This window comes from Nicotiana tomentosiformis, chromosome 10 (genome assembly GCF_000390325.3).
Source record: "Nicotiana tomentosiformis chromosome 10, ASM39032v3, whole genome shotgun sequence".
Taxonomy (NCBI): Eukaryota; Viridiplantae; Streptophyta; class Magnoliopsida; order Solanales; family Solanaceae; genus Nicotiana; species Nicotiana tomentosiformis.
This window is the reverse complement of record NC_090821.1, coordinates 58772893-58844981: the sequence shown is the minus strand read 5'-3', so window position 1 is coordinate 58844981 and position 72089 is coordinate 58772893. Positions and strand designations below refer to the sequence as shown.

Below are 72089 nucleotides of genomic sequence, written 5' to 3'. Positions count from 1 at the left end.
CATCTCATCAGGGGAGTCAGCCTTCGACTTTGGCACCAGTTACTTCACCACCCGCCCAGCCAGATCGGGTTGGAGCTCGATCAGCTAGGGGTCGCCCTAGAGGGGGAGGCCGATCAGGTGGCGGTCAGGCCCGTTTCTATGCATTCCCTGCCAGACTAGATTCCATTGTTTCGGATGTTTTGATTACAAGTATTATCTTAGTTTTCCATAAAGGTGCCTATGTATTATTTGACCCTGGTTCCACTTATTCATATGTGTCCTCGTATTTCGCTCATTATCTGGATATGCCACGTGAGTCTCTAGTTTCACCTGTTCATGTGTTTATGCCGGCGGGCGATACTGTCATTGTGGACCGTGTATATCGATCATGTGTGGTGACTATTGGGAGTTTGGAGACTAGAGTAGATCTCTTATTGCTTAGTATGGACAATTTAGAGGTTATCTTGGGTATGGTGAGTTACCAGATGTTTTGTTATATGGTTTTGAGCCAAGTCGGGGAGTCTTCTATCTATGATTTGATTGCACGATTTTGTACGTTATTAGTTTTTGGGCTGATACATACTTGTTGGTTGGTTATGACTTGTAGAGGTTGATATCTGGGGTGACTTGAGTAAGAAAATTTCTTGAATGCGAGTTATATTGCACTTTATAAAATAATGAGATGATTAAATTATTATTTTGAAGGATGTAGTGCGCATAGTGTGTGAATTTGATCGGTGGTGTTAAGGCAAGGTTACTCCTTCGAGCATTGTTGTGCTAATGAGGAACGTGTCTTTCAGCCCGCTTGGGCGATGAAATTTAGAATCTGAAATTACATTTAATGGTGCCGAGATTTGAGGTAATTCTGTATAATTATGGATTCTACATTTTTGTATAAGAAAGGTAATAAGAAGAATTTTAAATTCGCATAACGTATTTTCAGAGTGAGCGTCACCGTTGAGGTATTTATGGAGGAGGTACTTAAGAAGAGTACAATGGCTTACGGGCCTTATGGTCGTGTGGTGTTATGTTAGGGTGTCTTGTAGTTAGCTTTAGGTAAGGATCGTAGAGTTCTGACATGGCAAAATATCAAATTGAAGATAATTCAAAAGAAACTCGAAGTAAATAGGACAACTGGGTAGTAGGCTAGACCAGTGTGTTGATGGCATGATAGATGTGGTGTCGTGCAGGATTAAGATTTACATGTACAAGGTGGCAGTTCATTCTTGAAGGCAAGTTCACGAATTATGGATAGAATGGTCAGTGTTGTATATTTAGAACAATGTTATAGTTGCTCGGTAATCCCTGAGAGGGGTGTGCGGTTGAAGGGGTTGTGTTTTAATTTACGGATGTGTCATTTGGTTGTTGTTGAGCTTATTCGTGTTTTGATATGTTGGGTGAGTTGCTCTTCTATGCTATGAGGGGTTGTGATTCGTTGGTTGTATGCTCCCATGGTGTAGTTTTATTGGGGCCTTATAGCGAAAATGTGCGCGAGATGGGTATTTGGGTGATGCATGAGTGGTTGCGCATTAGTTATGTTCTCTCGGGTTTGTGTGAAATTGTGTCATTTGCTCTCCATGGTTATGGTAATGCGCTTCGAGTACTTGATGCCGGATTGCGCGTGGTTATTAATTTTGAGAATGGTGGCTGAGGTATTTCATGCGGATCAGTGTTTGAATGGGGTCGCGTATTGTGGAAGAGTTATGTTAAGATATGATCCTTGCGTTAGATTCGTGTGTTATGGTTCTAAGGTATGTAATGGGTTCTTAGCAATGTGTTGGGGTGGTACCCGTCGGGCTTACGGGACGATTCTCTTATTTGAGGCATTATCGTGATTGAGTACATTTGGAAGGTTTCTTATTGGTGCACGGATTGCACGGGTTGTGGCTTTAGATAGTATGGGTGTGGCATGTCAGTAGGGTAGCTGGTATTTGATAAGAAGAAGTCGTCGGATCTAGGATGGGTGCTATCAGATTTGATTGTGGCATATTTGGAAGGATAATATTGAAAGTCGGCTTAGGAATTTGCTATGGTTCTTGTCGAAGGAAAGGGAGCTCCACGACTAGTAGATCTGGTGAATGGATATGAGTCTCTGCGTGTTTCTTTCATCATCGGTGGTGTACGAAGGTTTTAGAATAGAGTCTTGCTTGATACGAGGTTTATTACCGGCATGGAGTTGTTTCAAGCAGCTACGGTGATTAGAAATCATTGCTTCGAGCATTTGAGCTATGTGGTATTTGAAGTTTTGAGAATTTAAGTTATGGTTATGGCTTTTGGTACAGCTTGCCCCGATTTATACAGTGTATAGGTTGCGGGATTCTGACCTTATAAGAAATTTTGGATGTTGAAAATTGGATTCTAAGGCTTGTGAGTTAGGTAGAATTTAGAAAATTTCAGTTATGTGGTGTTATCAGACTTATATGGGATAGGGTGACGTGGGATCACCCCCAGGTACGTGGGTGGTTAAGATGGAATAGTGATTTTGTGGCCTGGAAACAACTCTTGGCACGTTCGAGAACGAACTTATGTTTAAGTGGGGGAGGATGTAACGACCCGGACGGTCGTTTCAAGAGTTATTGCCCCATTCCCCCATTTCCTGCTTCTTTTTGTGTTCTTCAGATATATTATGATGTACCGGGTTAGTTGGTTCGAGTCCGGAGTGGTTTCGGAGTAAATTGAGACACTTAGTCTCTTTATTATAAGCTTAGGTTAGAAAAGTCAACCAGATGTTGACTTATGTGTAAACGATCTCGGATTTGAATTTTGATGGTTCTGTTAGCTCCGTTAGATGATTTTGGATGTAGTAGTGTGTCCGTAGTGGAATTAGGCTTGAATTGGCGAAAGTTGGTAATTTGGCGATTATGGTCAGCAGTGGAAATTTGATATTGGGGTCAGAATGGATTTTTGGAAATTGGAGTAGGTTCGTGGTATCATTTGTGACGTGTGTGTAAAATTTGAGTTCATTCGGACGTGGTTTGGTAAGTTTCCACATCGTTTGTGAAATTCGAAAGTTTAAAAGTTCTTAGGCTTGAATCCGAGGATAATTTGGTGTTTTGATGTTGTTTTGAGTGATTTGAAGGCTCGTCTAAGTTCGTATTATGTTATGGGACATGTTGGTATATTTGGTTGAGATCCCGAGGGCCTCGGGGTTGTTCCGGGTGGTTAACGGGAGGTTTGGAACTTGGAAAATGCAGCTAAACTACTATTGCTGGTGATTTCCGAACCTGCGGAGAGGGAGCCGCAGGCGCGACCGCAGAAGCGCATGGGAGGTCACAGATGTAGGCAGTGTTGAGTTGGACTGGAACCACAAGTGCGAGAAGGGGGTCGCATCTGCGAGACCGCAGATGCGAGGCTGAGTCGCAGATGTGGAAGTGAGGAGTTGGCCGATTTCCGCAGAAGCGGAGGAAGAGGCGTAGATGCGCTATCGCATGTGCGGTATTTGGCCATAGATGCGGAACCTGGGATTTTAAGTGAGTTCCGCACTTGCGATGGAAATTCCGCAGGTGCGGCATCGTAGAAGTGGAAAAAGGGGCCGCAGGTGCGGTTTCACTGGGCAGAAAGTATAAATAGAGGACTTCGAGATTTTTCCTCATTTCCACCATTTTTAGCTCAGACTTTGGAGCTTTTGAGGTGATTTTTAAAGGGGATTCAAGGAAATTCACGGAGGTAAGTCCCTTGAGCCTAAGTACCCTTAGCTATGGCATTTTCCCGTTGATTTCTCATCTAATTAGTGGGGTTTTGAAGTGAAAATTGGGGGTTAGGGCTTGGAATTTTGGAGAGTATAATTTGGGGATTTGAATGACCAAATGTGGTCGGATTATGATAAATTTTGTATGGTTAGACTCACGAGTGAATAGGCTTCCGAGTTTTGTGATGTTTGTTGGATTCCGAGACGTGGGCCCGGGGGCCGGGTTCGAGCCGATTTCAGATTTTTGGCTATAATTTGGTATTTTTCTTGTGGAATTGATTCCTTTAGCCTATATTGATCGTATTTTTTTACTTGTGACTAGATTCGGGACGTTCGGAGGCCTAATTGAGAGGCAAGGGCATTCTGGAGTAGGACTTTGCTTGGTTTGAGGTAAGTAACGCTTCCAAACTTGGTTCTGAGGGTTCGAAACCCCGAACTATGTCTTATACGATTGGTATTGAGGTGACGCACATGCCAAGTGACAGGCGTGAGAGTGTGCACCGTGAAGAAGGTGTCCTGGTTGATTCCATGGCACTGTATAGTGACTCTATTTTGTTGATATCCATGTTTTCATCTTGTTATAAAGTAATTGAGTTGTCAATCATGCTAGATATCATGTTTAGGGTTTATGCCGGTACTGTTAAGACCCCTAGTGGGCGTTTCTTGCTGTCATTTCACTGATTTCATTGATATTATGTACTCAGTCATGTTCATGCATTCCATATCATATCTCCGTCTTAGTTGTTGTTTATTGATACATCATATCATTATTTCGGGCTAGTTTTCATGATATTGTGAGCCCGTGAGTGAGACTGGTGAGATTAATGACTGAGTGAGGCTGAGAGCCTGATTATGAATGACAGTTATGGGATCGGGCTACACGCCGCAGCGGTTATACTAATTTTTGTGATAGCGCTTGGGCTGTAGGAGCCCCTCCGGAGTCTGTAACATACCCCCAGTGAGCGCGGGTCATATTATTGAGGGATGGATCTTCCCTGGACATGGATCTTGTCCGAAGTACCTGATACCCAGAGATGGATCTTCTCCATGGGGCTGGATTGTCCTTCCTCGGTACTGGGTGACTTATAGTCAGTGATGTATATATTTCGGGATGGATCTTTCTAGGGCCGTATGGGCCATATACAGTACCGAGTGGTTGAGCATTTGAGAGTGTGAGCACATGAGGCTGATAGCATGGTGCATCACATACACCAGGTGCATTGGCATGTAGAGACAGCAGAATTATATTCTTTACACTGTTCGGATCTGCCTCACATTACTATTTTGAGTTGCCTATCTAATTTGGAAGAATGCCTACGTTTCTGTTCAGTTATTTTTATTTTATCTGTATCGGTTGAGTTCGTCACTACCTTTCAGTCTAAAGTTTGGACTTGTTACTTACTGAGTTGGATGTACTCACGTTACTTCCTGCACCTCGTGTGCAGATTCCGGCATATTTGGTCACAGCGGCGCTTGTTGATTGCGGTTTCAGAGTTCGGAGACTACCAAGGTAGTTGCACGGCGCTCGCAGGCCTTGACTCTCCTTCTTTATCACTAGTTGTATTTTCAGTTTATTTCTCTAGACACTGTAGTGGACTGTATTCTGATTTACACGCTCATGTACTCTGTGACACCCTGATTTTGGGATAGATTGTATCGTATTTTGGATATTTCTGTTTTCAAAAAGGCTTTTCCTAAATTATTAAATTTGTTACACCCTATATTTTCGTATGTAAAAATGCGTCGTAAGCAAACTAATGTAGGACAAAAAAATGAGATAATATTTAAAAGTATATAAAGTAAGTTAATCATGTTACCTCTGAGGTTACAAATATTGAAGATCATGAACAACAAGTACAAAGAGGGTTGGACAGTTCAGAAGCTAAAGCAATTAAATAAAACAATGTTTCATCGAAAGTCGACAAGTTGGGAATGTTATAACATGTACCTTTAGGGTGAGACTAGGGTGATTAACATGATAAAGAGATTATGTTATGATTTATATTAGTCGTATTACATCCGTGTGTTATGTTTTTAAGTCAAGCGAGTTGTGGAACAAAAGTCGATGAAAGTCATCACAAGTTACATTCATAAGTTTTACTGAAACTTTGGGTCAAATGTAACTGCAATTTTCTACCAATATACTTAGAGTTATGGTGTGTTCCACACATCAAATTAAATATCTATGAGTCTATTTTCCAACGCATTAAACCATTTGTCAATACGACATCGGAGTAGAGAGATATGTGCATTTTTGCGATACTGCGCAAGCTGCTAGGTGACAAGTAGGTGTGTCACCTACTTGCTTAAATGAAAGCCCAAAAATGGGCCATTTCGGGTCGTCCAAAGAGGCCTTTTAAGGGCCTATTTTCTTCATATATTAGACTTAAAATAGAGCATAATAACCAGACATAAGCTCTGCAAAGAATCCTCCCAAAAATTTCCCACAAACCCTAATTGATTTTCTCTCCCTTTCAAGTTCCAATTGGAGGTAAAACTTAGAGTTTGAAGAACCAAGATAGGAGCTGAGTTATCCAACAAATAAGGTGAGTTTACTGCTCTCTTTCATCCATTTTTTCTTCTGTAAATTCATGGTAAGTCGTTCTATACTTGTAAGAACTCACGGGATGGTGATCGGAAGCCGTGAGTTCGAGTTATTCACTTGTAGCGGACTGTTTTGTGGACTGTTTTGTGTTGCTGTTGGGCTGCGTGTTTTATTACTATTTTGTGGAGTTTTGGAGGAGGAAGGGGGTTTATAAACACCATATAAATGTAGGGTGGTTGGCTGGTCGTTCGTCATAACATTTTCGGGTCGTTTGACACTACTACGGTGGTCGTTTTGTGTACGAAGAGATTGGGGTGTGTTGGGCTGTTTTGTAGTATTTGATGGTGTATATAGGGCTGGAAAATGATGTATATATGTTGTTATTGTTCTGTCCTTGTATTTTTGGTGTTATCTTGAAGTTGGAGGAAGGGCATATTATAGGGGAGATGCTGCCCGTTTTAATACAAAATAGGTTTGTCGTTCGTTGTGCGATAGTTGTACCTTTCGTAACTTAACGATAGTATTATTATCATTCTTGTAGATTAAGGTGCGAAGAGGTGAGTTCAACTTGGTGATTGAAAAGATTGTGATAAGGTATGTTAAGGCTAAGCCTTCCTTCATTTTGGCATGATCTCGTAGCTACATGTGTTAGTAATGAGACAAAAAGAGAAGTTCATATTCATGAATTTATTCACACTATTCTAGTCTCATAAGTTACAATATTATTCCTTATCGAGATTCTATATTCAATATAGTATTGTCTTCTTCCATTCAAGAGAGCAGCAAGCCTATATATACAGTATTACAGTATTTTCATTACCATCGAGCTATAATCGATGGGCAGGCCCCTATTGGGCAACCTCTGATCAGATGGAAAGTTATATACCGAGCCTACTGTGGCCGAGCGCCTATGAGCGAGCCCAGCATGGCCGAGATACATAGCCTAGTATGGCCGAGCGCCTATGAGCGAGCCTACTATGGCAGAGCAGTTATATATATACCGAGCCTTATAAGGCCGTACAATTATTTTACTTACTATATTGAAGGAGTTGAGTCAGTATCAGCAGGTAAGTATATCTCCAGATCATCTTTGACTCCCAGTTAATTTCAGTTATCATATTATCAGTTCAGTTTCAGATTTCAGTTATTTTATTGCCTTACATACTCGGTACATTATTTCGTACTGACGTCCCTTTTTTGGGGGCGCTGCATTTCATGCGTGCAGGTTCAGACAGACAGACGGGTAGACCTCCTCAGTAGGTGTTTTCCGAGTTCCGCCTGATCGGTAAGCTCCACGTCTTTCGGAGTTGCCAGGACTAGAGTTTTGTGTACATCTTATGTATATCTGTATATATGTTATGGGTAGGTCGGGGCCCTGTTCCGATCACAGTACATCTATCAGTAGAGGCTTGTAGGCATATCCTGTTGGTTAGTGCATTATGTTGGGTTTGTATAAATTGGTGGTTTGTCAGCTGTAGTAGCTATGACGGCCTTGTCGGCCTAGCTTTATATTGATATTTAGTTAGTGCTAGTTTCCATTCAGTTTTATATTTTGCTTCGCAAATTGTCTTGCAAGGTGGCCCCATGGCCAAAGTATGACATTATGTGTTCAGAGTCCCTTAGTCGCAATTTGGTATGCCAGGTTAGGTGAGGCACGGGGTGCTTGTCTCGCTCCTAGGTTCGGGGCGTGACAAACTTGGTATCAGAGCAGTTCTGTCCTAGGGAGTCTACAAGCCGTGTCTAGTAGGGTCTTGTTTATAGATGTGTTGTGCACCACATTATATAAGCAAGGAACTACAGGGCATTTAGGAGTTGGTTACACTTCTTTGAAATCTAAATCGTGCTATAGAACTGAGTTATAGGAAATTTGAATTAAACTTATGTGTTGGTGTTTGCATGCACAGATGACGGTGACTAGGAAGACTACGGCTAGCCAGAGGAGAGATACAGTAGTAGGTGAGGGGACCAACAGGGTACCCCCAGTAGATGGGGCCCAGTCTGAGGCTCAAGGGGAGACCCCTACTCAGCCATTACCGGCTCCTCCACCAACTACGGAGATTCCTAGGGAAACCGCACATCCAGTTCCCCCTCCACTTCCATCAGATCAGGACTTAAGGAGTGCGGTGCATTTGTTGACACAGTTGGTAGCTACCCAGCAACATGCTAGGGCATCAGCTAGTGCAGGAACTTCTGAGGGGTCTGGGAGTTCAAGGGTCCGAGAGTTTATTGCTTTGAGTCCCCCAGAGTTCACGGGGACAGATCAGAGGGAGGACCCGCAGGATTTCATAGATCAGCTTCACAGGATCTTTCGTGTTATGCATGCCACGGAGAAAGAGGCAGTTGAGCTAGCAGCTTTTCGACTCCGAGATATAGCCATCCTTTGGTATGAGGGATGGGAGAGGTCCAGGGGACGTGATACACCTCCAGCTATTTGGGAGAATTTTTCAGATGCTTTCCTTGACCAGTACTTACCGCGGGAGATCCGACAGGCTCGAGTCGATCAGTTTCTAGCCCTCAAGCAGGGTAATATGAGTGTTCGAGAGTATAGTCTCCGTTTTGACTCATTGGCCAGATATGCACCATCCATAGTTTCTACTATGCGGGACAGGATTCACAGGTTTATAGCAGGGTTAGCCCCAGAGTTAACCGAGGCATGTGCCACCGCTGCATTGCAGGATAGTATGGATATCTCCCGGATTCAGGCATTCGCCCAGAATATAGAAAGGGGTAGGCGTCGGCAGCAGGGTACAGAGAGGGCTGAGCAAGGGCAACGTAAGAGGATGAGATTTCCCAGGTCTCAGGAGCAATCTCAGGGTAGTTATAGGACCCAGTACTTCGGACGGCCACCTAGGCCTCCGCCACCTCAGTTACAGGGTTACGGGTATGACCGCTATACTCAGTCAGGACCAGGTGAGAGCTCACGGGCGTCGGGTTTGCAGCGACAACGAGGTTCTGCGCAGACATGGTCATTTCCTCCGCGGTGTGACATCTGTGGTAGAGGACACTTGGGTCAATGCCGAGCAGGTTCTGATGCTTGTTATACATGTGGGCGTCCGGGGCATATGATGCGAGATTGCCCAAATAGAGATTCTGGGGGAATGGCACAACCAGCGAGTTCAGCAACAGGATCGTCTATGTCCGTGCATCCTTCAAGGCGTGAGTCTCAGTCTTCGGTTGGTAGAGGTCGAGGCAGAGGTAGAGGTTCCAGTTCAAGTGGTAATCAGAACCGTATCTATGCTTTAGCGGGTCGACAGGACCAGGAGTCTTCACCAGACGTTGTGACAGGTATATTAACCATTTGCTCTCACGATGCTTATGCTTTGATAGACCCAGGATCTACTTTATCGTATATTACCCCATTTGTCGCGAGGAAGTTTGGTATAGTGCCTGAAATACTAAGTGATCCTTTTGCGGTATCTACACCGGTCGGAGAATCGATTATTGCTAGACGGGTTTATCGAGGTTGTACGGTGACAATTTGTAGTCGTCAGACCTCAGCTGACCTAGTTGAGCTAGAGATGATGGACTTTGATGCTATCATGGGCATGGACTGGTTGGCAGCTTGCTATGCCACAGTTGATTGCCGAGCAAAGGTAGCCAAATTTCATTTTCCGGGTGAGCCAGTCCTTGAATGGGTAGGTAATACACCAACACCCAGAGGTAGGTTTATTTCCTATCTGAAGGCGAGGAAAATGATCGCAAAAGGGTGCATTTATCATATTGTGCGAGTTAGAGATGCAGATGCTGAGATACCTACACTTCAGTCTATTCCCATAGTCAAAGAGTATGCAGATGTGTTTCCAGATGAGCTTCCAGGTATTCCTCCAGAGCGAGAGATTGATTTTAGCATCGATTTGCTTCCAGGAACTCAACCAATATCCGTCCCTCCGTATAGAATGGCACCTGCCGAATTGAAGGAGTTGAAGGAGCAGTTAAAAGATTTGCTGGAGAAAGGTTACATTAGGCCCAGTACCTCACCTTGGGGTGCACCGGTACTATTTGTGCGGAAGAAAGACGGCTCGCTGAGGATGTGTATCGATTATAGGCAGTTGAACAAGGTAACTATTAAGAATAAGTATCCACTTCCAAGGATCGATGACTTATTTGATCAGTTGCAGGGAGCTAGATGCTTTTCCAAGATTGATTTGAGGTCGGGGTACCACCAGGTCAGAGTTCGGGAAAAAGATATTCCGAAGACAGCCTTCAGGACCCGATATGGCCACTTCGAGTTCCTTGTCATATCCTTCGGGTTGACTAATGCACCCGCTGTATTTATGGACTTGATGAATAGCCTATTCCGGCCATTTTTAGATCTGTTCGTGATAGTATTTAATGATGATATTCTGGTTTATTCCCGTTCAGAGGATGAGCATGCGGACCACCTGCGAGCGGTACTCCAAACCCTCCGTGATCGTAAGTTGTATGCTAAGTTTTCTAAATGTGAGTTCTGGTTGAAGTCTGTAGCATTCTTGGGGCATATTGTATCAGATGAAGGGATAAAGGTGGACACTCAGAAGATTGAGGCCGTGAAATATTGGCCTAGACCTACCACTCCGACAGAGGTTCGTAGCTTTCTAGGCTTAGCAGGATACTATCGGAGGTTCGTAGAGGGTTTTTCTTCCCTTTCGGCACCATTGACGAAGTTGACACAGAAAGAAACTAAGTTTCAATGGACAGAGGCTTGTGAGCGGAGTTTCCAAGAGCTTAAGAACAAGTTGACCTCAGCTCCAGTTCTAACACTTCCAGAGGGTCTAGAGGGTTATGCCGTGTATTGTGATGCATCAGGTGTCGGGTTAGGATGTGTCCTGATGCAACATGGGAAGGTAATTGCATATGCTTCAAGGCAGTTGAGGAAGCACGAGAGGAATTATCCGACCCACGACCTCGAGTTAGCTGCGGTTGTCCATGCACTTAAGATATGGCGGCATTATTTATATGGTGTTCATGTTGATATATTTACTGATCATAAAAGCCTACAATATATTTTCAAGCAGAAAGAGTTGAATTTGCGACAGAGGCGATGGCTTGAGTTATTGAAAGATTACGATGTTAACATTCTCTACCATCCAGGGAAAGCTAATGTTGTAGCAGATGCCTTAAGTCGCCGATCTATGGGTAGCTTAGCACATGTAGAGCCCGAGAAAAGACAATTAGCTAGAGATATTCATCAATTGGCTTCGTTGGGGGTTCGGTTAGTAGATTCTGAGGATGGTGGAGTTGTAATCCAAAACACTGCAAAATCATCCCTCATAGCTGAAGTCAAGGAAAGGCAGTACGAGGACCCAGAGTTGGTCGAGTTGAGAGAGCGAGTTCCGCAGCAGAAGAAGCCATTGTTAGAGCTCAAGGGAGATGGGGTTCTCAGATACAAGGGTCGTTTGTGTGTTCCAGATGTAGCAGGGCTACGAGACAGGATTATGTCAGAGGCACATTATTCATGGTATTCCATCCACCCTGGATCGACGAAGATGTATCATGACATTAAGGATATGTACTGGTGGAATGATATGAAGAAGAACATTGCTGAGTTTGTCGCCCAATGTACTAGTTGCCAGCAAGTGAAGGTAGAACACCAGAAGCCCGGAGGGCTAATGCAGACTATAGAGATCCCGACATGGAAATGGGAGGCGATAAACATGGACTTTATCATGGGTTTACCTCGTTCTAATCGTAAGTTCGATTCCATATGGGTGATAGTCGATAGGCTCACGAAATCAGCTCACTTCCTACCGGTCAGATCTACATATACAGCAGAAGATTATGCATAGTATGTTTCTGGCTACGTGCAGGTTGGTTTTAACCTAGTGTACGAAGGATACTCTGGAAAAAGTTTCCAAAGTCTCCAAGAGTAAACATTCGAGGACGAATGTTCCCAAGGGGGAGTGATGTTACACCCTATATTTTCGTATGTAAAAATGCGTCGTAAGCAAACTAATGTAGGACAAAAAAATGAGATAATATTTAAAAGTATATAAAGTAAGTTAATCATGTTACCTCTGAGGTTACAAATATTGAAGATCATGAACAACAAGTACAAAGAGGGTTGGACAGTTCAGAAGCTAAAGCAATTAAATAAAACAATGTTTCATCGAAAGTCGACAAGTTGGGAATGTTATAACATGTACCTTTAGGGTGAGACTAGGGTGATTAACATGATAAAGAGATTATGTTATGATTTATATTAGTCATATTACATCCGTGTGTTATGTTTTTAAGTCAAGCGAGTTGTGGAACAAAAGTCGATGAAAGTCATCACAAGTTACATTCATAAGTTTTACTGAAACTTTGGGTCAAATGTAACTGCAATTTTCTACCAATATACTTAGAGTTATGGTGTGTTCCACACATCAAATTAAAGATCTATGAGTCTATTTTCCAACGCATTAAACCATTTGTCAATACGACATCGGAGTAGAGAGATATGTGCATTTTTGCGATACTGCGCAAGCTGCTAGGTGACAAGTAGGTGTGTCACCTACTTGCTTAAATGAAAGCCCAAAAATGGGCCATTTCGGGTCGTCCAAAGAGGCCTTTTAAGGGCCTATTTTCTTCATATATTAGACTTAAAATAGAGCATAATAACCAGACATAAGCTCTGCAAAGAATCCTCCCAAAAATTTCCCACAAACCCTAATTGATTTTCTCTCCCTTTCAAGTTCCAATTGGAGGTAAAACTTAGAGTTTGAAGAACCAAGATAGGAGCTGAGTTATCCAACAAATAAGGTGAGTTTACTGCTCTCTTTCATCCATTTTTTCTTCTGTAAATTCATGGTAAGTCGTTCTATACTTGTAAGAACTCACGGGATGGTGATCGGAAGCCGTGAGTTCGAGTTATTCACTTGTAGCGGACTGTTTTGTGGACTGTTTTGTGTTGCTGTTGGGCTGCGTGTTTTATTACTATTTTTTGGAGTTTTGGAGGAGGAAGGGGGTTTATAAACACCATATAAATGTAGGGTGGTTGGCTGGTCGTTCGTCATAACATTTTCGGGTCGTTTGACACTACTACGGTGGTCGTTTTGTGTACGAAGAGATTGGGGTGTGTTGGGCTGTTTTGTAGTATTTGATGGTGTATATAGGGCTGGAAAATGATGTATATATGTTGTTATTGTTCTGTCCTTGTATTTTTGGTGTTATCTTGAAGTTGGAGGAAGGGCATATTATAGGGGAGATGCTGCCCGTTTTAATACAAAATAGGTTTGTCGTTCGTTGTGCGATAGTTGTACCTTTCGTAACTTAACGATAGTATTATTATCATTCTTGTAGATTAAGGTGCGAAGAGGTGAGTTCAACTTGGTGATTGAAAAGATTGTGATAAGGTATGTTAAGGCTAAGCCTTCCTTCATTTTGGCATGATCTCGTAGCTACATGTGTTAGTAATGAGACAAAAGAGAAGTTCATATTCATGAATTTATTCACACTATTCTAGTCTCATAAGTTACAATATTATTCCTTATCGAGATTCTATATTCAATATAGTATTGTCTTCTTCCATTCAAGAGAGCAGCAAGCCTATATATACAGTATTACAGTATTTTCATTACCATCGAGCTATAATCGATGGGCAGGCCCCTATTGGGCAACCTCTGATCAGATGGAAAGTTATATACCGAGCCTACTGTGGCCGAGCGCCTATGAGCGAGCCCAGCATGGCCGAGATACATAGCCTAGTATGGCCGAGCGCCTATGAGCGAGCCTACTATGGCAGAGCAGTTATATATATACCGAGCCTTATAAGGCCGTACAATTATTTTACTTACTATATTGAAGGAGTTGAGTCAGTATCAGCAGGTAAGTATATCTCCAGATCATCTTTGACTCCCAGTTAATTTCAGTTATCATATTATCAGTTCAGTTTCAGATTTCAGTTATTTTATTGCCTTACATACTCGGTACATTATTTCGTACTGACGTCCCTTTTTTGGGGGCGCTGCATTTCATGCGTGCAGGTTCAGACAGACAGACGGGTAGACCTCCTCAGTAGGTGTTTTCCGAGTTCCGCCTGATCGGTAAGCTCCACGTCTTTCGGAGTTGCCAGGACTAGAGTTTTGTGTACATCTTATGTATATCTGTATATATGTTATGGGTAGGTCGGGGCCCTGTTCCGATCACAGTACATCTATCAGTAGAGGCTTGTAGGCATATCCTGTTGGTTAGTGCATTATGTTGGGTTTGTATAAATTGGTGGTTTGTCAGCTGTAGTAGCTATGACGGCCTTGTCGGCCTAGCTTTATATTGATATTTAGTTAGTGCTAGTTTCCATTCAGTTTTATATTTTGCTTCGCAAATTGTCTTGCAAGGTGGCCCATGGCCAAAGTATGACATTATGTGTTCAGAGTCCCTTAGTCGCAATTTGGTATGCCAGGTTAGGTGAGGCACGGGGTGCTTGTCTCGCTCCTAGGTTCGGGGCGTGACAAAATTGCTTCCGTCTTTATGTTAGAAGATTTTTCTGTGTTAGGATGTTGAGTTGTGGCTTGCCTAGTTCCACGATAGGCGCCATCACGACGGGATAGGTTTTGGGTCGTGACAGAGTTGTTCACTCCCGGATATCTTGTTAAGATTTTGTGCACATTATGGTCGAGCCATGAGCTCTTTATTGTCGAAAATAATGTATTGTTGATTTATGTGGCAAGTTGTAATGTTTGAGCATTTGAGGTGCAATTTGTGATATGTTTTGATATTTGAGCACTTGATGTGCATTTTGTGATATGTTGTAATATTTGAGCACTTGAGGTGCAATTTGTGATATGTGGTGATATTTGAGCACTTGAGGTGCAATTTATAATATGTTGTGATATTTGAGCACTTGAGGTACAAGATGTGTTATACTGTGATATTTGGGCACTTGAGATGCGAATTGTGATATATTGTGATATTGATACGCATGCGGTGATATAAGGTCTGGGTGTTGTAACGCATGCGGTGAGTTAAGGAGGGCTTGATACGCGTGGTTAGTAGGGGAACTACTAGAAGCCATGCGGTGTGATAAGGGTGGCTAAAATGCGGGATGTTATTTCGGGAAAAAATGATTCTTAAAACTAAATGTGAAGGCTCTCGCGGTGATATAAGGAAATATTGAAATTTATTTATGATTTGGGACTACGAGGCGGTACCTCGAAATATAATTGTAATCAGCTTACCTAGTCTTAGAGATTAAGTGCTATCACGACGCCTGTGGTGGAATTTTAGGTCGTGACAAGTTGGTCACAAAGCCCCTGATTGTCATCTCCCTAAAAATGTCATGACCCAAACTCCCTCTGTATAATGTCGTGACGGCACCTAGTCTCTACGACTAGGTAAGCCTAACAAATTGCGGAAAATAACAAACGAAAGTAAAACTTGGCAACTAACAGCAGTGGATAACTGAATAACTAGTAACAATGCCGCTCGGCATGTACAATAACCAATACTCTATAAATACACAGTCTTCCTAAAACTCGGAACATCATAAGTCACAAGCTACAGAAGGAAACTAATATCTCTACACACCAGAGTCTAACAAAAAAAGTACGGAAGGTAAATGGCATAGGAGTGAATAGAGGGGGACTCCGAGGTCTGTGGACGCGGCAAATGTACCTTGAAGTCTCCGTACAACAACAAGCACTCCCAGCTAGTAGCGGGGCTGATAAGAAGTACCTGGATCTGCACATAAAAACATGTGGAGAAGAGTAGCATGAGTATACACAACGGTACCCAGTAAGTGCCAAGCCTAACCTCGGTCAAGTAGTGATGAGGTCAGGTCAGGCCCACTAGTATATAATAAATAAAGCAGGAAAATATACAGTATAATAAGAGACTAGAATTTGACAAAAGGAAACACAGCAAGGCAACAGTGCAACACACAGGGGTAAACAGCAGGGATCTCCCGAGATACCGTCTCGTAGTCCAAAAAATAATATATAGGGAGAACTCCCGAGGTACCGCCTCGTAGTCTCAAAAGTAAATATGCAGGGAGAACACCCGAGGAACCGCCTCGTACTCTCAAAAGTAAATGTGCAGGGAGAACTCCCAAGGAACCGTCTCGTACTCTCAAAAGTAAATATACAGGGAGAACTCCCGAGGAACCGCCTCGTAGTCACAAAAGTAAATGTGCAGGGAGAACTCCCAAGGAACCACCTCGTAGTCTCAAAAATAAATATACAGGGAGAACTCCCGAGGAACTGCCTCGTAGTCTCAAAAGTAAATATGCAGCTCAAACCGACAAATACAATAGTTAACAGCAAAATTTCTATAGTTATACTGATAAAGAACAAGGAAAAGCAGGGAATCAACTAGGCATGCTTCACAGAGTTCAAATAAGCAGTTAAAGCACGAAGACATGCGATATTAGACTAAACAGGATAACTACACATATTAGAATAGCCCAATTTAGAATGAAAACAGATTAATACTCATTTAAACGATATTACTCAAATTAAAGGAAAATAGGTTGCTACTCAGTAAAAATACCCGTGTACGTACTCGTCACCTCACGTACACGGCGCTCACATATCACAACAGTACCAAATCCTAAGGTGATTTCTCCCACACAAGGTTAGGTAAGCCACTTACCTCAAACCAAGCTCAATCAATCGGTAACAATGCCTTTTCCATGAATATCCGACTCCGAATATTCCAAATCTAGCCAAAAACAATTACATATCATAAATACAACTATAATAGACTAATTTAATTAATGAAATCAAGACTTTAACAATAAATTTTGAAAATCATCCCAAAAAGTCGACCCGGGCCCACATCTCAGAATCACGTAAAAGTCACAAAATATGAACGCTCATTCACTCACGAGTTCACTCGTACCAAAGTTATCCAAATCCGATAACCAAATCCGAATCGAAACTCGAAAATTTATTTGAAGAACTTCTCCCATTTTTCCCAAATGTTTCAACCCAAATCCGAAATTAAAGGATGGAATTAATGATAGATTAGTGGGATATAACCAAAATGGAGTGTAGAATCATTACCGAATCGATGTCTCTGAAAATCCCTCAAAATCTCATCCAAATCCGAGCTCTCAAACTCAAGTTTTGATAAAAATGGCCAAACCCTTGTTTTGAAATGATATAAGTCTGCCCAGTGATTCCTTAATCGCGATCGCGGAAATAGCCTTGTGATCGCGAAGAACAACTTCGCTGCCCCAGGATTTAACCCTATGCAAATGCGTAAAACACCAAGCGAATGCGATGTACTGGCTCTCAGACTTACGCAATCGCGAACGTCCTCACACGTTCGCGATGAGCAAAGCGCGTGGCCCAGCTTTAGCCTCCTAAACTCTACGCGAACGCGACCTTGGCCATGCATTCACGAAGCAGCACTTCCTCTGCCCAGTTAAGCCTACGCAATCGCGACCCCTCTCTCGTGATCGCGTATAAGGAAATCGGATGCACCAGATCACAGAACTTCAGCCATTTCTCTAAGCCCAAAACGCATCCGATAATGATCGAAACACACCCAAGGCCCCCGGGACCTCAACCAAAGATACCAACAAGTCATAAAACACCTTACGAACTTAGTCGAGCCCTCAAATAACATCAAACAACGCTAAAAACACGAATCACCCTCCGATTCAAACTTAATAAAATTGAAACTTCCAATTTCTACAACCAATGCCGAAACCTATCAAACCACGTCCGATTGACCCCAAATTTTACACACAAGTCATATTCAACCCTACGGACCTACTCCAACTTCCGAAATCAGAATCTGACCCTGATATCAAAAAGTCCACTATCGGTCAAAATCTCCAAAAATTTGACTTTCGCCATTTCAAGCCTAAATGAGCTAGAGACCTCCAAAACACAATCCGGACATGCCCCTAAGTCCAAAATCACCCAATGGAGCTAACGGAACCGACAGAACTCCATTTTGGAGTCGTCTTCACACAGTTCTGACTACGGTCAAAATTCAAAGGCTTAAGCTTCCGTTTAGGGACTAAGTATCCCAAAACACTCTGGAACCAAAAACAAAATCTCCCGACAAGTCATATAAGCAGAAAATGATATGGGGGAAGCAGTTAATAGGAAATCGGGACTATTACACTCAAAACGACCGGCCGGGTCGTTACAAAAAAGGACAAGAAAAAGGGACATGCCAATATAGTGGAGAAGAATGATGACATTGATGATCTGTGTTCAACGCTTTTAAGATTGTAACTTAGTTGGAAATCTGAAGGAGTGGCGGATTGACTCTAGAGCCACTCGACATGTTTGTGCTGTCAAAGAAGCATTTGCAACTTGCTCTATTGCTAGTCCCAAAGAAAAGTTTTCCATGGGAAATACTGCAACAGCCAAGATTGAGGGTTATGAGAAGATATTTCTGAAGATGACTTCCGGCAAGGTGTTAACGCTCAACAACGTTCTCCATGTTCCTACTATTAGGAAAAAATTAGTTTCAACTTCTTTACTTGTTAAGAATGGATTCAAATATGTATTTGTATCTGACAAAGTTAGTGTAAGCAAGAATGGTATGTATGTTGGAAAGGGCTACCTCATAGAGGCATAGAGGGCCTTTTCAAACTCAATGTAATGGTTGTTGACAGTATTAATAAAATTTTAGCTTCTTCTTATTTATTGGAGTCGAATGATTTATGGCATATTCGTTTAGGATATGTCAATTACAAAAACCTTATAGAAGTTAATTAATTTAGAAGTATTGCCTAAATTCGAGTGTAATAAATTAAAATATCAAATATGTGTTGAATCTAAGTTTGTCGAACATCCTTATAAGTCTGTTGAAAGGAATTCAAATCCTTTAGACTTAATTCATACTAACATTTATGATATGAAGTCAAGACCATCTCGTGGTGAAAAAAAGTACTTTATAACTTTTATTGACGATTGTACTCGATATTGTTATGTTTATTTGCTTGATAGTAGGGATGAAGCAATTGAAGTATTTAAGCAATATAAGAATGAAGTAGAGAATTAATTTAATAAAAAGATTATAATGATTAGAAGTGATAGGGGTGGAGAATATGAATCTCCTTCTGCAGAAATATGTTCAGAATATGGAATTATCCATCAAACTACTGCCCCTATATACCTCAATCCAATGAAATTGCGGAAAGAAAAAATTAGACATTAAATGAAATGATGAATGCTTTATTAATAAGTTCCGGCTTATCGCAGAGCTTGTGGGGGGGGGAGCTATCCTTACAGCTAACCGAATACTTAATAGAGTACCCCCACATCAAAATGCAATCTATTCCATATGAAAAATGGAAAGGAAGAAAACCCAACTTGAAATATTTCAAAGTGTGGGGGTGTTTAGTAAAGGTACAAGTACCTTTACCCAAAAAGGTAAAAATCGGACCAAAAACTGTGGATTGTGTTTTTATCGGATATGGTACAAATGGAAAAGCATGTCGGTTTTTGGTTCATAAGTCTGATAATCCTGAAATTCATGTTAATACGATAATTGAATTAGAAAATACTGAATTCTTTGAAAACATCTATCCGTATAAAACTGAATGCGAATCGTCAAGTGAAAGACCTATACGACCACGAGAAGAACCAAAGGAAAATACTCCAAGTGTAGAGGATCAATGGCACAGCAAATGTCAAAGAACATCTACTTCCTTTGGACCATATTCTGTGACATTCTTGCTTGAAAAGGAGCCTCAAACTTTCAAAGTAGCTATGTCATCTTCTAACTCGGCATTTAGAAAAGAGGCAGTAAATAGTGAGATTCAAATCATTTTTGGATAATCATACATGAGAATTGGTTGATCTTCCTTCAGGAAATAAGCCTTTAGGTTCGAAATGGATCTTTAAGAGGAAAATGAAAGTTGATGCCACTATTGACAAATATAAGGCAAGACTTGTTGTCAAAGGTTATAGACAAAAGAAAGGCCTTGATTACTTTGACACTTACTCGCCAGTAACAAGGATAACATATATTAGGGTATTAGCAGCACTGGCGCCCGTGTATGGTCTTGAAATCCATCAAATGGATGTTAAAAAAAATTTCTTAAATGGAGAATTGGAGGAATAAATTTATATGAAACAACCTGAGTGTTTTGTGGTTCCTCATAAAGAAAAGAAAGTGTGTAAAACTGTTAAGTCTCTATGGACTTAAACAAGCACCCAAATAATGGCATGCTGAATTTGATCATACAATGTTGGTAAATGGGTTTAAAATCAATGAGTGTGACAAATGTGTTTACATTATAAATACCCAAAGTCATGAAGTCATTGTTTGTTTATATATTGATGACATATTGATAATGAGCAAAGATATGGCAGATATAAATGCTACTAAGCACATGCTAGCTAGAAAATTCGACATGAAAGACTTAGAAGTTGCTGATGTGATCTTAGGAATTAGAATTCACAAGACTCCACAAGGTCTACATTATCACAATCTCACTACATTGAAAAAGTATTTGACAAGTTCAAGTATTTGAATTTCAAGATTGACAAGGCTCCAATTGATGCAAGATATGCACTTCAAAAGAATGAAGATGAAAGAGAGTCACAACTGGACTATGAAAAAGTATTGGGAAGTTTGATGTATATCATGAATTGTACGCGACCAGATATAACATGTGTTATTAGTAAACTAAGTCGGTTTACAAGTAATCCCAATCAAATACATTGGATGTAAATGAAACGAGTTTTGGGGTATCTGAAACATACCCAAGACTATGCTCTGCATTATAATAAATATTCCTCCGTGATTGAGGTATATAGTGATGCAAATTGGATCACCGGATGATCTTAAGTTAAATCCACGAGTGGATATGTTTTCACAATTGGGGTGGATCAGTGTCTTGGAAATCATCCAAACAAACGTGCATCGCCTGTTCTACAATGGAATCTGAATTCATAGCTTTAGACAAGGTCGGTGAAGAAGCTGAATGGCTCTAGAATTTCCTGGAAGATATTCCATTTTAGCCCAAACCTTTGACACATATATGTATACATTGTGATAGTCAAGCAGCAATAGGTAGGGCAGGGAGCGTTATGTATAATGAAAAATCTCGTCACATACGACTGAGACACAATGCCGTTAGGCAACTACTCTCTAGTGGTGTTATCACAATTGACTATGTGAAGTCAAGAGATAACGTGTCAGATCCACTTACAAAATGCCTATCTAGAGATGCAGTTGAAAGATCATCGAAGGGAATGGGTTTAAGGCCTAGGGCAAGTCATCATGGCGGTAACTCTACCTAGTAGACTATAGATCCCAAGAGCTAGGTTCAAAGAGATCAAACAAAGTTATGAATGACGGTTCAATATTATCAAGTAACTCAACCCATTCTCGTGATGAAGACAATGTTCAGGAATCAGGGTAAAGCATTAAGGCTTTTTGATGAGTCAATAAAGCTTAAAGTTTTTTAATGATTTGCTAAGTCTGGAAGGAAATAACCAGATAGTGTGTCTATAGGACTACACGTTTAGAAATCACATATGTGGGTGTGAAGTATAAGCAGCTTCAAGGGGAATGAAAGTAAAGGCCCATTCCCTAAGCACTCATGAAACCAGGAGGTGTTCATAGCTAAAACGAACATAACCATAAGAACTATAGATGGTTAATTATTGATTGTGTGACTTATGTTGGATAGGTATACAACAAAGCTCGACGGTTCAATGATATAAAATCTACCGATTGACTGAGTATATCTGATATAAGTTCACTACAAAAACCTACTTATCAGAATTCAATTAATCCTTGCATGTAAATCACACACTCGTCCGTGCATTCCTTTGTCTTATAGCCATTCCCCATTCATGTGGAGAATTATTGGGATTAAAGGTTGGTGAATGAGAAATTGAGGGAAGAAATGTGAAGGGAAAGTGAGCTCCCTTATGCTTTGGAAAGGGAAATTGTCCCACATTGGTGGTGGAAAGTAAAAAGGGAATGTTCTTATATTTAGAAAGCACTTCCCTTGGTATTAAATGGGTTGGAAAGAAGGTAAGTCTCGCGTCGTCGCCGTCGTCGCTCGCTCAGTCGGCTTTGTAATGACCCAACCGGTCATTTTGACTTTTAGAACCCTGTTCCCTAAAATAAAACTTCTCGTATGTGCTTTTAATGATTTATGACTTGCGGGGATAGTTGGTTCGGGATTTGGAAGTGTTTGGGTTGAAATTGGAACACTCGGTTCCTTAAGTTGGCTTTAAAAGGCCAAGTTTAACTTCGGTCAATATTTTAAGAAAATGACCTCAGAATAGAATTTTGATGATTCCAACATCTCCGTATGGTGATTTTGGACTTAGGAGCATGTTCGAAATTTTATTTGAAATTTCGTAATTAAATTAGGCTTGAAATAGCTAAAACAAGAATTTAAGTTTGGAAGTTTAACGGGGGAGTTGACTTTTTGATATCGGATTCGGAATCCAGTTTCGAAAATTTTCATAGCTCTATTATGTCATTTATGACTTGTGTACAAAATTTGAGGTCAATTGGACTTGATTTGATAGGTTTCGATATCGAATGTAGAAGTTGGACATTTTAAGTTTCATTAAGCTTGAACTGGAGCATAATTCGTGGCTTTAGCATCGTTTTATGTGATTTGAGGTTTCAAATAGGTTTGTATGATGTTTTAGGACTTTTTGGTATATTTGGTTGAGGTCCCGACGGCCTCGGGTGAGTTTCGAATGGTTAACGGATCAAAAATTGGACTTAAAACAGCTGCTGCAATTTTTCCTTTCTGCTGGAAATTTTGGGTTGTGATCGAGCCCAAATTTGAGCCCAAGATCGAGGACATGATAAATCATGTTGATCTAGATATTGCTATTTTTATTTTATTTATTATTATTGACTCTTAGTGAGTGTCAAAGTCGGTCATCTCGTCTCTACCACTTCGAGATTAGGCTTGATACTTACTGGGTACACGTTGTTTACGTACTCATGCTACACTTTCTGCACTTTTTGTGCAAGATCTGAGAAAGGAACTAGTGGAGGACCTATCATCGCACATCCATGTTATCCAGAGGCATAGTGGTGAGCTGCCGTTCTGCAGCTACCAGTGTCTCTTCTTGTATTTATATTATGTCTATTTTGTTTCAGACAGTATTTAGAGTTTTGTATAATCTACTAGATTCTCATACACTTGTGACACCGGGTCTTGGCATACACATTGGTAGAATTTGGAATTGTATTATTTTCTTGGATTTAAGTTAATCGCTATCTTTTCTAGTTTCTTTAATACTGTTAGTAAAATAATAAAATTTCTTATAAAATCATTCTGAAAATAATTGATATATGTTTAATTTATTTGTTGGCTTGCCTAGCTGTAGTGTTGGGCGTCATCACGACCTATAGGTGAAATTGGGTCGTGACAACATGGTATCAGAGCACTAGGTTCACGTAGGTCTCACAAGTTATGAGCAGACCTAATAGAGTCTTACGGATCGGTACGGAGACATTTGTACTTATCTTCGAGAGTCTATAGGGTGTTAGAAAACTACCTTTCTTCATATTCCATCGTGCAATTAATGTAGTACTAAATATCCTTCTCGTATTCCCTCACAGATGGTGAGAACGCGCTCTAATGAGGTTCCAGACCAGGGAAGAGCTACTCCCCCAGTTGCTAGAGACCGAGGCAGAGGCCGAGGGAGAGCTCCAGCCCATGGTAGAGGGTCAGGACGTCCCAGGACTGTTCCAGTTATGCCATCAGTGGGTCCAGTAGAGAACCCTATTGTTGAGGAACAGGATGAGGTGCGTGTGGCAGATCCAGCTCTGGTGGATTTCACATCTGCACCAGGATTCCAGGATGTTATGGGTTGTATGCTGTGGTTCATGGACAATATGACTCATGCAGGTTTATTTCTGGCAGACCTAGCCGCATCCCAGGCGGGCAGGGGGAGCACAGACCCCTACCGTACAGACTCATGGGCAGACAGCTACTGTATATCAGACCCAGGGTGCACTATCCGTAGGTGGAGCCCAGCCAGTGGCATCAGCTACATCTGAGCCCAGGCCAGCTGTAGCCGCTGATCCGCAGAAACTATTGGACAGATGGACTAGACTTCCTCCTGTCTTTGGGGGTGCGCGACATGAAGATCCCCAGGATTTCATTGATCAGTGCAAGGATAGACTTTACAACATGAGGATATTGGAGTCTCATGGGGTAGACTTTTCTACTTTTCAGCTAGAGGGCAGAGCCCGTAGATGGTGGCAGTCTTATCTTCTTGGCAGACTAGCAGATTCTTCTCCCATGACTTGGGACAGGTTCACCCGTATTTTCTTGGATAGGTATATTCCACCCTCTCAGAGAAAAGAGTTGCGGTTTCAGTTTGAGCAGCTCCAGCATGGTCAGATGTCAGTGACCGATTATAAGGCAAGGTTCTCTGAGTTATCTCGCCATGCACTTATGATACTCCCTACTGAGGCGGAGAGAGTGCGGAGGTTTATTATGGGTTTACATACTGGCATTCAGGCCATTATGGCTCGAGAGGTTGAGATGGGTACTTATTATTAGCTAGTCGTGGAGATAGTCCGCAGGATTTAGGGTGTACGTCAGCGGAGCCGAGAGCATATTATGAGAGATAAGCGGTTCAGGTATTTTGGAGAGTTCAGAGGTGCTTCATCTGGGGGCAGAGGGCAGTTCGTAAGAGGGCAGTCCAGCAGGCCCCCATATCCAGCACCACCGCCTCCTCGAGGTGCTCTAGTGCGACCCTATCTTAGTGCTATACCAGATAGTTCTTATCATCCACCAGCTAATCAGGGTCTTCCCAGTGGGTATTCAGTTCCCCAGGGCCAGACTCTTAGTCAGCAGCCCATCGCACCGAAGAGTTGTTATGAGTGCGGGGACCCCAGTCACATACGGAGATTCTGCCTCAGGCTTCGGGTAAACTAGTGCAACAGGGACAACAGCCTATGATTACCGGACCAGTTGCTCTACCAGTTATTCGACCACCAAGAGGTGGAGGACAGATGGGTAGGGGTCGTCCTAGAGGTGGAGGTCAGCCAGGTGGAGGCTAGCAGTTAGCGCTCCAACTCGATTCTATGCTTTTCCGGCCAGACCAGATGTAGAGGCCTTAGATGCCCTGATTCCAGGCATTATTTCTGTTTGCGGCAAAGATGCCTCAGTATTATTTAATCCAGGATCTACGTATTCATATGTGTCATCTTTATTTGCTCCATTCTTGGGTGTTTCTCGTGAGTCCTTGAGTACTCATGTTTATGTATCCACTCCTGTGGACAATTCTGTTATTGTGAACCAGATCTACTGGTCCTGTATTATTACATTCTTTGGTTATGAAACTAGAGCGGATCTCACATTTCTTGAGATACCGATTTTGAAATTATCCTGGGTATGGACTGGTTATCTCCATATCATGCTATTCTAGATTGTCATGCCAAGATGGTTACATTGGCTATTCCAGCATTGCTTAGGCTGGAGTGGAAGGGTTCGTATGTTAGTTCATTTAATCTAGTTATTTCTTTTATGAAGGCTCAACACATGGTTGAGAAGGGTTGTTTAGCTTATCTAGCCTATGTTCGGGATACTACTACAAAGACTCCGGCTATTGATTCAGTGCCTGTAGTTCGGGAGTTCTCCAATGTATTTCCTTCAGATCTTCCAGGTATGCCACCTGATCGTGATATTGATTTCTGTATTGACTTGGCTCCAGATACCCAGCCTATATCTCTCCCATCGTATCACATGGCTCCGAAAGAATTGAAAGAATTGAAATACCTAGTTGAGGAGTTACTATCCAAATGGTTCGTCAGACCTAGTGTATCGCCTTGGGGTGCACCGGTATTATTTGTGAAGAAGAAGGATGGAACAATGCGGATGTGTATTGATTATCGGCAATTAAACAAAGTCACTATTAAGAACAAGTACCCGTTGTCGCGTATTGATGATCCATTTGACCTGTTGCAGGGTGCTAGGGTGTTCTCTAAGATCGACTTGAGGTCGGCGTACCATCAGTTGAAGATTCGGGATTCCGATGTTCCGAAGACTACTTTTCGGACTAGATATGGTCATTATGAGTTTTTGGTGATGTCCTTCGGTTTAACTAACGCCCCGGCAGCATTTATGGATCTGATGACAGGGTATTCACGCCATATATTGATTCGTTTGTCATTATCTACATTGATGACATTTTCATCTACTCGTGCAGTAAGTAGGATCATGAGCAGCATAGGAGAGTAGTGCTTCAGACATTGCGGGAACAAAAGCTATATGCTAAGTTCTCTAAATGTGAGTTTTGGCTATAGTCTATAGCATTTTTGAGGCATATTGCATCGGGCGAGGATATTAAGGTTCATCCCAAAAAGATTGAGGCAGTTCAGAATTGGCATCGTCCCACTTCGGCGACTGAGATCAGGAGTTTCCTAGGTTTAGCAGGTTATTATCGTCGGTTCGTGGAGGGATTTTCATCTATTGCGACACCTTTGACCAAATTAACCCAAAAGGCTGCTCCATTCTGATGGTCCGATGATTGTGAGGTGAGCTTTCAGAAGCTCAAGACAGCATTGACTACAGCACCAGTGTTAGTGTTGCCTTCCGGTTCGGGGATGTATACATTGTATTGTGACGCTTCACGCGTTGGCTTGGGATGTGTATTAATGCAGGAAGGGCGAGTTATTGTATATGCTTCATGTCAGCTGAAGCCCCACGAGAAGAATTATTCGGTACATGATTTGGAGTTAGATGTGATTGTTCACGCTCTAAAGATTTGGAGGCATTATCTTTCTGGGGTGTCTTGTGAATTTTACACTAATCATCACAGTTTGCAGCATTTGTTCAAGCAGAGGGACCTAAGATTGAGGCAGCGCAGATGGCTGTAATTACTGAAAGAAAATGATATTACTATCCTCTATCATCCGGGCAAAGCAAATGTGGTTGCATACGCCTTGAGTAGAAAGGCAGAGAGTATCGGTAGTTTGGCTTTCATTTCAGTAGAGGAGAGCCATTAGCTTTGGATATTCAGTCCTTGGCCAACAGACTTGTGTGGATGGATATTTCAGAGCCTAGTCGAGTTCTTGCATGTGTTGTAGCTCAGTATTTACTATTTGAGCAGATCAATGCTCGCCAGTATGATGATCCATACTTAATGGTTCTTCGAGAAACGGTACTACGGGGTGGTGCCAAGGAAGTTACTATTGGAGCAGATGGTGTTCTGCGACTCCAGGATCATCTATGTGTTCCTAATGAGGATGGACTGAGGAAAAAGATCCTAGAGGAAGCACATAGTTCTCGGTATTCTATTCATCCAGGTGCTACGAAGATGTATCATGACCTGAGGCAGCATTTTTTGTGGCGATGAATGAAAAAGGACATAGTTGAGTATGCAGCTAGGTGTCTAAATTGCCAGCAAGTTAATTATGAGCACTAGAGGCCAGGTGGCCTACTTCAGCAGATGACTATACCAGAGTGGAAATGGAAACGCATCACTATGGAATATGTAGTTGGGTTGCCGCGGACCTTGCGGAAGGTTGATGCAGTTTGGGTCATTGTTGACAGGTTGACCAAGTCGGCATATTTTATTCGGGAAGAAGGGCAAGTTGAGCCCAAGGTTTATAGGCCCATTTGAGGTGTTGAGACGAGTTGGGGAGGTTGCTTATGAACTTGCATTTCCTCCCAGTCTATCGGGAGTTCATACGGTTTTCTATATATCTATGCTCCGAAATTATCATGCCGACCTGTCATGTGTTGGACTTCAGCACAGTTCCACTAGATAATACTTTGGGCTATGAAGAAGAACCAGTTGCCATTGTTGATAAACAGGTTCACCAGTTGAGGTCCAAGAGGATTTCTGCAGTAAAAGTCCAGTGGAGGGGCCAACCAGTCGAGAAAGCGACTTGGGAGGCCGAGGAAAACATGCGGAGCAGATATCCACACTTATTCGGCACTCCAGGTACAATTCTAAACCTGTTCGAGGACAAACGTTTGTTTAAGAGGTGGAGAATGTAATAACCCAACTAATCATTTTGACTTTTAGAACCCTGTTCCCTAAAATAAAACTTTTCATATGTGCTTTTAATGATTTATGATTTGCAGGGATGGTTGGTTCGGGATTTCAAAGTATTTGGGTTGAAATTGGAACACTTGGTTCCTTAAGTTGGCTTTAAAAGGCCAAGTTTGACTTCGGTCAACATTTTGAGAAAACGACCCCGAAATAGAATTTCGACGATTCCAACAGCTCCGTATGGTGATTTTGGACTTAGGAGCGTGTTCGGAATTTTATTTGGAAGTCCGTAGTTAAATTAGGCTTGAAATGGCCTAGGCCGAGGATCGAAGCCACGATCGAGACCGAGGATAGAGGCCATAATCGAGGCCGATATCGAGGCCATGATCGAGGTCATGATCGAGGCCGAGGATCGAGGTCATGATCGAGGGCTGCCTGGGTAGAATTATAAAATAGGGCATGAGCAGAGGCGATTTTTGATAGATTTTCAAGGAAAAGATATTGGGGTAAGAGATTCTAACTCGGATTTGGTCAATATACACGAATATATCATTTTTTTCACCATTTAATTAGTGTTTTGAGATTGAAATTTGGGAAATTTTTAGAAATCTCATAGAAACGAATTTTTGAGATTTCGGTATCGGTTCGGAGTCGGATTTGAGTGAAACTGGTATGGTTGGACTCGTAATTGAATGGCTTGTTAGATTTCGTAACTTTTGCCGGATTTCGAGACATGGGCCCCATGGATGAATTTTTAATTAATTTCGGATTGTTATTAAAACATATGTAGTATTTTCTTATGGAATTGATTCCTATAATTTTTTAGTGATTGTATCGAATTATTTTGGCTAGATTCAAGCCATTCAGAGTTGGATAATCGAGGAAAAGGCCTTCTAGTAGATTAAATTGGAGCAAATTGAGGTAAGTCTCTTGTCTAATCTTGTGAGGGAAAAATTACCACATAGGTAATTAAATCAATAATTGTTGCTAATTGTGGGGGCTACGTACACACGAGGTGACGAGAGTCCGTGCGTAGCTACTATTAATGCTAAAATTCTGGTAGTTTAGGACTCAAAGCATGAATTACTTGTGTAAATTATATTCTTTATTTAATCGGATTATTTGATATATATATTATAAATTGTTAGGGAATAATATTAAAGATGAAAATCTCATATGCTTAATTTTCTGTTTAAATTAACTAATTATTAAAAGAAATTATTTATTCTCTTGAATTGATCTTATAATAAATATACTCTCTTCCCGGAGGTACATAAGAAAATGTCCTCCTTTCTTGTAGAGCGGGCCAAACGCCTCGGCATGATAGATACATCTATGGATCGCGCCGCATGTCCCTCAACAGTGTACATGACACTCTGGATCGGGCCGTACGACCTCGGCAGAAGTCGTGCCTAATAATAAAAATTATACGATTCTTTGATAGTTTATTACAGCTTGTGAAGCTAATTGATAAATTGGAAATCTTTGGAATTTAAAGAATTAATTATCTCTGCTTGCTAAGAAAATTATTGTTATTCTTGTAAATGAGGCTAATTGATAAATTAGAAATTTATTAGAATTGAAGGAATTTAATTAATATATCGAAAATTGTTGCATTTGAAGGAATTTAATTATTTCTGCTGGTTAAAAAAAATCATTGTAAATTCTATAAATCATGTTGATCTAGATATTACTATTTTTATTTTATTTATTATTATTGACTCTTAGTGAGTGTCAAAGTCGTCCATCTCGTCTCTACCACTTCAAGATTATGCTTGATACTTACTGGGTAATCATTGTTTATGTACTCATGCTACACTTGCTGCACTTTTTGTACAGGATCTGAGACAGACACTAGTGAAGGACCTATCATCGCACATCCACGTTATCCAGAGGTGTAGTGGTGAGCTGCCTTTCTGAGCCGTTATGCAGCTACCAGTGTCTCTTATTGTATTTACATTCTGTCTATTTTATTTCAGACAGTATTTGGAGTTTTATATAATCTACTAGATGCTCATACATTTGTGACACCAGGTCTTGGCACACACATTGGTAGAATTTGGAATTGTATTATTTTCTTGGATTTAAGTTAATCGGTATCTTTTCTAATTTCTTTAATATTGCTAGTAAAATAATAAAATTTCTTAGAAAATTATTCTGAAAATAATTGATATATGTTTGATTTATTTGTTGGCTTGCCTAGCTGTAGTGTTGAGCGCTATCATGACCTATAGGTGAAATTGAGTCGTGAGAGGCTTCGAATTCGAATTTGGTCAAAGATCAATTGATTGATTAATCTTTTTGGATAAAATTTCTTTCAACTATTTAATTAATTATTGAAAAGTCAACCCGGAATAACCCAGGACCCGCGCGCGATGCCACCCGGTCTGTTTCTTTCCCGGATTATTTTTTAAATTTTTTTCCCGGAATATTTTGAACGTTCCCACCTGTTCCAACAACCATGGCTGATTCTGAAAGGTTACAAACTTTACAAAAATAATGCTAGAAAATGGCTATAAATATGTCTTGATCCCACAATCTTTCGTTACGAAATTTTCTGAACTTCTTTTCCTTCTTCTGCACAATTAAAATTCCAGTGTGATTTACAGCCATTAAGTGGTTCGCTGTTCACCAGCGTTTTTGGTACCGATACTCTTGTTAGTTAAAATTATTTTATCCTGGGAGGATAATATTCCAACACCTCGGGTACTTGAGGAACAATTTTCTTAAGGACACACTGTGCATTCAGTGGGCTCGATTTCATTCTAAAAATTATTTTCTGATTCTGGTTTCTGACAATATCCAGTTTCTGCCTTATTTCTATTTTTCTTATTTTTGTTATGTGTTAGAGAAATTTGCTGTTTCGTAATATTGTATTATAGTAATACAATTTTGACTAACACTTTTACATACAGTCAGAAAGTCTCTTAGGCGCGACTGCAGTTCTTTGTGGTAGGATTTTTCTTATTAGAAAAAAGTCCCATTTTCTTTTGCATTGCTTTGACTTTTGATTAAACGTTAAAATGGAAGGATATATACCATCCAACCAACATCTTTAGCTGTAACTTTTGTCATACCTTGTACGTGTATATATATATATATATATATATAAAGAAATTCACTAAATATTTATAAGTTTTTTATTGTGAACCTTGTTATGATTGTAATATTAATTTGAGGTTATTGAAGACACCTATAAACTTTAAATTCTGAATCCGCCTTATGCAAATTTTCTACTTTTGCATATGACCAATTTGCTTAGCAAACCACAAACTACCTGAAGCAGATTTGATCCAAATTATCTATACTTCTGGCTTTCCTTCTTCTTCTAACGTACGTACAGGAAATAAAAAAGTTTGCAAAAAGAAATCTTTATTTAAAAAAATCTAAAACGAAGGAGAATCGTGGATTCAACGAGTTCCACAAGTTAGAGACAAATTATCGCATATTGAAAGAAATGACTGAAGGACAAGTACATCTCATAAAATTTCATCTCTCTGACCAAATGGATAAATTGGTTAGGATAGTAATCAGTCTTTAATTAAAAAGGACGAAATGCCTTCAATGATCAGTGAATAAACCTGGTCGGAAATATCACATGTCATAATAATGGTTTTACAGTTTATAACATATTGCTGGCTTTTCAAATGTCAATTTGTATAATAATTGTTTTACAGTTTAACATATAGCTAGCTTTTCGTGCAGGAAAAAAAAAGAATTTATAGCTAAAACTAACGATAGATTCGGTCTGTCGCTAATTTTAGCTCCCGCTAAAATTCATTTCCTAAATTCTTAGTTATGGTAGTTTCTATATACAGATCGAAATTCATCACTAATACATTGCTAATTCTAATATAATGTAGACACCCTGCTCTAATGCAAATATTAGTGGCGGCTTTCACGGCTCGAACCCATGACCTATAGGTTACACAGAGACACTCATGATCTATAAATCACACTCTATAGTGAATAATATAGATGACATGTAAATTATGCGTTCCCTTTACTATTTCGAAGAATCTATTTTTTTTCAACTTCAAAGAATCTAGTTAATAGAGATGGTAATGGAGCTGGACGGATTTAAGTTTATAATTAGAACGATTTGTACATTAGGGACAAATTATATTCCCAACTCAAAGAAAATATAAGTTGCGAACTCATTTGGTGACTTTATATAATTATTGATCAAAATTAAACTATCTATATACTTGTTGCTTTCCTTCTTCTTCTAACGTACATACATATGTTCCATCCTTTTTCATGATTAAGCTCTCAAAGATAGTTCCTGTTTCGCCAATAATAATAATAATAATAATAATAATAATAATGCCGATGTCACACACCGTATAGGAGTGGGGTGGATGAAATGGAGGCTAGCGTCTGGTGTCCTATGTGACAGGAAGGTGCCTCCGGAACTTAAAGGAAAGTTCTATAAAGCGGTGGTTAGACCGGCCATGATGTATGAGGCAGAGTGTTGGCCAGTCAAAAATTCTCATACCCAGAAGATGAAAGTTGCAGAGATGAGGATGCGAAGATGGATGTGCGGACACACTAAGCTAGATAAGATTAGGAATGAAGGTATTCGGGTGAAGGTGGGCGTGGCTCCCATGGAAGACAAGATGCGAGAAGCTAGGCTTAGATGTTTCGGGTACGTGAAGGGGAGAAGCATGGATGCACCGGTAAGGAGGTGTGAACGGCTGGCCTTGACGAGTATGAGAAGAGGTAGAGGGCGATCTAAGAAATATTGGGGAGAGGTGATCAGGCAGGACATGATGCGGATGCAGATTTCCGAGGACATGGCCCTTGATAGAAAGTTATGGAGGTCGAGCATTAGGGGTTGTAGGTTAGGAGATAGGAGGCTAGTATGATAGTGTTTTGTTTTAGGCTGCTAGTGGCTCCAGTTGTGTTCTTAATACTTCATTAGGGTCGTAAGTTATGTTTTAGCATGTTTAGTGGCCCTTTGTATACATATTATTCCCTTGCGTCTGTAGTACTGTGCCTTTGTTACTGCTTAGTGTTACTACTTTGCTCTCTATTTTCTGGTTATTGTGTTGCTAGTGTTATCTTTCTGGATTCCGTTGCTGTTACTGATACACTGTCTCTTTCCTTCTTGTGCCGAGGGTCTACCGAAAATAGCCTCTCTACTCATTCAGAGTAGGGGTAAGGTCTGCGTACACACTACCTTCCCTAGACCCCACTTGTGGGATCTCACTGGGTTGTTGTTGTTGTTGTTGTAATGTCGATGCTGAAAAAAAATCTTTACTTTTGAAAAATCCCGAGGACAAGGAGAGTGATGAGCGAGAGTTGATTACCGTAGCTATTAAAAGAAAGCATATATTTAATTGACTTAATTACGTATTCAACACGTCTTGTCACACGCCTTGCTGATTCGATCTCTTTCATGGTTCAGATACCTGAAAATTCTTTTTATAATTAGGTGGTAGTGAGATTTAGAACCTTTGCCTGCTCTGATACATGTTGGAACGTGTGGCCATCTCATTTAACTAGGGGTACTTATCGGGCGGATTGAGCAGATATTTACACTAACGGTTTGGCTTAGCGGTTATCAGTTTAGAAATATAGTAACATCTCCTTTGTCTTTGCTATAATTCTGGATGAAGTAAATGAAGCCCTATGTATTGAAAACTGAACTAACCGAGTAAAACTAAAAAATAGAAATTGAACCCAATAAATATAGATCTCTTGTAAAAAAAGACATAAACTAAACACAAATTTATAAAGGACTACAAAAATCAATTCTCCTGACTCGGTTATATGAAGATTATGCAACTGTATTTGTTACAAGCGATACTCCATGAGCAATTTTGAGACATAAGTAGTATGTTTCTCCACCTATTTCTAGGCAATGAAAAGCACACTGCATTGAACTGTAGTTGTTAAGTAACTTCTCCTTGCACCACCCTAGGACTAGTTCAAACTCCAATTGCAAACTTTTATTTAGTTTTCCACCTAATTTCCCGAAATTGTTATGCTTATTTATGTGTATAGATTTTTTTGTATATCTGAAATGGGACTCCCTTAAGTACTATGTTAAAACTGAACTAACTGAGTAGGCTTAAATTTCTTGACTTTACTTTGTCTTTGCAAATCAAATTCATTCAAAGTTGGAGTGCGTGTAGTATTTGGGCGACAGAATTATCAATGACCTTTAGCTTAAATCATATATACTTGTATATATGGAAGTAGCAGACTAGCATTACTACTCTGCCCCAACTAACTTTGGTTCGATCCTACATCAAGGTCTACATTTATTACCAGATCATGACGGGTTTCATATACCTTGGACCGACCAATAAATAAATCTTTATATACATAGAGGTAAAAGTGTAAATATAAAAAAATTTAACGAGTTAACGGTTTATCCGATAAGAAAATTGAGTAATCCGCTCCCAAATCGTTAAGCCGTTAATTATAAAAATTCAATCCGTTCACCAACTATTACCCCAATAATCCGATACGAATAAGCCAATAAGCCATTTTTGTGGTTCGGTTAACAGTTACGATTCGATTTTGAACAGCCCTACATTTAACAATTTAAGCTGTTAGAGAAAGCAGAAATATATTTACTTAATTATATTATGTCTTCAACATAACTAAACCGTTCCAATTAGTGGAGTTTTAACTTGTGAGATGTTGAAGGAGGGATAATATATAGATTAGATAAATACTCTATCTGATTAATTATAAAGTTTGTGACCATCTAATATAAAAGTTTAACATGTTAGAGATAACATATTTTTATCTATTTAATTATGTCTTTAACACGCACCCGCCACGTGCGAGCTTATGAGTGACGGTGAGAATTGAACTTATAACCAAGTTAAAGTGTGTGACCATCTCATATAAAAAATCTCATTTAAAAATTTAATTAAGATATGAATCGTCATTCTTAATTAAGAAGTATAAAACTTTAAAAGACCAATAATATGGACCAGATGCAATAATAATTTTAATCTAATCATACTTAATTAAAGTAAGATAGGCCAGCTTCAAATTCAGTGTACTATATGACCGGCTGCCAAAATTGCGTGCATGCATGCAAAAGTCATACTTGCGAAATCGTATTTATGCGTTTGTACAATAATGAAAAAGCAATGCGCTTTACGGTATATACCCTCCAAGTTCCCTCTTGTTAATGGATTTACGACACTTCAAACTAAGGCTGGCAACTGGGTCGGGCCGGGACAGTGAATTAGGACCGTTTGACCCGTTAGAGGTGGGTTCATGCCGGTCTCGCGGATCAATTTTTAGCTAGGAACCGTAAGGACCGGGACCGGTTGACCGGTTTTTAGCTAGGAACCGTTAGGACCGGACCGGTCCCTTGGCGGGCCAAACGGTCCCAACAAATATATTTTAAAAAAAACCGTTTGACTTTTGAAAAAAGTAGTCCTTGGGTGTTTAAAAAATAGTCGTTGGATATTTAAAAAATATAAAGCCATTTAACCCCCCTCCCCAAATAATATTTAACCCCAAACCTTTTTTTTTTTGGTAAATAAAAGATTTTTATTACCAGTGAACTGTCTGTATAGAAAGAAAGAAAACCAATCTAGTTGTTGGACATGAAGCCCCAACATCAGAAGAACTTCACAAACTAAACCATACTACCAGCCCCACCTATTTATCTGCACCTCTATCCAGCTACTTTTACCTTAGTTCTAAGGATAAAAATTAAGTAGCTCAAGTTTCCTAGCCAATCTTGCTTTGACAGCACTACAACAGACTTCTTATATGATTTGCTTCACAATACCCCTTATTTTTTTTATTTTTCTTACAAAATCAATATCAATCTATCAAAATCTCTATTTAATTTTTTTTTCTATACTTGCTACAAGTATTTACTTTATCAAAAAAAATAGTGAAAAAACTGTGAGGTTGCTACTATTGCTTACTTTATTCCAGAAAATTATCAAAAAATATTTAGGTTGTTTCAATTTGTGAAACAATTGTGAAGTTGGTGAATTGGAGTCTTCAAGTCTTCAACGATAAACAATTTTCAACAAGTTGTTCGTCAATTCGGTAAACTCGTTCCAACTCCTTCTTCTTCTGATTCTCAATCTTCTAAAAGAACTAGAGGAGTAAGAAGACTTAGTGTTAGGGCGGGGTTTAGGGGTTCTTTTAGTTCTAGTAGTAATAATTTTTTACAACTAAATGAGCTTGAAGTTTATTTATTGCAGCAACTTAAGGAAGTGAATCCTGACGACACCTTTGATATTTTGCAATGGTGGAAGGACAAAGAAAAATACTTTCCGGTTCTTTCAAGGATGGTCCGAGATATTTTAACTATGCAAGCTTCAACAGTGGCACCAGAGAGCGCTTTCAGTCAAGAAAGAATTCAAATCGGTGATCATAGACAGTCTATGAGGGATAACTTGAAAAAAATAGTACTTTTCAGAGATTGAATCCGTTCAGAAAGAAGAAATTTTGGACTTGCTGAATCACAACCAAAGGTAGACGAAACTTACGAAGAAATGCTAGGTGAACTTAGTGAGGATGCTGCTTCGCCCGACAATGAAAGCGGCGATGAACAAGCTACTTTTTCTCCACCACCAACGAAACTTCCTCCGAACTTTGAAGGATTTATGAAATTTGTAAGAGATAGCATGTAACTTGTATGAACAAAAATTAGTATGTAACTTGTATTTTGGCACTTCTTGATTAGTTCCTTTTTCTTCTCAATGGTGGTAATAGCACCTTGTTGTGCTCATTCCATAGGGGTGGGAAAGACTAAAAAAGATAATATTGCCATATATTTTATTGCTATAATAAAATTACAAGGCATTGCTTTGAATATTTTTTTATTGTAATTTTGTCTTTAAATTAAATTAAAAAATTAGGTCATAATTCTATAATAAAATTACAAGGCATTGCCTTAGCTATTTTTTAAACATCTTTTTGTCTCTAAGTTCTTTTTAATTTTACAAAAAAAAAAATTACTGCTTAGCCGTTGGGCCCATTTAGCCCATTTGAACAGCGGGCCCGGCCCGTTTAGCACGGGACCATGAGTTCGTGGGGCCGATCCCCGAAAAAAGCATGTTTAGTCCGGGATAATTTAGCCCTTTTATTTAATTAGGTACCGGAACCGGCCCGAGACCGACATGTTTGGGGGCCGAGCCGGCCCACTTGCCATCCTTACTTCAAACCTCTTATTTGTTTTATTTTTTTCAAATTTCATATAACAAATTACCAACTCTTGTTGTTATGTATTTGGAATCATTAATCACAATTTACTTCACATTTATATGATAGTGTGAAAAGAGTAAATGCCTAACAGATGATGCCATTTAAATTAAATGTTGCATTATTATTTTGAAGAATCTAGTTAGGTTTGTTGCTCCCATTTAAAATCTAGCTTGCTAAACATTATTAGGCCATAGAGGTCACCCGGTGTACAACGGTAAAAATTTATCCGTACTATATATTTATATCAAGCCAGTAAAAACATGACATATGTTTGCACATTCAGTTAATGTAATCTTCACATTAATGTACAACTCTATAACATCAATAAATGTGATCTTCACATTTTTATTTGAATTATTTGACATGGCAAGAATTTGTGCGTTGTTCTTTTGTCTTGTTCTAGTGATTGGTATTTGGTTCCCATTTGTACCTAATATTAATGTACAAACTGTTCTTATGTAGTATTGGCTCTAAGTCCTTTCTTTCTAATTGGTCCACTCTAGTCAACACCAATTAGATTACAGGTCGAAATGTTTAACTTCTCCCGAGATAATTTAACTTTCAATTGGTCAAACGTAATACTTTGTCTACCTCAATTATTTTAACATAGTTTGAACAGATGTGGAGTTTAACGAAAATGGAAAATAACTGACACGTGTTAAATATGAATAAAATACCGAACTACCAATGTGATACACAATATTTTTTTTGTATTAAATGGATTTGTGACGCAATTGACAAAAACAGTTCAGATTGCAAATAGTATTTCTTTAAAAGGAAAACTAGATTTTTTCATATATATATATATATTTATATACACACATACATATATAAATATTAATAACAGAATTATGATTCAGTTGTTGATTTGTCAATTCGAAGCCCTGTTACAAATACCAAGATGACGTACGTTGTCCATATATAGCCGACCCCTACGGATGCAAAGGGAAAATGATGTGCACTAGTAATATATAAAATAATGTTGATATCTGATCCACGTGGTTAGAGTCCCACGTCATAAATGTGTTGAGATGTGAAGATATATTATACTAGCGCTTAATTAGTTCTAGGAATTTTTAAGCACTAATATAAACAACATATGCCCGCAAGGGTTTAGTTGGTTGTGAGTGATATCCTATATTGGAGACTTGAGATCGTTATTCCTAACCAACAGTCTGATCATAGCTCGTCGCACCGAGCTGCCTAGTTAGTGCAATTCATATCTCCTGTGTGGTTTGCGATCTATTGCACAATGAGCAAATTACCCAATGCTTAATCGAAAGATAGCGGCTGCGAATTTTTCTAAAAAATTTCAAAAAATATAAACAACATATTGTCCTATGTCTAGATGGTCAAACTTATACCATTGGAAAACTATCATTTGCTCTATTTTATGATATACAGGGTCAGTTATAAATCTTACCTGGTTTACGGTCTTTAAACTGCCTTAAGAAATTGTTGTTAGTGTCAAACAGGAACATTTTTGGGTTTTTTTCACACTCAACTGCTATTTCATTATAATTTATGTGGTGACTGGTGACCATATAAACATATTGCATTTGTAATGGGTCTATTTTTTCAGAGAAACTAATTGTGTTATGGGTTGCATTAACTTGTTCGACAGTGGGACAACAGAACTTAACATCAAGCTGCTGGCAAGAAACCATTATCCTCAAAATTGCAGAAAAGACCTAAACTCTGTACTGAGTGCATATAATATGAAGACCATAAATTTGTGTCTCTAGCATCGACACTGTACTTGAAGAGTTAGACGTTGCATGGCTTGAGAAATTATGGAGCTAGCGTATATGATGTCACATGTAACCATAACTGGGGAGAAAAATAAATGTCGACGAAAATGATAAATGAACATGAGTTTCCTATGGTGATGACAAGTGATATGAATCTTGAGCTATCCAAATTAGGGTCAAATGGTGACGTGTGGTAGTAATTTGTATTCGAAAATATATTCAAAAATAGAAACAATGTAAAACCAGAAATGTAGAAGAACAAAATTAATCCAAACCCACTGAATTCACAGTGTTTCCTTAAGGAACTTAATCGCCTCCTAGTACCCGAGGTTTAGCATTATTTCCTCCCAAGATAGAACGGATTACCCTTACTGGTATAGCGGTACGTCAAATCCCAGTGACCAACGGACTCAAAGATCAGTAGCAAATCACACTTACTGTTTTCTTTCTATTAAAAACAATGTAGAAGGAAAAGGGAGAAATCAGAATTTCCATGTTTGCAAGGTACCTAGATACTTGCAATGAAATTGATTCTTAGATACTTGCAAGGTACTTCAAACACATGTTTGGAGTTTGGGAGAAATACTAACACTTTGGTTGATTTTGTAGACTCAGATTATGCAGGTGATCTTGACAAAAGAAGATCACTAATAGGCTATATATTTTGCATTGGTGGTTGCGCTATCAGTTGGAAAGCTGCATTACAACATGTAGTAGCTTAATCTACTACCGAAGCAGAATATATAGTAGTGACCGAGGCGATCAAAGCAGCCTTATGGTTAAAGGGTCTATTTACTGAACTCAGTTCACACCAAGGTGGTATTACCATTTTCTGTGATAGTCAAAGTTCCATTCACTTGACTAAAGATCAGATGTATTATGAAAGGACGAAGCATATCGATATCAAGTATCACTTCATCAGAGAAACTATTGTTGAAGGAAAAGTCTCTATTCAGAATATCAACACTAGAGACAATCCTGCTGACATGTTCATGAAACATCTTCCAGTTGTCAAGTTTAAGCTTTGCTTAAGCTTGATTGACATTTATGAAGAATGATTTCGCCCACTGGGGCTTTAGCGGAGAAGGAGAAGAAATTTTATTATATCAGCCAAAACCAGTCCAAGATGGAGATTTATAATATATGTGGCCTACTTTTGGCCATAGGTTATATGCCTTGTTGGCTTATGTATAGTCTTTCATTGGTCACCTTGTTGGACAATAATTCTATGTCCATTCATTAAAGGCCTTGTTGGCTATATTCCATATGTGACCATCCTATTTTCTTATAAATAGTTTATCAAATGTCTATATCAGATACACCAAAGTTTGAGACAAACGTCTCTCGCCTTTCCTTTCTTTCATTATAGAGGTTTTGTAAGAGAGTTGAGTGTTAGAAAATACTTGTATGAACCTTTTCTTTGGAGTGATCTTGTAAGGTTATTCTCTTAGGGTATTTGGAATTAATTAGAGTATTTACTCTAATTTTGTATTCTTGTTGCTATAATGAAATTGTTCCCCTCCGCTTGTGGACGTAGGTCACACTGACCGAACTACGTTAAATTGGTGCCTTCTTAATATGCTTTAAATACCATTATTATCAACTTGCATTATTTTTGTTATTGTCATTATAATATTATTTGGCTAAATTCTGCACTACCTGGGTTCCGATCTTTGGTATATAAAACGTTGTTTTATGTTTTTTGTAGCAATATTGAAAAGGATGAAAAGGCAACCAAAACTCAACCGAATGGTCAAAAGATGTTGAAGTTCTGCGGGCGGAATAAGACATGCTCCTAGTTCGCGCATAACTGATTCGAGAGCTGAACGTCAAGTATGAAGATTTCACTATTGCAGGTGCCCAAGATAAGTTCTCTACCCGTCTACCGTATGCAAATTAAAGTTCTGAGCAGGAAAACTGGACCATTGCTACCGTAAGCGAGGAAGTCTAGTTGCAACCGTGCACACAAAAAAATATCAGAGAGGTGCAAAATAACTTTTGCTACTGCTGTTGGTGAACTTTAGTTTCTGAGGCCACACTACTCCAGTTCCTGCCAGCTCGATCACCAATGAACATGTACAAAAGATCTGTAGGCGGTGCTAGCATGCCTCGGTGCACACACAATTCCGGCGGCCATGGTAAGTATAAGTCAAAATCCAAACCTATAGATACCCATGTAAGGCTCTATTTTGGAGGACGACTTCGGAAAGGATGTTAGACTTTTAGAGAGTTTAATTTCCTACTTTTCTTAGGTTAGTTTATAGAGGATCAGCCCTAATTTTCATTGTTGAAGAAGGAAGACAATTTCATCAAGCTTTTGAAGTTAAGATTCAATTTTCAGATTTTCTTCTATTTCTTAATCTTCTCTTATGTTCTTCATTGTTATTTTTGATTCTTAGTCTTATGAAATCTTCCATGGGTATGATTATGTATGACAACTTGTTTGGATGGTTGTTACATATTGTATTGTATCGTAATGTTACTTTAAATACAATATTTATTTTGATTGTTACTTAAATTTTATTGTAATGTATCTTCAAATCCATCGTTACGTAACGATGAATAGTGCCACTTTATGTAACGACCGATGATGCCATTATTGTGGTCGCGTCATTGCCTTTTCGATGATGCAACCTTCTATTAAAATCTGGTTATCTAATATAATTATGCAACTTTTCGATGATGCCAAAAGGGGGAAGATAGGTTGTGCTTTTTTGCTGTGGACTGTGATGTTTATAACCTAATGAACCTGGTCCTTGATGATTTGTGACTTTAAAATCGAAAGTGTTCTAACATTGTGTTGATGTTGAGCTAAGTTGACACAGGACCTATGCTTATGAAAAGCATAGAGTTTATCATCATTAAAAAGGGGAAATTTATTGGCCCAAGTGAAGTTTGTTTTGATGATATTGACAAAGGAACTTAAGCATGAACTAGGCCCATCCACAGTGTACACAGACACGGGCAGATTCAAGCATAAGGGATGCACGTGAAAGAGATAAGCTTAAGTTGTTATATCTGATATCTCCTGATAGAAAAGGTTGCATAAATGATAAGGAGAAGGACTCCTTACTCGAAGAGAACTTTATCCAAGATAAGCGAGGAGTTAAAAGTTGAAGATAACTAGAACTCTTCCACCAAGGAAGACACTACTAAAAAATAAGATTTTAGCGACGGACAAATTCTGTAGCTAAACAGAAAACTCCGTCGCTAATCTTATTTAGCGACAGATTAACAATGGATTATCAAGAAATTTTGCTTGCCACGAGCGGTTTAGCAACATATTAATGACGGTGTTCCTAGCTAATTTCAGTTTTTTTTGTAGTGAGAGTATAGCATTAGAACTTTAGTTATTTCCCATTCTACAAACTCTATAAATTACAGGATGTTCTCATTTTACAGGGGACGCACAAACACTGAAGTTAAACTTGAGTTGAGTGCAAAATAACAAGGCATTTTGTAAACAATTCTTGTATGACTCAAGTGTGCGAACCCAAAGCTACATGAACCAGATAGAAGAACCAGTTCCAAGTGTCTCTCTTTTATTCTAGTTCAATTGTAGTAAGGCTTTTCAAATTGTACCTTTCAGCTTTATCTAGAGGCAATTGTATTAGGTACTCTAAGTATTCAAGTTAGAGTTAACTTGAAGTTGTCACAACAGTTAAAGGCTGGTTGCCATAACGAGATCGGAGGTAATCCTTAGGTTTACAAAGAGTTTTGTAAATGCTGTTTTGGCTCAGTGATTTAGTGAAGTGTTGGAGAAAATCCTACTGAGTAGTAGGTCGTGGTGTTTTTCACCTTTTGAGCCAGATATATTTTTCACGTAAAAATACTTGTGTTCTTTACTTTTCGCATTTATTATTTCTGCAACAGTAGTATTAGGAACACTTAAAAGAACCAAGTCCTTCTATAATCAGTGCATGCGAAAATTGAATACCACACAATTCATCCCCCTCTTGTGTGGCATTGAAGTATATAACATCAAGTGCACTACAACGGTACCCAGTAAGTGCCAAGCCTAAATTCAGTAGAGTAGTGACGAAGTCAGGTCAGGGCCCTACTGGAAATAATAGGAAACAAGGCATAAGATATAATAATATAATGAAATAACTAAGAAGTGAACAATGAGAATTTACAAAAAGATAACAACACGGGATTCAAGAATACTACAACAAGTGAGGAAAAACAAGAAACTTACAAGTTGAGAAACAATAACAACAACAACAACACAACAAATAGAGGTAAACAACATAGGCGCTCCAAAGGTACCGCATCGTAGTCCCAAAAGTAAATATGCAACAGGGGCGTTCCCGAGGTACTGCCTCGTAGTCCCAAAAGTAAATATGCAACAAGGGCACGACAGAAACCTCATCCAAAGAATGATAACCGCACGACAGAAAGCTCGTAATATAATAACACTCAGCACGGCTGAAACCTCGTGCCACAATCAAACAATCATCTCAATCAAAAATCAAGAAAACAACACATAACAATTGGAACAATGAAATTACAGCAAGGAATCCTACAGTTAAAGAATGAATACAAAATCAAGAAAACATGTAATTCAACTAAGCATATTGCACAAATTACAAATAAGAGATAAGACACGTAGACGTGTGATATTAGGCTAAACATGATGGCTACACGTGCTAGAGTAACTCAATTAAGGGAATAAAAGGAACTATTTAGCAAAAAACCGAATTTTTAACATAACGCACTCGTCATCTCGCGTACACATCCTTCATGTATTGCAGTTTACCATAACAGTAACAAATCTTAAGGAAAATTTCCCCCACACAAGGTTAGACAAGTCACTTACCTCAAACCTCGCTCATCTAATCACAAAGAAAGCAATTCCATCGATATTTTTCCAACTTCGATCGGCTCGAATCTAGCCAAAATAATTACATACTATAAATATGACTATAAGAAACTAATTTAAATAATAAAACTACGTCTTTAGCAAAGAATTGAAAAATCGCTCCAAAAGGTCGACTCAGGCCCACATATCGGAACCCGACAAAAATTACAAAATATGAACACCCATTCAACCACAAGTCCAACCATACCAAATTTACAAAATCCTAACATCAACTCGACCTCCAAATCTTAAATTCTTATTTTGAAATCCCTAAGCCCAAATTCTCGAATTACACCTCAAAAATACGTAATCTAAGAATGACAAAAACTAACCTCAAGATTTTCGTGAATTCCCTCTGAAAAATCGCCCCAACCGAGTGTTTAAACTCCAAAATGACAAAAATATTGGAACCCCTCTGTTTTTAACACTGACAGTGTTTTCGCATCTGGGATACACTTGGCCGCATCTGCGCTCTCGCAGATGCGATGCTCCCCTTCGCTTCTACGGATAAAATGTCTGCTTTTGCGGACTCGCTTCTCCGGCAACACTGCCACTTCTGCGAAGCAACCCTCCTTATCACTTTTCGCTTCTGCGATCGACCTGTCGCAGGTGTGACTCCACTTCTGCAGTCCACCTGCCCACTTCTGCGACCACTGCCTCAGTCATGCCTGGCCCCTTCGGTGAAGCCCATCTCACTTCTATGAGCAAAATTCTGCAGGTGCGATTGCACCAAAAGGCAGAATTCCAACAAATGCTTAAAGTCCAAATCTGATTTGTTAACAATTCAGAATCTACCCGAGGCCCTCGAAACCTCAATCAAATATACCAACAAGTCTTAAAATATCACACGAACATAGTCGAGGCCTCAATTCATTCCAAACAATGTCGAAATTACGAATTGCGCCTCGAATCAACTTATAAATTTAAAATTTCTAAATTCTACAACTTGTGCCGAAACGTGCCAAATCAACCCGGAATAACTTTAAATTTCACACACGAGTCATAAATGACATGGCAAAGCCATTCCAAGGCTTGAAATCCCAAACAGACATGGATAACACCAAAGTCCATTTCAAATCAAACTTATGAAGTTCTTAAACTTTCAAAAATTCCAACCTACCATAATATGCGCTGAAATTCTCCCGGATCATCCGATACTCAACCCAAACATACGCCCAAGTCTGAAATCATCATATGAATCTGTTGGAACCTTAAAATCCCGATTCTGATTTCGTTTACTCAAAAGTCAAACCTTAGTTAATTCTTTTGACTCAAAGCTTCCGAAGTTAGAATTTTCCATCCGAATCAACTCTGAGCTTCCCGACCACACGTACAAGTCATAATGCCTGAAGTGAAGCTACTCAAGGCCTCAAACCACCGGATGATGCGCTAGAGCTGAAAACGACCGGTCGGGTCGTTACATTCTCCCCTACTTAAACATAAGTACATCCGCGAACGTGCCAAGAACCGCTCCGAATTTGTCCAAAATCACTGTTTAACACCTCGTGCACCTACCCGTGTCGCCACCACCCAGTTGAGCATATTAACTCGAGCCAGACTAAAGATACTCCCTATATCCTTAGCTAACAAGCTTTAGAACTAAATTCCAACATTCAAAATTTTCCATGAGACCGATTCTAACATACGAACACCGCATCAATTACCAGACATTGTGCTTAGCATGACCATGCTCCTCCGCTGAAAACACACCATGCACCATATAAATCGCTTGATCAATATAACATCATCCGACCATAATAGCTGTAATTCCACGAACACGGCCTGCAATACACCTCATAACACATATAAGCCAGATCCAGCTCTCGCAATAATGCCACGACAGAAGAGATGCATAGAAACTCATTTCCACCTGCCGAAGCAACAAATCATGGAGTCTCTTCTCCTGACAAGGACCATTACCTCATTCTGAGCTGAATAACGATATTTGCTCTTTAATATACTTTATATAGATCTGATTGCACTAATTTCAGGACCAATAATCTTGTCTCACCTAGTACAAACTGCCCAGGCAATAAGCCACCTCAAACACTGCCCAGGATTTCATACGATGCCATCGATGCGCCAATAAGCTACAACTCGAATATGATACATAAGGGAAAAACTAAACTCTGGAAAGGAACTTCCCAGCCTGCATAACGAATAAAATGGCCGAACAGACGCTATGAACTCTTCTCAGAGAATGGGAAACAAAAATACACAGAAATAAGTACATGGAACCGTACTCAACATCTCACCATTGCGGCGTGCAACCCGATCCACACATGGTACTGTTGCGGCGTGCAACACGATCCAAACATGACAATAAATAAGGTAATACCCATCAAGAAAAAATGCTTATACCTACGAAATACCGAATATCGACCATAAGCATGCCAAGTGCAAAAACAAAAATACAACGTTGGGGAGACATATAGCGCCATACGCTACAAAACCCAAGCACAACTAAGGTACGATAAATGACTTGTATCTCGAGAGCCATCCTGCTCATATAACACCACAAGATACACGGAATCACAACACATGTGTGAATAATCAAGCTGTCTCATAACCTACGTGGAACAATAGAGTATTACATAGAATAACTGATGACGGGAATAACATCCAACGCCAGAAGATTCCTCCGCAAGCAATGTTATGCCGAACGAACACATCCAGCCTCATGTAGAGCACAAATTAACATTAGACCTACCAACGGACCTCTAGCCGATTCTGATTATACCATACTGGGCCAACCAAGAGTCCACAATTTAATACACAAAGCCTCTTACATAGGACACCGTTCTCCGGTGACATTAAAGGAAATGCCAACTTATTCTGAACTTCTGGATCCCCCCCCCCAAGCTCGGGACATTCTCATCAAACTGAACTATAACCTTGATCCCTAACCTCCAATTTCAATAACTGTAGAAAATACAAACCTCAAGTTGTGGTCTATATCGCCATAACTCTTTCGGGATCCATTTACACATAACAAAGCCATTTGAATCAAATATCTCCCAAATCAATCAAATTATGGTGGCTGTCAAGCCCGCACGTAAAACCACCAACCACATGTATAACTTCACACGCTGAAGAAACTGATCATTGCCACAATCATGCTGATTCAACCATTACTAACCGACCCAACATCTTCCAGTTTATTCTCCACTTGCCTTAGAAATAATAATAGCTCCATTCAAAAACACAACGAACTAAATCTGCACTCATCCCAGAGTGACCCCGCATCACAATACCACATCATCTCAATACTTATGAACCATCTCATACCCTCCTCAAGCGCACAATAGCATCTCCAATTAGCGCACTCATTCTGCAAGACCTTTCGCGAATCCGAAGTTATTTCAACTTTTCCTCTAATACTGTACTGCAGACCCGATGATAACATAGAGCACTCTAAGACCCTTTTATAACCCACTGCAAAAATCGATCCTTAAAAACACAACGGACCCAAAATCCTTAGGCACTGCACTTAAATTCTTGAACCCGCTAGGACCGTTATTAAGAGTCATCCACTCTGACCTGGTCCCGAATATAACCAAACTCCAACGCTTTGCTAGCACCTGAACACTCCCTCAAAGAAGTAGCCGACTGAATTCTTTTCCTTGTACATCACATCCACAAGAAGCATAAACTCTGAGTCTTCCCAAAACTTGCACGTGGACCGATAAGGAAAAATATAGCACACACTCAACAAGTTCTTTGCTCGAATTACCCCTGATATTTTATTTTCTTAGCCATAAATGATCCACCAATGCACCAATAACTAGAACCCGCACAAGCAGATAACCACGCGATCCAATCGTAGAAGGTGGGCTCCCCCACTTAGCCTTAAGCTACAATCACATAATGTAGAGACCACAAAGCTTTCTCCTTCTTAGTTACTATGATCTTGCACCGTTAACCCGTCAAATTTCTCGAAGTCTTTTTTAAGCTTTTTATGAACATTCTGAATCATCAGCCACAATCATATATTCGACCTCTTACCGGGTAGCAAGTAGAATTCTTCATAGAAGCTTCATCAATATCATACAACCGCTAACCTGCTCATAGTAGATAACCCACTTGTGGAATTCCATGCCGACATCTTCTAGCGGCACTGCACTGGGTACAAATACTACGAAATCAGTAAACCCTCCTCAGCCCACGCTCGTCCACTGGCTGTACAAGTTCGTTCATTTCCAGTTAACATCAACTGAAAGTCCGACAACACATTCCAAACTCTAAGTCATGATGCATCCAAATCGATAATCAAGTTTTCACACCCCTCTTCATTTCAAGCAAACTCCTCCTTGCCACATTCAATCTTCCCCGGTACAGTAGCCACCATCCCAAATAAAATCCATAGACCAAATCACATTCCATCACGATTCCCAAATCGCCCTAAACTTTTTCAAGGCAAGTGGTTTTCCTGCCACAGAATCCATATGCTGTTCTGCCACTTCAACTTCAGTTAAACCACCTCCTTTAAGCAACTCATCGACCTCTACTCTTCATAGTTTGACCTGCTAGTAATTCAACCACCGCAAGACACCTTCCACATGTCCTTCCTTATTCTACGCCAACCTATTACTTCCCAGATCAAAATCTATACATGTAGCACCTGAACTAATAAATTTCTACCAATTCTAAACCTCTTAGAAAATCATCTTTCTCGAGCCATCAACATTAGAAACACCAATTCGATTTTTGAAATGGCTACGTACCGCCATCTCTGACAACCGCTTCTCAAGCACCACTTTACAACACCCTGCCCCAAAGGCAAATTGAAGAAGACCATAACATCAAAGAACCTTAATGCATTCAAACAAGGACGACGACACCACATCACAAATGAAAATTCAACCACGCTCGAAAATATCATGTCTCGTTACTTTATCAACCAAGGCCTGAATATCCGTAGTCCGATTGCCTTTCCTCCATTGGAATTGAATGTCGAACCCCTAAACCGCGCACTGAGATATCCTCCTTTCGAGTCATTCACTGCCTCGACACATAGACAAGCACCCTACCATTACACCAACACTGTGCGACAACAATGCATGAACATCATAGCAATCCATGCATAGCCTCAAAACTATAGGAAATATATATACTGAACTGAAACGATAGAACATCCTTCCACAAGGTGATGATAATAGCCTGCCCGAATACGCAGAGAAAAATATCCTGCACCACGTCTGCAGTACCACTACAACTCCTCGATGCCTAATCAATAAGAAGGCATTTTCCTCGATATTTTTCCAACTCCGATCGGCTCGAATCTAGCCAAAACAATTACATACTATAAATATGACTATAAGAAACTAATTTAAATAATGAAACTTCGACTTTAGCAAAGAATTAAAAAATCGTTCCAAAATGTCGACTCGGGCCCATATCTCGGATCTGGACAACAATTATAAAATATGAACGCCCATTCAACCACGAGTCCAACCATACCAAATTTACCAAATTTCGACATCAACTCGACCTCTAAATCTTAAATTCTTATTTTGAAATTCCTAGGCCTAAATTCTCGAATTACACCTCAAAAATACGTAATCTAGTTGGAATACTTAATGATAATTCAATATTATCGACTAGAAAATGGTCACAAGTGACTTACCTCAAGATTCCCGTGAATTCCCTAAGAAAAATCGCCCCCAGCCGAGTGTTTGAACTCCAAAATGACAAAAATGTCGGAACCCCTCTGTTTTTAACACTGTTAGAGTTTTCGCATCTGTGATACACTTGGCCGCATCTACGCCCTCGCAGATGCGATGCTTCCCTTTGCCTCCCAAAGATAAGTACATATGTCTCCGTACCGATCCGTGAGACTCTACTAAACCTGCTTGTGATTCATAACACCTATGAACCTAGGGCTCTAATACCAACTTGTCACCACCCCAATTTTCCCTCGTAGGATGGTGACAAGTAAGCCTAGGTACATATGTCTCCGTATCGATCCGTGAGACTCTACTAAACCTGCTTGTGATTCATAACACCTATGAACCTAGGGCTCTATAAGACTAGGTAAGCCTAACAGTTATGCGGAATAACTGAATATAAAGCTGAAACTCAACCTCAACATTTGAAATAAGTAAGAACTGCGATTTCAATAGTTACAACTTCCAAAACCCGGTGGAAATAAGTCACAAGCTCCAAAGAGAAAAATACTAAATATCTCTATACATCAGAGTCTAATGAGGAATTAGGAAAACAACATAATAAAGATAGAGAGGGACTCCTAAGTCTACGGACGCTGGCAGATGTACCTTAAAGTCTCAACATATGGGCTAACTCACTGGTACCAGGTCTGGTAAGCAGTACCTGGATCTGCAAAAAATAATGTGCAGAAGTGTAGTATAAGTACACCACAACGGTACCTAGTAAGTGCCAAGCTTAACCTCAGTAGAATAGTGACGAGGTCAGGTCAGGGCCCTACTGGAAATAATAGGAAATAAGGCAGAAGATATAATAAAATAATAAAATGAATAAGAAGTGAACAATGAGAATTTATAGAAATATAACAACACGGGATTTAAGAAGACAATTACAACACGTGAGGAAAAACAAGATTCTTACAAGTTAAGAAATAACAATAACAACAACAACAACAACAACAATAACAACAACAACAACAACAACACAACAAATAGAGGTAAATAACAGGGGCGCTCCCGAGGAATCGCATCATAGTCCCAAAAGTAAATATGCAACAGGGGCGCTCCCGAGGTATTGCATCGTTGTCCCAAAAGTAAATATGCAACAGGGGCACTCCCGAGGTACCGTCTCATACTCCCAATAATAAATATGCAACATGGGCGCTCCCGAGGTAGCACATCGTAGTCCCAAAATTAAATATGCAACAGGGCGCTCTCGAGGTACCGCCTCATAGTCCCAAAAGTAAATATGCAACAGGGGCAAGACAAAAACCTCGTGCAAACAATGATAACTACACGGAAGAAACCTTATACCATAAAAACACTCTGCAGGGCAGAAACCTCGTGCCACAACCAAACAGTCATCTCAACCAAAAATCACGAAAACAACACATAATAATTGGAACAATGAAATTACAGCAAGGAATCCTACAGTTAAAGAATGAATACAAAATCAATAAAACATTTAATTCAACTAAGCATGTTGTATAAATTACAAGTGAGAGATAAGGCACGTAGACATGTGACATTAGGCTAAACATGATGGCTACACGTACTAGAGTAACTCAATTAAAGGAATAAAAATGAACTATTTAGCAAAAAAATGGATATTCAATATTTAGCCTGAGTACGCACTTGTCACCTCGCGTACACGGCCTTCACATATTGTAATTTATTATAACAGCACCAAATCTTAAGGGGAGTTTCCCCCACACAAGGTTAGACAAGTCATTTACCTCAAATCTCGCTCATCTAATCACAAAGAAGGCATTTCCCTCGATATTTTTCCAACTCCGATCGGCTCGAATCTAGCCAAAATAATTACATACTATAAATATGACTATAAAAAACTAATTTTAATAATAAAACTATGACTTTAGCAAAGAATTGATAAATCGTTCCAAAATGTCGACTTGGGCCCACATCTCGGAACTGGACAAAAATTATAAAATATGAACGCTCATTCAACCACGAGTCCAATCATACCAAATTTACCAAATTCCGATATCAACTCGACCTCCAAATATTAAATTCTTATTTTGAAATTCATAGGCCCAAATTCTCGAATTACGCCTCAAAAATACGTAATCTAGTCGGAATATTTGATGATAATTCAATATTATCCACTAAAAAATGGTCACAAGTGACTTACCTCAAGATTTCCGTGAATTCCCTCTAAACAATCACCCCAACCGAGTGTTTGAATTCTAAAATGACAAAAATGTCGGAACCCCTCTGGTTTTAACACTGCCAGTATTTTCGCATCTGCGATACACTTGGCCGCATCTGCGCTCTCGCAAATGCTATGCTCCCCTTTGTTGTGGACTCGCTTCTGCGGCAACACTGCCGCTTTTGCGAAGCAGCCCTCCCTCTAACTTTCCGCTTCTCCGATCGACCCGTCGCAGGTGCAACTCCGCTTCTGCGGTGCACCTGCCCGCTTCTGTGACTACTGCCACAGTCATGCCTGGCCACTTTTGTGAAGCCCAACTTGCTTCTACGAGCTTGCACCTGCGAGCAAAATTCTGCAGGTGCGATTGCACCAGACGGCAGAATTCCAGCAAATGCTTCATTCAAATTTGATCAGTTAACCATCCGAAATTCACCCGAGGCCCCAGGGACCTCAACCAAATATACCAACAAGTTCTAAATTATCATACAAACTTAGTCGAGGTCTCAAATCATGCCAAACAACGTTGAAATTACGAATCACACTGAATCAACTGATAAATTTAAAATTTTCAAATTCTACATCTTGTGCCGAAACGTACCAAATCAATCCGGAATAACTTCAAATTTCGCACGCGAGTAATAAATGACATAGCGAAGCAGTTCCAAGGCTCGAAACCCCAAACGGACATCGATAACACCAAAGTCCACTTCAAATCAAACTTATGAAGTTCTTAAACTTTCAAAAATTCCAACCTTCCATAATATGTGCCGAAATTCTCTCGGACCACCCGATACTCAACCCGAATATATGCCTAAGTCCGAAATTACATACGAACCTGTTGGAACCTTCAAATTCTGATTCCGAGATCGTTTACTCAAAAGTCAAACCTTAGTCAATTTTTCCAACTCAACTTTAGAAATTAGAATTTTCCATCCGAATTAACTCTGAGCTTTCAGAAATTTAATTCCGACCACACATACAAGTCATAATACCTTAAGGGAAGCTACTCTAGGCATCAAATCGCCGAATGACGCGCTAGAGCTCAAAACAACTGGTCGGTTCGTTACAAAAAGCGCTTTCTAGAGTAGATCAGCACGTACAATCGGAAGTGCATTGATAAGAAAATCAACAAGATAGTCAGTTAAGCGGATCTGTTGAACAAAAATCTCACTTTTCTTGTGAATACTATCAATTTTTGATAAAAATATATTACCTCATGTCTTCTTTGTTGAATCCTACCATCAGCTGATATATACATACAATATTATCTTTATACAATATAGTTGGTTCTTTCTTGCTAGGTAGGCTACATGCACTTTGAATATGTTCAATTATTGATCTCAACAAGACATTCTCAGCGTCTCTTATGAATCGCTAATATTCTTTGTATGGCTGAAGTAGTAGATTCTAGTTTTATAGAACACCACAAAATAGATGCACCTCCACATATAACAATAACTGGTATGCTGATACTGAAAATATATGTCATGTGTTAGATGTACATTCTTAGTATGATTGTTTGATTCTTGAGTATATTTAGTGCCATTTGGTATATAAAACGTTGTTTTATGTTTTAGATGTACATTCTTAGTATGATTGTTGATTACTTTGTCAGTTCTTTGTTTCCTTGGTGGCACCTGAGACTTTGGAGTAAACAGATGAAGAAATTGGTGATCACTAGAACAAAACTTGGTTGCATACTTGTCATAAGTTGTTAGTTTTGTGGAACATAGGAATACAAGTCTCTTTTATAGTTATTCTTTTTGATTAATTTGTTCATTCCGAGAAAAAGTCAGCTGTTTTAAACATTCTTTAGAACAGTTTCCTTTTGTTTTGAAATTTTACTATACCTAGAGATAGATGCTGATAGGTGCCCTTGTAAGAGTCTATGAAGCTCTTATTTGTTGATGTTTGTTGAATTTATCACTCTGTTAATTTTATAGAAACGAGTTACTTTTATCTCTCCGCCAAAGATGGTATCATGAAAAACCCTTCGTCTTCTCATCTTTAATTTTGTCATCTTTAACAATATTTCACATGACATTATCTTTTTTATGTTTTTCGTCTCTGTTATCCTATAGCTTTCTGCATGTTGGGAAGAATGTAAAGTATGATCAACTAATGCTAAGTTGATAAAAGAAATGTTGATACTGCTAAGCTGAGAAAAATGTGAAGTATGATGGGCTACTTGTCCCCACAAAAAAAAAATGGAAAAAAGAGAAAAAGAGATAAAAGGAGAAAAATAAATATGTGAGTATGCAAAAACTTTTTAGTTTACTGGCTTGTTGTGCTTAAGCTTTCAATTCCCTTCGGCGGCATTCATTGTGGAACATGTCATAGTTGTTTGTCTTCTTGTGATTCAGGTTGTGGCAAGCCCAGCTGATCTTGTCAAAGTTAGGATGCAAGCAGAAAGTAGAATGGCAAGTCAGGGTATGGAACCTCGATATTGTGGGCCATTTGATGCTTTTAACAAGATTATTCGGACGGAAGGCTTCCTAGGACTTTGGAAAGGCGTGCTCCCAAATGTCCAAAGAGCTTTCTTAGTTAACATGGGAGTATTGGCATGCTATGATCATGCAAAGCGCTTTGTTATCAACAACAACATAGCGAATGATAATATTTACGCACACACTTTATCATCTATAATGTCAGGCCTGTCAGCTACTACATTGAGTTGTCCGGCAGATGTAATTAAGACAAGAATGATGAATCAGGCTGCTGACAAGCAAGGGAAGAATAAGTATAGAAACTCCTATGGTTGTCTTGTCAAAACTGTCGGAATTGAAGGAGTCAAAGCATTGTGGAAGGGATTCTTTCCTACATGGGCAAGACTTGGCCCTTGGCAATTTGTATTCTGGGTATCATATGAGAAATTCCGACAAATTGCTGGTCTCTCTTCATTTTAACCAATTCATCATGCTGTGCGTATAAAATAGCGGAACAAAGGTTAGGTTTTCACGTTTTTCCTTTGGACTGATCTTGAGTTACGTATGTTGTATCATGGTGGGTGTTTGAGAAAGCCCAGTATGCTTCTTGACTCCCTTTCACGAGAAAATTGGGGAGATAGATTCATTCAGTATTGGCTAAGCATGCACCAGTTTTCTCTGCTCGAGTCATTTAAACTGTTTTGCTGTCTGTTCTTCATCCAAATATTAGCTGGTCGATCTGAAAATATGGCTGTGCCAGGGACACTAGGAATTTCTCATATTTGCCGGGAAGTTCAGAAACAACCAATTGGGAGGTATCAATATGAAGAAGACATCACTATTCTTTTTCTTAAACTGAGCTGGAGAGCAATCCGTTGGAACAAGCAATACATGTGCCAGTTGGGTGTTAAAATTGTAGCTTGAGGCATTATTTCTCACGTTATGAAATAAAACTAAGAAAACACTAATATTAAGAAAGATAGCAAGATGAAAAAAAGAAAGAAAAAAAGATAGCAAGATATTGAGACCTAAGTTGCTCGGATACGGGTACGGGTGTCCGACACGAGTACGGATCTAAAGATTGGATCCTTCGAGATATAAATTCTAAGATCTGGGGATACAGATCCTAGCACGAATACAGGTGCCGGAATTCTATCTAAAAACAATTCAAAAAGTTAATAAAATAAAAATATCTCTAAATTATGAGCAATTTTGTGGAATACTTAGGTATAGCTTGTAAAGTGTGGATTTCTTTTTTATTCTCAAGTTGTAGATAAGTAAATGATTGATTTCCTAGATAAGATATGCTATTTTCTTCAAATTTACCCTAGTTTTGGTTTTGATTTCGGGAATCAAATTGTATCTCGTCTCGAATTCTTCCGTTCGCCGTGGTCAAAGTATCCAAAATTATTTGACTAGATCCGGTACGGATCCCATACACATACTAGTGTCATATTGACATGGGTGCGACACCTAAATTGCCGTGTTAGAGCAATTTAGATTGAGACAGAACTTTTTTTTTCTTCCTTTCTAGTATTCACAAGATTAACAGAATGCATCTAATAATAGTCATACATTTCTGAACGCCAAAGGATGTCGCCAACATTTATATAGTTGTGAGTAATGGCGATTATGAGTATTATAGGCACTATTAGGCAGTACTAGTGGGGGTTATAGACATTAGAGTGGAGTAGGAAGGGGTATAGTTTGCATGCAGAGGTGTGGAGTTAATAATGCAAATGAACATTCACAAATAATTGTATCCATAATACTCCTCTATAGATGTCTATGCATTAAAGAATATGCCTCGTTAAAGTATTACAAGAAAAATATCATGGTGGATGAAAAAGAATACCTAATTCTTTATAGAATATGTGATGAAATATTGTCTCGTTAAAATCATTACTCGGAAAAATCCTTGGCAGAGATGTGCATATTTACTTTCCCTAGTGAAGACATCAATTAAGATTTATGAGTAGTTGCATTCCAATTTCATATATACACTAGGTTCTTAATACCTGTAGTGGGAAGATCCAGAGTAGATCAGCAAGTACCATAGGAATGTTTATCCGAAAAACGGATAGAGTTGAATTTATACGTAGTTCTAAGGATATGTGATATAGCTTAATACAAATCGTAAAGATAAAAGGAAATATCAAATATGAACTGCAAAGAATGTAAAATAAACAAAGTTATAAAGAAGACGATTTTTAGGACTAAGCAAGACAAATCAGTTTTTTAGGCTTAAAAGAGTAACTCTTGAATATAAGAGGATATGGTGCTTGAATTACAATGTGAGCTCTATCCAAAAACTTCCCTTACAGAAATGATAACCCTCCACCTTTATAGTAGAGGGATCTTACTTTAAATATAATTAAAAATACTCAGTGGGAAGTCCATGATAAATCAGCTTTTTCACAATTCCTGCAAAGATTCTCTCCTCTAGTGGGATTGCAACGGTTTTTGTCTGTGAGCTCGATCTTGACTCGAGCTCTCGATCTTGGCTTGAGCTCGATTCTGACTCGGACCCTTGAATTGATTCGGAGTCAATGTTGGTCGGTCTCTGGATCATAAGCTTGATAGCTTTACTTTGCATCATAGTTCGATTTGGATTCGAGCTTGATAATGATATCGAACTCGACATTGATTGGCCCCTCGGGTTAGAAGCTTGTTTGTACCATCTTCGGAGCCCATCTCGAAGTCTCACTTCGATCACTTATCTTTCGAACTCGATCAGATGTACGAAGGCCGAAATCTATTTCGATCGTATACAGATAGTCCCCTCGTTTCTCAAGAAGAATGTGGTGAGAAACGATATGATTTTTCAACGGCTCGATCGGATTATAAACTGACATTTCCATCGGGCTCGATCATGACGCACGTGATAGTTGTCCCGTCGATTTAGTCTTTCAAGGCATTTAATGTATGTCAGACGGTGGTCGGCCACCACTGATACTGAACCACCATCGCTTAAACCTATAAATAACCCTTCCTTTCATCATTTACCACTTTTACATCTCCAATCTTCCAAATTTCTCATGTCCCTTTTTGTATTCTCTAACTTGCCCGCAAATCTGTGATTTCACTTTGCAAAAATCCCCTCTTCAATTTTACCAAATATTCGTCACTTTCTTCTATTCCTCACCTTTAAATTCGAAAATGGCGAAAACATCACAAACCATTCCTCAAAAAGAGAAGGGTTCAACTTCATATTATGCCGCCGATAAGACATCGGCAGAACCACGGCCTGAGGAGTGCGTTCCCGGGGTGTGTGTTCTTACTTCTGATTTTAAGGTCAATTAAGGCTCATCGGTCCCTGGCCGATGTGAGCCAGTATCGATGTACATGTGTTCGATAACCGAGAAGCACCTCAAACATCTAAAGAAAGATTGCAATTGGGATAAAAAAAGAAATAATAATTCCTACTTCTAACGAAGATATCACCACTTACGTGAAAGGGTTTATGAATGTGTATACTTACCCTTTCACTTTAGGTCCCCTCAATTCCGTTATTATTAACTTATGTTGTCTATACCAAATAACCCTAGGCCAGGTCCATCCTTCTTTTTGGCAGATCATTATCTTGATCCGATACTTTGTGAACAAAATCGAGGGGATGCCGTTCACCCTCGACCATATTATCTGATTGTACCGTCCTCGACTTTTTCGAGGAGGGTTAATAAAACTTCAGTGTCGGGCTACCAAGGGTCTGTTCTAAAGCATTGATGAGGACATAGATCGGGGATGGATGGGTAGGTTCATTCGAGTGAGGACTTTGGACCTGATTCTGACTGAAAAGATGCCCTTTCCCGAGGGGTGGAATATGAAACGTAAGTGTGATCCTGCTGTTACTTCCTTCTATTTTGTTCTTTCATTTCTTTTCTCATCGATATCTTCTTTTTGTGATGCAGCGATTCCCTGGATGCCCGGAGCAGTTACCGATCTCAAGAACTGGGTACGAGCTCTTGTTTCGACCTCCACATATGCCGAGCGCTCATGGCATGATTTGTCAAAGGATTGGTGGGAGGCCCAAAATCATGGTAAGCCCCTTTCTAGTACTTTGATAATTCAAACGAGATGCTTTCCATAAATTTTAATAAAATTTCCATATGCAGGTTTGGGAAAAGATGCGGTTTTGAGGCCCTTTTCCAACGAGGAAGAAACTTTGGCCTCCGTCCCAAAGCCGGTGAAGGAAAATAAAAGGAAAAGATCCTCCATTCCCGAAGATCAAAAACCAAATAAGAGGACGGCTCGTAAGCCGAACAAGAATGCCATTCCTTTGACCGTGGAATCAGTTTTGCGTCTAAGGGATGAAGACGACGACGAAGAAGAAAATGATGGGTCAGCGCCGGCGACCCAAACGAAGAGAACCACCGATGCCCCATCGGTAGCTAGATCGATGATGCTTCATGAGGCTCCGCCTCGAACTGAGTATATGCCGGAGAAAGATTCGGGCGGAATCCATGAATTATCGGAGATCGAAGACGCATCCCATCGGAGCCAAAGAATGGGGGATATGTCTGAAGGGCCCCCTCTTGAATCCCTTCGAACCAAAGAGAATGCTCCAAGTGATTTATATGGGGCAGCAACAATCGAAGATTCGCCCACCTTCCCCGCTTTTTCTGCAGGGGTGATTCGGGAAGCTTCGTGAGGAGGTCGACGTGATAAAAGCGGAGTCTTTGCAGTGGAAAGAAGGTATGGACAGCTTTGCTACAGAGAAAGAAACTGCTCGAGCCCAGTTATCATCGGCCGAAACCCAACTTCAGAGAATGAATGGAAAAGGCCTGGTTCAAGCAAGAAGAATAGAGGAGCTCGAGGCTCGGTTGGCCTATGTACTTGCCAAGGCCGAATCTGATACCGAAAAGGCAAAGGCCGATGCGAATGCACTCGTGGCCGTCTATCTGGATGATGCTGAAGCTGCCCAGGTCCAAGCAAGAGAGGCAGTCGAGACCGCAAATACTCAAGCACATTGGGTCGCTGAACTTTCTAAGTGCCGATCTCGGAGGGAAACCCTCGAGGAGATCCATGCCCGTGGTTTCGACCTCGCTGAAAAGATAAAAAGGGCCAAAGAACTCGAAGCCGATACTGAAGCCTTGGTTTCCGATGACGATGATGATGACAATGATGCTGACGATGGGAGTAAGAGCGGATCTGAGAACAGAGGGAGGAGCCCGATAGAGAAGAGACCTCTCCTGGGGATGATCAGGAAGCTTAGTCCTTAATTTTTACGTTGTAATCAATCATGTAAACAATTTTGTATATAAAAATATCCCCTTTTTTGCCGACTTACTTTTGTTTTATTTCCTGTCTTGTGAAGACTTTATTCACGCCTTATGAATGTTTTCACAAGGATTTAAACAACTTAATCAAATTTGGACTTCGTAGCCTCTATAAGCGAGCGAGCGCTTGCTCAAACTTGAAGTGATGTAGCACTTAAGCTTATTAGTTGAGTCAATGATTCGAGCTCGAAGAAATATAGCCCGTAGGCGTAATGGTCGAGTGAGTGCTTGCTCAAACTTGAAATAAAAGTAGCCCGTAGGCTTAGTAGTCGAGTGAATGATTCGAACTCGAAGTAATGTAGCCCATAGGCGTAATGGTCGAGTAAGTGCTTGCTCGAACTCGAAATAAAAGTAGCCCGTAGGCTTAGTCCAGTGAAAGATTCGAATTCGAAGTAATGTAGCCTGTAGGCGAAATGGTCGAGTGAGTGCTTATTCGAACTCGAAATAAAAGTAGCCCGTAGGCTTAGTCGAGTGAAAGATTCGAATTCGAAGTATTGTAGCCTGTAGGCGTAATGGTCGAGTGAGTGCTTACTCGAACTCGAAATAAAAGTAGCCCGTAGGCTTAGTAGTCGAGTGAATGATTCGAACTCAAAGTAATGTAGCCCGTAGGCGTAATGGTCGAGTGAGTGCTTGCTCGAACTTGAAATAAAAGTAACCTGTAGGCTTAGTAGTCGAGTGAATGATTCGAACTCGAAGTAATGTAGCCCATAGGCATAATGGTCGAGTGAGTGTTTGCTCGAACTAGAAATAAAAGTAGCATGTAGGCTTATTAGTCGAGTGAATGATTCGAACTCGAAGTAATGTAGCCCGTAGGCGTAATGGTCAAGTGAGTGCTTGCTCGAACTTAAAATAAAAGTAGCCCGTAGGATTAGTAGTCGAGTGAATGATTTGAACTCGAAGTAATGTAGCCCGTAGGCATAATGGTCGAGTGAGTGCTTGCTCGAACTCGAAATAAAAGTAGCCCGTAGGCTTAGTCGAGTGAAAGATTCGAATTCGAAGTAATGTAGCATGTAGGCATAATGGTCGAGTGAGTGCTTGCTCAAACTCGAAATAAAAGTAGCCCGTAGGCTTAGTAGTCGAGTGAATTATTCGAACTCGAAGTAATGTAGCCCGCAGGCATAATGGTCGAGTGAGTGCTTGCTCGAACTTGAAATAAAAGTAATCTGTAGGCTTAGTAGTCGAGTGAATGATTCGAACTCGAAGTAATGTAGCCCGTAGGCGTAATGGTCGAGTGAGTGTTTGCTCAAACTCTAAATAAAAGTAGCATGTAGGCTTATTAGTCGAGTGAATGATTCGAACTCGAAGTAATGTAGCCCGTAGGCATAATGGTCGAGTGAGTGCTTGCTCGAACTTAAAATAAAAGTAGCCCGTAGGATTAGTAGTCGAGTGAATGATTTGAACTTGAAGTAATGTAGCCCGTAGGCGTAATGGTCGAGTGAGTACTTGCTCGAACTCGAAATAAAAGTAGCCCACAGGCTTAGTAGTCGAGTGAATGATTCGAACTCGAAGTAATGTAGCCCGTACGCGTAATGGTCGAGTGAGTGCTTTCTCGAACTCGAAATAAAAGTAGCCAGTAGGCTTAGTCGAGTGAATGATTCAAACTCAAAGTAATGTAGCCCATAGGCATAATGGTCGAGTGAGTGCTTGCTCGAACTTGAAATAAAAGTAGCCTGTAGGCTTAGTAGTCGAGTGAATGATTCTAACTCAAAGTAATGTAGCCCGTAGGCATAATGGTCGAGTGAGTGTTTGCTCGAACTCGAAATAAAAGTAGCATGTAGGCTTATTAGTCGAGTGGATGATTCGAACTCGAAGTAATGTAGCCCGTAGGCATAATGGTCGAGTGAGTGCTTGCTCGAACACGAAATAAAAGTTGCTCGTAGGCTTAGTAGTCGAGTGAATGATTCAAACTCGAAGTAATGTAGCCCGTAGGTGTAATGGTCGAGTGAGTGCTTGCTCGAACTCGAAATAAAAGTAGCCCGTAGTCTTAGTAGTCGAGTGAATGATTCGAATTCGAAGTAATGTAGCCCGTAGGCATAATATTCGAGTGAGTGCTTGCTTGAACTCGAAAAATGAGTAGCCCGTAGGCTTAGTAGTCGAGTGAATGATCCGAACTCGAAGTAATGTAGTCCGTAGGCATAATGGTCGAGTGAGTTTTTGCTCGAACTCAAAAAAAAAGTAGCCCGTAGGTTTAGTCTTCGAGTGAATGATTCTATTTAATTTTTTTTTTCTATACTAGCTACAATTATTTATTTTATCAAAAAAAATAGTGAAAAAATTGTGAGGTTGCTACTATTGCTTACTTTATTCCAGAAAATAGTCAAAAAATATTTAGGTTGTTTCAATTTGTGAAAAAAATTGTGAAGTTGGTGAATTGGAGCCTTCAAGTCTTCAACGATAATAAATTTTTAACAAGTTGTTCGTCAATTCGGTAAACTCGTTCCAACTCCTTCTTCTTCTGATTCTCAATCTTCTAAAAGAACTACAGGAGTAGGAAGACTTAGTGTTAGGGCGGGGTTTAGGAGTTCTTTTAGTTCTAGTAGTAATAATTTTTTACAACTAAATGAGTTTGAAGTTTATTTATCGCAGCAACTTAAGGAAGTGAATCCTGACGACACCTTTGATATTTTGCAATGGTGGAAGGACAAAGAAAAATACTTTCCGGTTCTTTCAAGGATGGTCCGAGATATTTTAACTATTCAAGCTTCAATAGTGGCACCAGAGAGCGCTTTCAGTCAAGAAAGATTTTAAATCGGTGATCATAGACAGTCTATGAGGGATAACTTGGAAAAATTAGTACTTTTCAGAGATTGGATCCTTTCAGAAAGAAGAAATTTTGGACTTGTTGAATCACAACCAAAGGTAGACGAAGCTTACGAAGAAATGCTAGCTGAACTTACTAAGGATGCTGCTTCGCCCGACAATGAAAGCGGCGATGAACAAGCTACTTTTCCTCCACCACCAACGAAACTTCCTTCGAACTTTGATGAATTTATGAAGTTTGTAAGAGATAGCATGTAACTTGTATGAATAAAAATTAGTATGTAACTTGTATTTTGGCACTTTTTGATTAGTTCATTTTTCTTCTCAATGGTGGTATTAGCACCTTGTTGTGCTCATTCCATAGGGGTGAGGAAGACTAAGAAAGATAATATTGTCATATATTTTATTGCTATAATAAAATTACAAGGCATTGCTTTGAATATTGTTTTATAATATTTTTGTCTTTAAATTTGAATTAAAATATTAGGTCATTATTCTATAATAAAATTACAAAGCATTGCCTTAGCTGTTTTTTTAACATCTTTTTATCTCTAAGTTCTATTTAATTTTACAAAAACAAATTACTGCTTAGCCGTTGGGCCCATTTAGTCTGTTTGGATAGCGGGCCCGGCCCGTTTAGCACCGGACCATGAGTTCGTGGGCCCGATCCCGAAAAAAAGCATGTTTAGTCCGGGATAGTTTAGCCCTTTTATTTAATTAGGTACCGGGACCAGTCCGAGACCGCGGCCCGCGAGACCGGCCTGTTTGGGGGCCGAGCCGGCCCACTTGCCACCCTTACTTCAAACCTCTCATTTGTTTTATTTTTTTCAAATTTCATATAACAAATTACCAACTCTTGTTGTTATGTATTTGGAATCATTAATCACAATTTACTTCACATTTATATGATAGTGTGAAAAGAGTAAATGCCTAACAGATGATGCCATTTAAATTAAATGTTGCAGTATTATTTTGAAGAATCTAGTTAGGTTTGTTACTCCCATTTAAATTCTAGCTTGCTAAACATTATTAGGCCATATAGGTCACCCGGTGTACAATGGTAAAAATTTATCCGTACTAGATATTTATACCAAGTCAGTAAAAACATGACATATGTTTGCACATTCAGTTAATGTAATCTTCACATTAATGTACAACTCTATAACATCAATAAATGTGATCTTCACATTTTTATTTGAATTATTTGCCATGGCAAGAATTTGTGCGTTATTCTTTTGTCTTGTTCTAGTGATCGTATAGAGTATGTGATTGGTATTTGGATCCCATTTGTACCTAATATTAATGTACAAACTGTTCTTATGTAGTATTGGCTCTAAGTCCTTTCTTTCTAATTGGTCCACCCTAGTCAACACCAATTAGATTACAGGTCGAAAATTTTAACTTCTCCCGAGATAATTTAACTTTCAATTGGTCAAACGTAATACTTTGTCTACCTCAATTATTTAACATAGTTTGAATAGATGCGGAGTTTAAAGAAAATGGAAAATAACTGACACATGTTAAATATGAATAAAATACCGAACTACCCATGTGATAAACAATATTTTTTTTGTATTAAGTGGATTCGTGAAGCAATTGACAAAAAACAGTTAAGATTGCAAATAGTATTTCTTTAAAAGGAAAATTAGATTTTTTCATACATATATATATACGCACACATACATACAGGAGAAGTAATAACAGAATTATGATTCAGTTGTTGATTTATCAATTCGAAGCCCTGTTACAAATACCAAGATGACGTACGTTGTCCATATATAGCCGACCCCTACGGATGCAAAGGGAAAATGATGTGCACTAGTCATATATAAAATAATGTTGATATCTGATCCACGTGGTTAGAGTCCCACGTCATAAATGTGTTGAGATGTGAAGATATATTATACTAGCGCTTAATTAGTTCTAGGAATTTTTAAGCAGTAATATAAACAACATATGCCCGCAAGGGTTGAGTTGGTTGTGAGTGATATCCTATATTGGAGACTTAGAGATCGTTTTTCCTAACCAACAGTCTCCTCATGGTTCGTCGCACCGCTGCCTAGTTACTGCAATTCATATCTCTTGTGCGGTTTGTGAGTTATTGTACAATGAGCAAATTATCTAATGCGCACCCGAAAGATAGCGGCTGCGAATTTTCCTAGAAAATTTCAAAAAAATATAAACAACATATTGTCCTATGTCTAGATGGTCAAACTTATACCATTGGAAAACTATCATTTGCTCTATTTTATGATATACAGGGCCAGTTATAAATCTTACCTGGTTAACGAGTCTTTAAACTGCCTTTAAAAATTGTTGTTAGTGTCAAACAGGAACATTTTTGGGTTTTTTTCACACTCAACTGCTATTTCATTATAATTTATGTGGTGACTGGTGACCATATAAACATATTGCATTTGTAATGGGTCTATTTTTTCAGAGAAACTAATTTTGTTATGGGTTGCATTAACTTGTTCGACAGTGGGACAACAGAACTTAACATCAAGCTGCTGGCAAGAAAGCATTATCCTCAAAATTGCAGAAAAGACCTAAACTCTGTACTGAGTGCATATAATATGAAGACCTTAAATTTGTGTCTCTAGCATCGACACTATACTTGAAGAGTTAGACGTTGCATGGCTTGAGAAATTATGGAGCTAGCGTATATGATGTCACATGTAACCATAACTGGGGAGAAAAATAAATGTCGACAAAAATGATAAATGAACATGAGTTTCCTATGGTGATGACAAGTGATATGAATCTTGAGCTATCCAAATTAGGGTCATATGGTGACGTGTGTTAGTAATTTGTATTCAAAAATATATTCAAAAATAGAAACAATGTAAAACCAGAAATGTAGAAGAACAGAATTAATCCAAACCCACTGAATTCATAGTGTTTCATTAAGGAACTTAATCCCCTCCTAGTACCCGAGGTTTAGGATTATTTTCTCCCAAGATAGAACGGATTACCCTCATTGGTATAGCGGTATGTCAAACCCCAGTGACCAACAGACTCAAAGATCAGTAGCAAATCACACTTACTGCTTTCTTTCTGTTAAAAATAATGTAGAAGGAAAAGGGAGAAATCAGAATTTCCATGTTTGCAAAGGTACCTAGATACTTGCAATGAAATGGATTCTTAGATACTTGCAAGGTACTTCAAACACATGTTTGGAGTTTGGGAGAAATACTAACACTTTGGTTGATTTTGTAGACTCAGATTATGCAGGTGATCTTGACAAAAGAAGATCACTAACAGGCTATATATTTTGTATTGGTAGTTGCACTATCAATTGGAAAGCTGCATTACAACATGTAGTAGCTTAATCTACTACCGAAGCAGAATATATGGTAGTGACCGAGGCGATCAAAGAAACCTTATGGTTAAAGGGTCTATTTACTGAACTCAGTTCACACCAAGGTGGTATTACCATTTTCTGTGATAGTCAAAGTGTCATTCACTTGACTAAAGATCAGATGTATTATGAAAGGATGAAGCATATCGATATCAAGTATCACTTCATCAGAGAAACTATTGTTGAAGGAAAAGTCTCTATTCAGAATATCAACACTAGAGACAATCCTGCTGACATGTTCATGAAACCTCTTCCAGTTGTCAAGTTTAAGCTTTGCTTAAACTTGATTGGCATTTATGAAGAATGATTTCGCCCACTGGGGCTTTAGCGGAGAAGGAGAAGAAATTTTATTATATCAGCCAAAACCAGTCCAAGATAGACATTTATAATATATGTGGCCTACTTTTGGCCATAGGTTATATGCCTTGTTGGCTTCTGTATAGTCTTTCATTGGTCACCTTGTTGGATAATAATTCTATGTCCATTCATTAAAGGCCTTGTTGGCTAAAGATATTCCATACGTGACCATCCTATTTTCTTATAAATAGTTTATCAAATTTCTATATCAGATACACCAAAGTTTGAGACAAACGTCTCTCGCCTTTCCTTTCTTTCATTATAGAGGTTTTGTAAGAGAGTTGAGTGTTAGGAAACACTTGTATGAACCTTTTCTTTGGAGTGATCTTGTGAGGTTATTCTCTTGGGGTATTTGGAATTAATTAGAGTATTTACTCTAATTTTGTATTCTTGTTGCTATAATAAAATTGTTCCCCTCCGCTTGTGGACGTAGGTCACACTGACCGAACTACGTTAAATTGGTGCCTTCTTTATATGCTTTAAATACCATTATTATCAACTTGCATTGTTTTTGTTATTGTCATTATAATATTATTTGGCTAAATTCTGCACTACCTAGGTTCCGATCTTTGGTATATAAAACATTGTTTTATGTTTTTTGTAGCAATATTGAAGCTGAAAAGGATGAAAAGGCAACCAAAACTCAACCAAATAGTCAAAAGATGCTGAAGTTCTGCGGGCGGAATAAGACATGCTCCTAGTTCGCGCATAACTGATTCGAGAGCTGAACGTCAAGTATGAAGATTCCACTATTGCAGGTGCCCAAGACAAGTTCTCTACCCGTCTACCGTATGCAAATTAAAGTTCTGAGCAGGAAAATTGGACCATTGCTACCGTAAGCGAGGAAGTCTAGTTGCAACCGTGCACACAAAAAAACATCAGAGAGGTGCAAAATAACTTTTGCTACTGCTGTTGGTGAACTTTAGTTTCTGAGGCCACACTACTCCAGTTCCTGCCAGCTCGATCACCAACGAACACGTACAAAAGATCTGCAGGCGGTGCTAGCATGCCTCGGTGCACACACAATTCTGGCGGCCATGGTAAGTATAAGTCAAAATCCAAACCTATAGATACCCATGTAAGGCTCTATTTTGGAGGACGACTTAGGAAGGATGTTAGACTTTTAGAGAGTTTAATTTCCTACTTTTCTTAGGTTAGTTTATAGAGGATCAGCCCTAATTTTCATTGTTGAAGAAGGAAGACAATTTCATCAAGCTTTTGAAGTTAAGATTCAATTTTCAGATTTTCTTCTATTTCTTAATCTTCTCTTATGTTCTTCATTGTTATTTTTGATTCTTAGTCTTATGAAATCTTCCATGGGTATGATTATGTATGACAACTTGTTTGGATGGTTGTTACATGTTGTATGGTATCGTAATGTTACTTTAAATACAATATTTATTTTGATTGTTACTTAAATTTTATTGTAACGTATCTTCAAATCCATCGTTACGTAACGATGAATAGTGCCACTTTATGTAATGACCGATGATGCCATTATTGTGGTCGCGTCATTGCCTTTTCGATGATGCAACCTTCTATTAAAATCTGGTTATCTAATATAATTATGCAACTTTTCGATGATGCCAAAAGGGGAAAGATAGGTTGTGCTTTTTTGCTGTGGACTGTGATGTTTATAACCTAATAAACCTGGTCCTTGATGATTTGTGACTTTAAAATCGAAAGTGTTCTAACATTGTGTTGATGTTGAGCTAAGTTGACACATGACCTATGCTTATGAAAAGCATAGAGTTTATCATCATTAAAAAGGGGGAATTTATTGGCCCAAGTGAAGTTTGTTTTGATGATATTGACAAAGGAACTTAAGCATGAACCAGGCCCATACACAGTGTACACAGACACGGGCAGATTCAAGCATAAGGGATGCACGTGAAAGAGATAAGATTAAGTTGTTATATTTGATATCTCCTGATAGAAAAGGTTACATAAATGATAAGGAGAAGGACTCCTTACTCGAAGAGAAATTTATCCAAGATAAGGGAGGAGTTAAAAGTTGAAGATAACTTGAACTCTTCCACCAAGGAAGACACTACTAAAAAATAAGATTTTAGCGACGGACAAATTCTGTAGCTAAACAGAAAACTCTGTCGCTAATCTTATTTAGCGACGGATTAACAATGGATTATCAAAAAATTTTGCTTGCCACGAGCGGTTTAACGACATATTAGTGACGGTGTTCCTAGCTAATTTTAGTTTTTTTTGTAGTGAGAGTATAGCATTAGAACTTTAGTTATTTCTCATTCTACAAACTCTATAAATTACAGGATGTTCTCATTTTACAGGGGACGCACAAACACTAAAGTTAAACTTGAGTTGAGAGCAAAATAACAAGGCATTTTGTAAACAATTCTTGTGTGACTCAAGTGTGCGAACCCAAAGCTACATGAACTAGATAGAAGAACCAGTTCCAAGTGTCTTTCTTTTATTCTAGTTCAAATGTAGTAAGGCTTTTCAAATTGTACCTTTTAGCTTTATCTAGAGGCAATTGTATTAGGTACTCTAAGTATTCAAGTTAGAGTTAACTTGAAGTTGTCGCAACAGTTAAAGGCTGGTTGCCATAACGAGATCAGAGGTAATCCTTAGGTTTACAAAGAGTGTTGTAAATGCTGTTTTGGCTCAGTGATTTAGTGAAGTATTGGAGAAAATCCTACTGAGTAGTAGGTCGTGGTGTTTTTCACCTTTTGAGCCAGGTATATTTTTCACGTAAAAATACTTGTGTTCTTTACTTTCCGCATTTATTATTTCCGCAACAGTAGTATTAGGAACACTTAAAAGAACCAAGTCCTTCTATAATCAGTGCATGTGAAAATTGGACACCACACAATTCATCCCCCTCTTGTGTGGCATTGAAGTATATAACATCAAGTGCACTACAACGGTACCCAGTAAGTGCCAAGCCTAAACTCAGTAGAGTAGTGACAAGGTCAGGTCAGGGCCCTACTGGAAATAATAGGAAACAAGGCATAAGATATAATAATATAATGAAATAACTAAGAAGTGAACAATGAGAATTTACAAAAAGATAACAACACGGGATTCAAGAATACTACAACAAGTGAGGAAAAACAAGATACTTACAAGTTGAGAAACAACAAAAACAACAACAACACAACAAATAGAGTTAAACAACAGAGGCGCTCCAAAGGTACCGCATCGTAGTCCCAAAAGTAAATATGCAACAAGAGCGTTCCCGAGGTACCGCCTCGTAGTCCCAAAAGTAAATATGCAACAGGGGCACGACAGAAACCTCAATCAAAGAATGATAACTGCACGACAGAAAGCTCGTATTATAATAACACTCAGCACGGCTGAAACCTCGTGCCACAATCAAACAATCATCTCAATCAAAAATCATGAAAACAACACATAACAATTGGAACAATGAAATTACAGCAAGGAATCCTACAGTTAAAGAATGAATACAAAATCAAGAAAACATGTAATTCAACTAAGCATGTTGCACAAATTACAAATAAGAGATAAGACACGTAGACATGTGATATTAGGCTAAACATGATGGCTACACGTGCTAGAGTAACGCAATTAAGGGAATAAAAGGAACTATTTAGCAAAAAACCAAATTTTTAACATAACGCACTCGTCACCTCGCGTACACATCCTTCACGTATTGCAATTTACATTAACAGTACCAAATCTTAAGGAAAATTTTCCCCACACAAGATTAGACAAGTTACTTACCTCAAATCTCGCTCATCTAATCACAAAGAAGGCAATTCCATCGATATTTTTCCAACTTCGATCGGCTCGAATCTAGCCAAAATAATTACATACTATAAATATGACTATAAGAAACTAATTTAAATAATGAAACTACGTCTTTAGCAAAGAATTGAAAAATCGCTCCAAAAGGTCGACTCAGGCCCACATATCGGAACCCGATAAAAATTACAAAATATGAACACCCATTCAACCACAAGTCCAACCATACCAAATTTACAAAATCCTAACATCAACTCGACCTCCAAATCTTAAATTCTTATTTTGAAATCCCTAAGCCCAAATTATCGAATTACACCTCAAAAATACGTAATCTAAGAATGACAAAAACTAACCTCAAGATTTCCGTGAATTCCCTCTGAAAAATCGCCCCAACCGAGTGTTTAAACTCCAAAATGACAAAAATGTTGGAACCCCTCTATTTTTAACACTGACAGTGTTTTCGTATATGGGATACACTTGGCCGCATCTGCGCTCTCGCAGATGTGATGCTCCCCTTCGCTTCTACGGATAAAATGTCTGATTTTGCGGACTCGCTTCTGCGGCAACACTGCCACTTCTGCGAAGCAACCCTCCTTCTCACTTTCCGCTTCTGCGATCGACCCGTCGCAGGTGTGACTCCACTTCTGCAGTCTACCTGCCCGCTTCTGCGACCACTGCCTCAGTCATGCCTGGCCCCTTCGGTGAAACCCATCTCACTTCTGCGAGCAAAATTCTGCAGGTGCGATTGCACCAAAAGGCAGAATTCCAGCAAATGCTTAAAGTCCAAATCTGATCTGTTAACCATTCAGAATCTACCCGAGGCCCTCGCAACCTCAATCAAATATACCAACAAGTCCTAAAATATCACACAAACATAGTCGAGGCCTCAATTCATTCCAAACAATGTCGAAATTACGAATTGCGCCTCGAATCAACTTATAAATTTAAAATTTCCAAATTCTACAACTTGTGCCGAAACGTGCCAAATCAACCCGGAATAACTTCAAATTTCACACACGAGTCATAAATGACATGGCGAAGCCATTCCAAGGCTCGAAACCCCAAACAGACATGGATAATACCAAAGTCCATTTCAAATCAAACTTATGAAGTTCTTAAACTTTCAAAAATTCCAACCTTCCATAATATGCGCTGAAATTCTCCCGGATCATCCGATACTCAACCCAAACATACGCCCAAGTCCGAAATCATCATATGAATCTGTTGGAACCTTCAAATCCCGATTCAGATTTTTTTTACTCAAAAGTCAAACCTTAGTTAATTCTTTCGACTCAAAGCTTCTGAAGTTAGAATTTTCCATCCGAATCAACTCTGAGCTTCCCGACCACACATACAAGTCATAATGCCTGAAGTGAAGCTACTCAAGGCCTCAAACCACCGAATGATGTGCTAGGGCTGAAAACGACCGGTCGGGTCGTTACATTCTCCCCTACTTAAACATAAGTTCGTCCGCGAACGTGCCAAGAACCGCTCCGGATTTGTCCAAAATCACTGTTTAACACCTCGTGCACCTACCCGTGTCGCCACCACCCAGTTGAGCATATTAACTCGAGCCAGACTAAAGATACTCCTTATATCTTTAGCTAACAAGCTTTAGAACCAAATTCCAACATTCGAAATTTTCCACGAGACCGATTCTAACATACGAACACCGCATCAATTACCAGACATTCTGCTTAGCATGACCATGCTCCTCCGCTGAAATCACACCATGCACCATATAAATCGCTTGATCAAAATAACATCATCCGACCACAATAGCTGTAATTCCATGAACACGGCCCGCAATACACCTCATAACACATATAAGCCAGATCCAGCTCTCGCAATAATGCCACGACAGAAGAGATGCGTAGAAACTCATTTACACCTGCCGAAGCAAGAAATCATGGAGTCTCTTCTACTGACAAGGACCATTACCTCATTCTGAGCTGAATAACGATATTTGCTCTTTAATATACTTTATATAGATCTGATTGCACTAATTTCAGGACCAATAATCTTGTCTCACCTAGTACAAACTGCCCAGGCAATAAGCCACCTCAAACACTGCCCAGGATTTCATACGATGCCATCGATGCGCCAATAAGCTACAACTCGAATATGATACATAAGGGAAAAACTAAACTCTGGAAAGGAACTTCCCATCCCGCATAACGAATAAAATGGCCGAACAGACGCTATGAACTCTTCTCAGAGAATGGGAAACAAAATTACACAGAAATAAGTACATGGAACCGTACTCAATATCTCACCATTGCGGCGTGCAACCCGATCCACACATGGTACCGTTGCAACGTGCAACACGATCCAAACATGACAATAAATAAGGTAATACCCATCAAGAAAAAATGCTTATACCTACGAAATACAGAATATCGACCATAAGCATGCCAAGTGCAAAAACAAAAATACAACGTTGG

The 72089-nt window shown here is 39.4% G+C and overlaps 1 protein-coding gene and 1 long non-coding RNA gene across 2 annotated transcripts; both read left to right on the top strand.

Annotated features, from left to right (window-relative positions):
• Nucleotides 1–36564: 36564 nt before the first annotated feature.
• LOC138900247 (mitochondrial uncoupling protein 3) lies at nt 36565–55164 on the top strand. The gene is made up of 2 exons (XM_070186966.1): nt 36565–36684; nt 54085–55164. Exons 1-2 carry the CDS (start codon nt 36565–36567, stop codon nt 54625–54627), a joined length of 663 nt encoding a protein of 220 aa, XP_070043067.1. The 3' UTR covers nt 54628–55164.
• A 10968-nt stretch (nt 55165–66132) lies between these two features.
• LOC138900544 (uncharacterized) lies at nt 66133–67157 on the top strand. Its single transcript, XR_011411624.1, has 2 exons — nt 66133–66365; nt 66509–67157. It is a non-coding gene; the product is annotated as an uncharacterized lncRNA (long non-coding RNA).
• The last annotated feature ends 4932 nt before the right edge of the window (nt 67158–72089 follow it).

Bases quoted from the DNA above. Each gene is read 5' to 3' on its own strand.
- LOC138900247 (XM_070186966.1), top strand. From the start codon at position 36,565: ATGCTAGGTGAACTTAGTGAGGATGCTGCTTCGCCCGACAATGAAAGC. The intron at 36,685-54,084 runs GTAAGAGATAGC...CTTGTGATTCAG, and splicing joins TTGAAGGATTTATGAAATTT to GTTGTGGCAAGCCCAGCTGA.